Source organism: Nicotiana tomentosiformis, chromosome 12 (genome assembly GCF_000390325.3).
Source record: "Nicotiana tomentosiformis chromosome 12, ASM39032v3, whole genome shotgun sequence".
NCBI lineage: Eukaryota > Viridiplantae > Streptophyta > Magnoliopsida > Solanales > Solanaceae > Nicotiana > Nicotiana tomentosiformis.
Window position 1 is genome coordinate 116,561,059 of NC_090823.1, and position 71,901 is coordinate 116,632,959.

Genomic DNA, 71,901 nt, shown 5'->3' on the forward strand with positions numbered 1-71,901 from the left:
CACTAGAGATTGGGAGACTCTCGGATTGGCAAGGTCTTCATCATAGTAGTGTCACATGTGATAATATAACTAATAAGAAATAAAGTGCACATGTGAGAACAAATTGAGAATATTTGAAGAATGTCATATATATATATATATATATATATATATATATATATATATATATATATATATATATCTTCGAGAGGCTATGGAACTGTTAAAAATAAAACTTCACTTCTTTGATTCCTTATCGTGCGAATTGGTTGACTTCAAAAACTGAATCCTTGAATTTCTAACAGATGGTGAGTACACGCACTGCTGGATCTGATGATCAGACAATCGCGTCCTCTACTAGAGCCATGAGAGGCCGGGGCTAAGGCAGATGCCGAGGAGGGGCAAGTGGTACAGCCAGAGCACCTGTCCGTGCTGCGACAGAGGAGCCACCAGTATCTCCAGTTGGGGGACAGGCATCCGAGGTGCCTGTTGCCACCCCAGTACTTCAGGAAACCCTCGCACAATTCTTGAGCATGTTCGGTACCTTAGCTCAGGCGGGGTTGATTCCACTTGCACCAGCCACATCTCAGGCTGGGAGAGGAACACAGACTCCCACATCCCGTACCCCGGAGTAGCGAGTCCATATTGATCAGGTCAGAGAGGTTATATCGGTAAAATCAATTTCTCCGGTTCAGCCCGTGGTTAGGGCAACAACATCTGAGGAGGACCAACTTAGGCTCGAGAGGTTTAAGAGGTACCACCCTCCTACTTTCAGTGGTTTAGCTTCAGAGGATGCACATGATTTTCTTAAGGAGTGCCACCGTATTCTCCGCACTATGGGTATTATAGAGATGAGTGGGGTCACTTTTAATGCTTTCTAGCTGCCCGGAGCGGCATATCAGTAGTAGCGAGTGTACAAGGAGGGTAACCCAGCCGAGACAGCTTCACTTACATGGACTTGGTTTTTCGAGTTATTCTTGTGAGATTTTGTTTCTCTGACCCTTCGGGATGTATGGCGCGCAGAGTTTGAGCAGCTGCGCAAGGGTATTATGATAGTGTCAGAATATGTTGTCCGATTCAGTTATTTGCCTAGACATACATCTGCCTTGGTCTCTATAGTTAGAGAGTGAGTCTGTCGATTTATGGAGGGGCTCAACTATGGTATTAGATTTAGCATGGTTAGAGAGTTGGAGATAGATACTCCATATCAGTAGGTGGCTGAGATTGCACGGAGGTTAGAGGGTATGCTGGGCCATGAGAAAGATGATAGGGAGGCCAAGAGGCCTCGAGGAATTGGAGGATTTAGTGGTGGTCATGCTGCATCTATATCCCGTCATGGTAGAGGCTATGTGACTCATCCAGTTCACTCTACACTTCCAGCTTCTAGTGGTGCTACAGTAGTTTCGAGGTCTCACGCTGCACACTTTGCTTAGCCACTTTCTAGTGCACCTCATGCACGGGGTGCCTTCAGCGGTCAGTCAAGCCGACCAGGCCCGAGCTAATCTCAGCAGCCATGGCCACCGAGAGCTTGTTTTGAGTATGGTGATACCCGCCACTTAGTTAGAGTCTAACCCAGACTCATGAGGGGTGTACCTCCCCAAGCAACTCAGGCTCCACGTATTTAGTCAGGTATACAGACTTCCCAGGCAATGATTGCTACCCCAGTTGTCGCTCCACCCATACAGCAGTTAGGGGTGGGGGGATGGGCGGGTAGAGGTCTCCCTAGAGGGGGAGGCCAGGACAAATTCTATGCTTTTCCGGGTAGGACGGAGGCAGTTGCTTCAGGCTCAGTCATTATAGGTATGGTTCCGATTTGCCATAGAAACTCAGCCATTACATGTATCGAACTCATATCGTAATTGCGATAAGAGCATCTGAAAATAAGGGCTAAAAGTTGGGATTAGTCTCTCATTCTCTCATTTTTGAACCCCCAGACTCGGAATGAGGCGATTTGTATAGGGTATTTTTCACCTACAAACCTTGGATAAGTGATTCGAATCTATTTCTAATCATATTCCATCAATATATCTTAGATTTTAACATCACAATCATGTGAATCAAAGTGAAAATTTGATGAAACTTTGTTAAGTTTTTGAAAAATAAGAAATTGGGTTTTGAGAGTCAATTTGGACTCGAATTTTGAAAATAATCACATATATCAATTCGTGGGGTCATGGATAGACGAAATCTACCATTGGACTCAGGCTTGACCGGGCATGCCCCGTATTAACCTTTGTTGACTTTTTGGGAAAAGTGTAAAGAACTTAGATTTATCTATTGCAATTGAATTTCCTAGAATTGTTTGATGATATTAATTCGATTTGGTTAGATTTGAGTCATGTAGAGGCAGACTTTGAGGGGAAAGCTATTTCAGAGCGTTGATTTGGCCTAGTTGAGGTAAGTGTCTGGCCTAACTTCGTGTGGGGGAACTACCCCTTAGGATTGGTATTGCTTGATTCAATTGTGCTAAGGTAAATCCATGTGCATAGGGTGACGAGTAGGTACACGGGTTGTACTGATTTAGTCTACTTAGACTATTTTCATGCTTTAATTGAAATGTCATATCATGTTCTAAATTCTCCTAGTCGATCTATTGTTACTTGTGTTAGTCTATCCTTACATGACTTAAATGATTTCATTAACACTTGTTCTGCCTCCTAATTGATAAATTGCTCGTATGTTTTAGTTGAACTTGTTGTCTCTTTTATTGTTACATGTTATCTCTTTCACTGTTGATTATCATTTATTGAAGTTATTGTTTATGTTACCTCTTTCATTGTTGATTATCATTATTTGATGTTATTGTTCATGTTATCTTTTTCATTGTTGATCTCTATTATTTGAAGTCATTGCTACACGTTATCTCTTCCATTGTGAGTTATTCTTATTTAATATCGTGGTTACATATTGTCTCTCATTATTAAGTTATTGGTGTTGAAGTTGTAAAATCCGTTATCACGTTTAGGTGAAATTATTATTGTAGAAACATCTTCCTTGTAAGCTTTTTACATTCATTGTTGTTGTTGATATACTTGTACCTGTTGTGATGGAGCCGTTGGCTATTTTTTGGGAAACTTTGATATTGTGGATTGTTGGAAAATTATGATATATGGGCACTTATGGTCTAAAGTGTGTGTAGGTATTTCGGGAAAACTGTTTCCAAAACCAATTTCAATGTAACGCTCACACGGCGGTATAAGGAAAGATTGTGATTGAAATTGAGAAATGTGAATACAAGGCGGTACCTCGATTGTGATTCTTGATTATACGAGGCAGTACCTCGGTTGTGATTCTTGATTATATGAGGCGGTACATCGGTTGTGATTTTATTGTATACGAGGCGGTACCTTGTGATTCTTGTTGTTTATTTCATGTTGCAAAGAGTTTTGGAGGGAACATTTCTTGTTGTTTCATTCCTTATTGTTCTAGAAGTTGTAGTCCGTGTATGATCATTGTAGTTCTCTTTAGTTACTTCTTTTATGCTATTTCCATGTTTGATTTCCGGCATTAGTTCATGTTATTATCTTGTTTCGTATCAGTTATTTCTTCGCTTTCCATTATATACCTGTATTATATTTCCATACTGCTTATTTATATCCTAGTAGGCGTCTTGACCTGGCCTCGTCACTACTCTACTAAGGTAAGGCTTGATACTTACTGGGTACCATTGTGATGTACTCATACTACGCTTCTGCATATTTTTCTACAGATCCAGGTACGTATGCCCATGCCGGACGCTAGAGTTTATTGAGTTGCTGCTTAGGAGACTACAAGGTATATATGCTCCATGTCCGTAGGCCTCGGAGTCACCTTCCCTTTTATTCTGTTTACTATTGTATTTCTTTTAGACAGTGCTTTAGTAGTTATCCTAGTTTTATTCTATAGAGCTTATGACTCAATTCCATCGGTTTTGGGGGAGTGTATTGATGAAATTCTATTGACTTGATAACCTAATTGATGGATGAATTGAAGGGGGAATCGCCATTTCGCTAAGAAGTAACACTAGTTCATGAATTAGATATTCTTGAGCCTAGAGTTGTGTTGGAGAAGTTAATGAGTAGTGACTTGGTGATGTTGAGTAAATAATATAGTATCACTAAAGACTCCAAATGATTATTTAATGATAAGAATTGAATTGAATAGGCTAATTGGTGGACCTATTGGATAATTTGGAATAGTTGAAGGCTTGTTGCCAAATTGTGAAGCCTAAATAGATATTTATGGGTCTTTTCGTGTTTGTTTTGATGTAGTTGGGATAGCTAAAGGTAGATATTGAATTGTTGTCGACATTTTAGCATTTTAATCAATTGGAGCATTGTAGTATTATTTGGAGCTTGAAGGTTGAGGTAAGCTGATTATGACTTACTCTTCTTGTGGGATTCTCTCTAAAAGCATGTTTGATTATTTATATATGTGCATCTGTACTCGTGGGAACAAGTGGAAAGGATGTCACGATGCGTTTCTAAGTTTGTTGCTTTGAAGTGTCATGTGATCTATAAATAATCTTATTTTCAAAACTTGTTTGCAAGATGACACTTAAGTAAAATATTATAAGTTTTAAGTAAACTTATGTGTTGATCAAAGTATAAACTATTTGGGGCTCTAAAGATATATTTTCATGAAAACGTATGTGGCTTGAAATTTGAACAATGGAGTTGCACATATCTTTAAAAGATTGATGTTGAATTGCTAAAGGCATTAACATGAAAAATGTTATTCATTTGATCGTGTTCAAATGGTTTGGATTGGCTATGAAAATCATGATCTGATAAAAATAGATCCTTTGAGGCTATTAGGCTATGAATCTATTTTTTATATTCAAATGTTTTGGGACTTACTAGTATAGACCACCAAGATTGGTTCGAATGTTGAGTTCATTACTATGAAACTATACGTGAAGGTGTAAGGACACATTCCAAGGTTAATTCGAGGTTTGAGGGATAAAGTCCTCAATTGAAAGGGCAAATGATCATTACTTAAACTAATGAGGTTAAGTCAACTTGTACGGCACTACAGAAAGCCGCCCAAACAAGTAGGGTCAAATACTTGTTGCTAGGATGATCACCCAGTAGTTGTTCATTATGTCGATGTCGGTATAGTACTCCTGGTGAAAAGTAAAAGAGAACTTTCTTATGTTTAGACCTAAGGAGCCGAAAATGACTTCAATAATTTAATGATATTGAAATGATTTTATATGATTTTAATTAAAATCTTGGGTTGATAAAGACGTTCTAAAACTTTATAGCATGGATTATATTTCACTTTTGTTTTATTTAGAATGATAAAGAGCATAATTTGTATAATTGTTTATCACTTTATGTCCAATATTGGTTGCATAAGTTTTCTGAGATCGTGTCGTAGGAACTTGAGTTAGAGAGAGTTTATGACACGTATTGAGTACCGTTGTGGTGTATTCAGCCCTTAGGGCCCCCCTCCAGGTTTTCACTTTACATGTTTCAAGATAAGGTATGATATGTGACATGTCAGTAGAGTGGCTATATTTAATAAGATGGTGCCATTGGACCTAGAATGGGTGCTATTAGATTTGATTGCAGTATGGTTGGAAGAATAATATCAAAAGTCGACTTAGAATTTGACTTTGATTTTGTCGGACGAGAGAGATCTTCATCACTTGTTGATCTTATGATTGGTTACGAGTTTCTGGATGTTTCTTTCATCATTGGCAGTGTACGAAGGTTCAGAATAAGATTTTAGTTTCTATGAGGTTTGTTACCGGTGTCGTGTTGATTATCGAGCAGCTATTATGGTCAGAAGTTATTGCTATGAGTATTTGAATTACTGGTGTCTCTATGAGTGGGACTGGCAGCTCAGTGAGTGGTTGGATGGCTATATAATGTGTAGTATGTGATTGCGGGATATGTTCAGATAGTTTGAATGTGACGGAAAAAGTTTGCTTGATATGTGAAAAGGACTATTGGATGCTCGATTTCTGTGGATTTGTCATACAATCTTGATTTATGAAGGGTTTTGAGAGATTCTTTCATGTTATTTTATTTGTGGAATGAAGTAGATTTTCATGTCGTGTTGATGAGTTCAAACTTGGGAAAATTAAGTGATTGCATAGTAGTTGTGGCTATGAAAGGGGTATAGTGAAATACCAATTTGAGGCTAAATATGAGGTTTATCTCTTTCGGGGTGGTCTACGAATATGTGATCCTTATGGTGTCGTATGGAGAGTTTATTCCTACCAGTGGGTTATATGTGTTGCAATTTGAGTTTGGATCGGTTGTGAAAGTTGACCTGATCGTCAAGAGGATGAATACGAGCTTAGTAGATGATTTGAGGTATTGTATAGTTTGTGTTACATGAGCTTATAAAGGATTTAGTTAAATCTCACTGCGAAATTATGACAGTAATAGAGTATGGGCATTGTGAGTTATTGAGTGTTTTGTTCTATGGCTTTGAGCTAAGTGGGGGAGTCTGCTATCAACGATTGATTGCATGGTTACATGTTGTATTGGTTTCGGTCTGAGGCATACTTGTGGATCAGTTATGACTTGCAGAGGTTGGTTTTGAGGCCGACTTAAGAATGAACAGTTCTGGATGCATAGTGTATTACACTTTATAGGTATATGGGAATCATGGAATGAGTAAGTTGTTATTCGTGAGGGATGTAGTGCACATGGAGTATGAATTTGCTCGGTTGCGTTAAGGTGGGGTTACTTCTTTGGGTGTTTTGTGTTAATGGGGCACAGGTCGTTCGGCCCGTTTGGAAGGTACAATTGAGATTTGAGCAGAGTGGATGACTCTCGAGAAGGTTCTAATAGATTCAAGATTTATATATAGCAATTGAGAATTTTTCAGATTTGTATATGGCTAGAATCTGAGATTTATATTGGATGGTGTTGAGACTTGCGGTATTTTTATATCATTATAGATTCTATATTTTAGTATCAGAAAGATAAAGGAAACAACATTAGATTCACAGAAGGTCTCTTCATAGTGGGTGTCTCGGTTGTGGTACTTTTGGGGTGCTTAAGAGGGAATACAGTGGCTTATGGGTCTTAGAGCGGTGTGATTTTATGTTAGGATCTTTTATGATGAGCTTTGGGTAAGGAACATGGTGTTATGGCAAGGAAAATTGTCAACTTGAGGGTAATTCGGAAGGAACTTGGAGAAATAGGACAGCTTAGTAGTATGTTGGATCAGCACGGTAATGGATATGATCGGTTCTTTAGGTACTTATGATGTGGTGAGTTTTTACAAGTGTTTTAGTGGCAATACTCTTCGGTTTGGCGAACTGTGTAGCGTGATTGAGTTGGAGGGGTTAAGTTTTAATGACTTTGTTATGAGCAAATGGGTTTCGAAGTGTTCTCTATGATTTCTACCACAATTTGAGATGGATATTATCTACAGGTATGAGGGGTGTGTTGCGTGTTGTAATTTCTCCTGGATGAGATTAAGTGAAAGGTTTCTGACTGGTTGGGTATGTATTCTGCTTGTGACTCATAGTTGATTATGAAATTCTCGTACTTTTCATATGATGGCATGATAAATGTGGTGCATCCTATGGAATAATGATTTACATGAACAAGGTGGTGGTTCAGTTTTGAAGGGAAAATCATGAATTCTTAGACAGCATGGACGGTTTCGGATGATTAGATGAATGCTATTACTACTTGGTATTTCCTGAGAAGGGTGCACATTTCAGAACATGCGTTGTGTTTTCACTTATGGACGTTTCATTGGTATTGCGGTACTCGCCTGGTTGATCGACTGCTGATGTTTAGAGTTTTGCTATGTGGAACGAAAGAATTTTAGGAGTATTCCTCGTGGGATGATTTTGTATGAGAGATGAGTTAGTCGTTCAAGTGGTGGTGTTGGGATAGACTATGGTGATTCATGTGTTCTGTAGATTTGGAGAGTGGGAGTTCTGAGAAGAAAATTGTTTCAAAGTTGTAGACTGTGTAGATATGGCCAAAGTGAGACAGATGGTGCTACGTATTATGGATAGGTCATTATAGAATTTTGGAGGGCCATTTATCCATTTGGTTATGATCGAAGTTGGTTTGGGGGCCCATTGGTAGGCCCAATAAGGATGTATATTCTACACCGGGTAGGATTTGTTGACACAGAACTGTTAGTGTTGAGGGGTGTGTCATTCGATTAGAGTTGATTTTGTTCATGCTCTGATATATTCTATGTGTTACTCTTCTATGCTATGAGCGGTTATGATTTGTTGGTTATATGCACATATGATGCAGTTCTATTTAGGCCTTGTAGCGAAATTTGAGCGAGATGATTTTTGGGGTATTGAATGGTTGATTTCACCTTGGTTATGGTCTTTGCGGGCGGTGTTATATTGTGTTATTATGTTATCCATGGTTATGGTCATGCGCTTCGTATACTTGATGTCGAATTGTGTGTGGTTGTTGATTTTGAGCATTTGTGGCTTGAGGTATTTCATATTGACCTGTGTTTGGATGGGTCACGCATTTAGCAAGGTTATGTTGGGAAATGATCCTTTGTGTTAGATCCGTGTATTGTGGTTCTACTATGTGTAAAGGGTTCTTAGCATTACACTTGTGGTGGTATCGGTTGAACTTGTGGGACGGTTCTTTCATTTGAGTCATTTTCCATTTTTGGGTGCATTTGAATTGTTGCTTATTGGTGTACGGATTGCACGATTTGTGGCTTGAAGTTGTATTAGTATGGCATGTCAGTAGAGTGGTTGTATTTGATAAGATGAGGTCATTGGACCTAGAATGCATGTTATCGGATTTGATTGGGTATGGTTGGAAGAATAATATCGGATATCGGCTTAGAATTTGACTTTGATTTTGTCGGATGAGAGAGAGCTTCATGACTTGTTGATCTAATGAGTGGTTACGAGTTTCTTCATGTTTCTTTCATCATTGGCAGTGTACGAAGGTTCAGATCAAGATTTTAGTTGATATGAATTTTATTACCGGTGTCGGGTTGGTTATCAAGCAGCTATTGTGGTCGAAGGTTATTGCTATGAGTATTTGAGTTATGTGGAATATCATGTGATTATGTCTTGAGATATGGTTATGGATTAATACATCTTGTTTAGAGTTATACGGTGCATAGATGCAAGTATCAGGTCATATAATGAGTTTCGGATGTTGGGATTTGTGTTTTAAGGTTTATGAACTAAGGTGGAAGTAAGGATCCTCTGATAGGTGGTGTTGTCGGGCTTATATGGATTAGGGTGACGTGGGATGACCCCCGTGTATGTGCATGGTAAGGGTTACACGGCGATTTGATGACTTTGGAACGACTCTGGGCACGTTCGAAGACGAACGTATGTTTAAGTAGGAGAGAATGTAACGACCTGACTGGTCATTTTGAGCATTTGCACTTCGCTATGTGGTTTGAGGGCATGAGTAGCTCCGTATGATGTATTATGACTTTTGTAAATCGTCGGTTTCGGTTTGATGGCATGAGTAGCTCTGTATGATATATTATGGCTTGTGTGTATCGTCGGTTTCGGTTTTCGGGCAATTCAGAATTAGTTTGGAAGAATGAATTTCAGGTTTGAATCTTTAAGTGGGAAGAGTTGACCTAGTTTGACTTTTAAGTATTTGACCTCAGATCAGAGTTTTGATGGTTCCGTTAGGTACGAATGGTTATTTTGGACTTAGGCCTATGCCCGGATTTGCGTTTGGATATTTCCATAAGGTTTCGGCACTAATTGGCGAAAGTTGGAAATTTAAAAGTTTAAAATATTCATAGGTGTGACCGGGAGTTGACTTTGATGATATCGGGTTCAGATTGTAGTTCTGAGAATTGGAATGGCTTCGTTATGTTAGTTGGTACTAGTGTGCAAAATTTGAGTTCAATCCGGGTTGAATTGATATGGTTCGGCACAAGTTTTGGAAGTTAAAAGTTCAAAAGTTCATTAACTTCGATTTGAGATGTGATTCGTAGTTTTTATGTTGTTATACGTGATTTGAGGCCTCGAATAGGTCTGTGTTATTTTATGGGACTTGTTGGTATGTTCGGTCGGGGTCCCGAGGGGCTCGAGGAAGTTTCAGATGAGTTTCGGATCATTTCCAGGTTCTTTGGCACTGCTGATTTTTGGGCATTTGGTTTCCTTGTTCACGATCACGGAGAGTGGATCACGATCATGATCACGTAGAGTTGTTTGATGGCTGGGAAAATTGTTCATCGCGTTCACGAGTCCAGAGACGCGTTCGCAAAGGTTGAGGCAATTGTTTATCGCGTTCACGGGTCCTGCGAGGGGTTCGCATAGAAGGAAGGAGGGCCTGAGAATCTTATGTGTTTTTTCTTCGCGGTCACGAAATGTGGAATGCAATCGCATAGCTCTAGGGGGGATTGCCCACCGTGTTCGTGATCGAGATGTCACATTCACGTAAGAGGAATTGCAGCTGGTGGGATTGTTCTTCACGAAGTGTAATAACTGGGCAGACGCTATTAAATCTCATTTCGCGGGTTAGAGTCATTTTATCATATTTGGAGCTATGGGGATCGAATTGAGGCAATTTTTACCAAATCAATTGGGTTAAGTGTTCTCTACTAGGTTTTGATTATATTTCATGAACCTATCTTCGTTTTTGGCATTTGGATTATGAATTTCAAAGAGACATTTTGGGGGTTCTATCTAAAATTTCATAAAGTGAAGTTTTGAGTTTTGAACATCGATTTTGAGTCAGATTTGAGTGAAACTAGTATGGTTGGACTCGTAATCGAATGGGTTATCGGATTTTATGAATTTTGTTGGGTTCCGAGGTGCGGGCTCGGGTGTGGCTTTTTGGTTGACTTTGAGTAAATGTGTAAAGATTCGGCCTTTATCATTTGGGATTGTTTCCTTAGGCATTATTTGATATATTTGAGTTGCTTATAGCTAGTTTCGAGCCGTTCGGAGGTTGATACGTGCGGGATGGTATTTTTAGAGTATTGTTTGGCTTGCTCGGTATTGGATTCGACTTGTTCGAGGTAAGTAACAATTCTAAACTTGGTACTGATGGTATGAATTCCTGAATATACGTGTTATGTGTTGGTGTTGAGGTGACGCATATGCTAGATGACGGGCGTGTGGGCGGGCACCGTATGAATTATGACTCGATTGATTCTGTGGTACTGTGTAGTTACCTAATATTATTTCTATCCATGAAATTCCTACGTGATAGAGTAGTTGAGCTGATAAATTGCAATTACCTACTCAGTCATATTCATTCATTTGCATATCATATCTCAATCTCTATTATTATTATTTTCACATTATGTTATCATTGTTTGGGCTGATTGGCATGAGATTTGAGAGCACGACAGACTAGAGAGATTAATGACTGAGCTGAGGTCGAGGGCCTGATTGTGAGTAATATTGATGGGATCGGATTGCACATCGCAGCGAGTTTTATTGATTCATGATGGGATCGGGTTGCATGTCGCTGCGGGTTTTATTGATTCATGATGGGATCGAGTTGCACGCCGCAACAGATTTTATTAGCGCTTGGGCAGGATTCGCCCCTCTTTAGTCTAACATACCAACAGTGAGTGCAGGTACCGTACAGTGCCGAGTGACTGAGTGTGTTGAGTGATTGAGCGTGGTAAATGGGAGTTCGAGACAGTGAGATTGAGTGCTCTGAGAGTGTGAGTACATGAGTTCATCACTATGATGCATTGCATTTGACATGCATACTTGACATACAAGCATAGAGATGCATTTCCTCATGCTACACGATTTTGTGACATTCATGATTTCACATGCACATTTACATGTAGGCATAGAGATGTACTTTTCTCATGCTATCGGAGAATGAAATATCTTATCTGTTGTTGAATATTTTTGGGAAAAATCATAGTTTTCTGATTTACTCATATTTTGGTGATTTCGGTGAAAGATTTGGGTTCTACTGTTATACCTGAAAAGTATGCCTATTTTCCGTAATTATGAACGAAGGTCTGAAAAAGTATCTAAAAATATAAAATTTAGATATTTGTACCCTGTCGAAGTAAGGAACCATATGAGCATCATATCTTTGAGTGATTATTTGTGATGCTTTTATTATATTGTTATGAGTTGTTCTTGGCAATTGGTGTTGGACTATGACTGTTGTCTAAGCTCATCACTACTTTCAACCTAAGGTTAAGTTTGTTACTTATTGAGTACATGGGGTCGGTTGTACTCATACTACACTTTCACCATTGTGTGTAGATTTTGGAGTCGATGTTGCTGCGAGTGGCAGGAGCTGGCATTGAAGATGTACCTGCATTCTAGTTATAACTGCCTCTTGTTCTTGGTATCTTTAGATTTATAAATTTGTTCATGTACGTTTCGAACAGATGATGTATTTATTTTATACCAGCTTTGTAAACTCTAAATCTTAGAAGCTCATAATTTGTACTACCTGTCCTTGGGGAATTGTATAAATTCAGTTATTTCATTTTTGACTCTTATCATTATCATTATACTGTGGTTTATTGTTAATTGACTTACCTAGCGGGTTGGGTTAGGTTCCATCGCGACTTAGTTAAATTTTGGATTGTGATAGCTTCGCTCGGGTCGGATAGTGTGTCGGGTGCCGGTCACGTAGATTTGGGTCGTGACACCGCCGCTACTACAGCGGTAGTCGCCGGAGCTGTGGTGGTAAGGCAACTGGGAAACAAATGGACGACAACAAAACTATGCAACACCAGAGTCTTTAATTTTCCGGCCGGCAATTCTGACCAGCGTGGAGTTGTCCGACGGCCAGTAGTGGTGAGGGAAGTTGGGCAGTTGTGGGTGTGAAATGAGAGGAGAATTGAGGATCCGTGATTTTGAGGGGTTATTTGGGTGGATTCTAATAGAGGAAAACACTTACAACGGGGAAGATGACTAAAAGTAGGGTTGGGGTAGAGGTGAGATGTGTTGGAGAGGGGATCCTTTGACTTTTGTTTCTTCATTTTTCAAGAAAAAATATTAATTAGGATGGAAATTAAGTATTTTATAATTTTTTTGAGTTATAACACGTGTCATCACCTTATTGGAGTGTGCTATCACACAAATTTTGACAAATTGGTCAAGGAGAAAGTGATATCTTAGCTACACTTAGAAAATACTGAGTGTGTAAGGTGATTTTCGTCGTCAAAAGTATGTAACAGGGATATGGTCTATAATTGAGGGGGTAACTTATGTATTTTGCTTTGAAAAATATTATAATTCATATTAATTAAAGGTTACTTTTGATATTTTAAAAACACATGTAATGATCTAGCTAATTTAAGAACAGCGAGGTTTATTGTCCCAATCAAAAGGTTAAGAAGGTATTGTTTTCCAAATAAGTTAAGAAGGTTTAGTGAATTTACTCTAATAGTATATCGAAATTAAAGCAAGCAACTACTCTGCCTAGTCTATCTCCAGGCCGGACTCTAGCTTGACCCTATTTTCTACTGTCGTATTGTTGGTTGTAAGGCTTGCAATTATGTCCTTTATTTGTTTGACTATAAAAAAAGTTATCAATGCAGATAAATAAGAAACATTTCAAAAAAGTATGTTACCCTGTTATTTGTGGCCTAAAGTAACAGATTCTCTTGAAGTCTTAACCATACATACGATTATGTAACAGATAATGTTGATTGAAAATATGAACTAATATTATGTTGATTTGACTCGCTAACTAACATCACATATCATGCCAACTAAAGCACTTTACTAATGTACCAACTAAAGCACATTACTAATGTAGCATTTTCAAGATCACAAATAGTACTAAAAGAAGAGTGGAGAAACTTGTAGTAAATTTCCAGAATACTATTGTAAACACCCCCACCAGAGTACAAAATAGCAAAACATGGAAAAAGGAGAAAGTACCCTTCCAAAAAGATAATTATAGGTTGTTATCTGTATACATTGGAGGGTCATAATTTCCAAAACTGTGAAACGAATATATTAAATTCTTCAAATAAGGCTCCAATTTTTAATATTCACAAGAAAAGTAGTGTATTTAGAAAAAACCAAAACATGGTTGTAAAAAAATAGGAAGTTGGAAAAAACTCCAAATTTATTCTTATGCTATTTGAAATTAAGCAATTTTGTCCCTGTTAAAATTTTGATCTTATGTTACCCTGCTAGTTAGTAAAACGTCTCATGTTTGCCTCACTCGTTAGGGCTCAAGGACAAAATTGAAACTTCTTCCTAATGACAAGGATTATATTGGACTAAAAGTTTAACGGAGACAAAATCTATTAACACATCGCACGTTAGACACCCAATATGTTAATTAAAGCATTTGACATACATAGACGGATTCAGGATTTAAATTATATGGGTTCAGTTTCGTAATTCTACCACATCTCATCTAATTTAATGGGTTTAAAATTTATTATTTATATATATTTAATAATTTTTGGGATAAAAATATAAGGTATAAGCGAAAGTCCATAGTTTCTACCCAAATACGCCTCTGCCGACATATATACAATTAAGATCACATGGTTTCGAACAACTTAAACACGTTTTACTATTTAATCTAGAAGAAGCATTTATGTCCCTATTCAATTCGCTTTTTTCTTAATGTCATACCTTGAATCCTATAAATGTAAGTCTTATATTAGATCCATCACATATGCATAATAAACAACTAAAAACTCCTAGCAAGTCCCATAGCAATATGACAACTCAAAAGAAGATCAATGCGGTGGACCATTTGGAGCGGCAATTGGAAGACAAAGTGGTTTTTGTCACCGGAGCATCGGTGGGGCTCGGCCGCGAATTCTGCCTTGACCTAGCTAGGTCAGGCTGTAAAGTCGTGGCAGCCGCTCGTCGCACCGATCGGTTGAAGTCCCTTTGTGATGAGATTAATGCAATGGCTAGTTCAAATGTTGAAGTTGTTAGAGCTGTAGCTGTTGTACTTAATGTTACTGCTGATGGTCCACTCATTAAAGCATCGGTACAGAAAGCTTGGGATGCTTTTGGCCACATTGATGTGCTCATTAATAATGCTGGTGTTAGAGGTACGTAGGTTACGTCTAATTTTGCCTGTACGTAATTTTGGTTACCAAAACATAAGTTTTGATAGGATAGAGGATTGATTAAAATAAAAGGGCAGTCTAGTGCACTAAGCTTCCGCTATACGTGCAGTGCAGGAAGGGCCGGACCACAAGGATCATTTGTACGCAGTCTTACCCTTCATTTTTGCAAGAGGCTATTTTCACAACTCGAACATGTGACCTCTTGGTCACATGACATCAACAGATACTATGAAGATATATATGCCTTTAAAGAAAAATAGAAGTATTTTTAAGCAATAAATTCACTTATCCGAGGAACTTTTTTTTGGAATTTGTACTTGAGTCGAGGGTCTACCGAAAACAACCTATTTATCTTTAAAAGGTAGGGGTAAAGTCCGCATATATATTACCCTCCCAAGACCGTGGAATTGCATTGGGTTTAATGGCGTTGTTGTTGCTGTAGTATTTGAGAGAAAATGTCAGGCTATTAAGTCAGTTCCTTAGTCCTTTTTAGCCAATAGTGAACGTTATGTAAGTATATAGAGGATATTGGGCAAACAAGCCCTTAACTCTTGAACAATGAAAGAGCGACCTTGACTAGGCTAGAGATAATTAAGTAATCTGGGACCTAATTAAAATTAAAAAGATTAATGATACATAATTGAGATTGGTTAAAGGTTGTTTAATAATTCAAATAATGAATAAATAAATTTCAATTGAAATAAAATCTTTAGGATCAATTCAGGAGGAATTAATGGGTAAAAACGAGTACTCCGTATTCTTTTTAACTTTTAGATAATCTATACTATTTGAGCCGAGGGTCTTTCGAAAACAGTCTCTCTATCCAGGGGCGGAGCTAGAGAGCGAGTTACGAGTTCGGCTGAATCACATAGCTTTGGTTCAAACTCAGTATTTATTTGATGAAATTCATTAAACGTATACAAATTATTAGTTTAGAACCCAATAACTTAAAAATGATTAGAATCCCGAACCCATAAGCTTCAAATCCTAGCTCTGCCTCTGTCTCTACCTTCCCATGGTAGGGGTAAGGTATGTGTACACATTACCCTCTCAACACCTCACTCGAGGAACTTTTAGATAATCTATGCTATTGTCCCAAAAAGAATGATGGAATTTCTTAGGCTGCTTGACTCCATAATTTGATGAATCTACTTTTGATGTTTAATTATAGGTGAAATAAAATCAGCAGTGGATATTTCTGAGGAAGAGTGGCATAACACTTTAAGGACAAATTTGACAGGATCTTGGCTAGTTTCCAAATATGTTGGAAAACACATGCAAGCTGCAAAACGAGGAGGCTCTATTATTAATATTTCATCTATTGCTGGTTTAAATAGAATATCAGTGCGAGGGGGTATTGCCTATTCTTCCTCCAAGGCTGCCATGGATAGCATGACCAAGGTTATAATCTAATTTTTGGAATGATGCACTGTCCTTTTGAGTGCTGTAAAAATAGTGCATGTTGGTTGCTAGAAAATATAGTAGCTTTTTCAATCAAAAGGGGAAATAACTTCCCTCACTTATTAGCGAAATTCATTTTCCCTAACATTATCTTACGTGTTAGCTTTCATATATCACTATTTTACCCAATACATGAACATTATTATTTACTTACTACTCAAAAATTTGTTCAAACACTATCTAATTTGCTATAATATTATTATTATCATTCTTTAGTAAATAATTTTTAAGAAAATAGTTTCAGCTCTCCGATCAAACACCTAAATACATTTCCTTAAAAATGAAGTCCGTCATACCAAAACACACCCCTAATCCTTTATTTTATGAAATGGGAAAGATGAAATCATAGTAACTCTTTATGAATTTTAATTTCTCAATCGCATTTGGTTCCTTTTAAGATTTCTCTCAGCTTTCTCTATTAGCATCCCTCGCTTCTAATTAATTTCTTTTTAAAAAAATATATTTTTCCTAATCAAGTGTTTCTTGCTTTTCTTTTTTTTATACATTAACATTTTGATATATCTATACGTAAACTAACCTCGAAAAATCTAAATTGTTCTCTATATATTAATGAAAATTTGCAGGTAATGGCATTGGAATTGGGAGAACATAACGTAAGAGTGAATGCAATAGCTCCAGGAATTTTCAAATCGGAGATTACTGAGAAATTATTGCAAAAAGATTGGCTAAAAAATGTAGCAACAAGAAGTGTTCCACTGAAAACTTTTGGAACCACAAATCCTGCTTTAACTTCACTTGTGAGATACTTGGTCCATGACTCTTCCAATTACATATCTGGCAACATATTTATTGTTGATTCTGGTTATACCCTTCCTGGTATCCCTATCTTTTCTTCTCTATAAGTTATACTCAAAGGTGGAGTCAGAATTTGACGTTTATGGGTTCTTAATTCGTAACCAAACTCAGCACGTCTCAGTTATTGGGTTTGTAGTTAAATATTTATATATTTTTAATAAATTTTCTAATATAAATAAGAGTGCTACCCCACTAAGAGGTTGACAAGAGTGGGTTGCTCTAGTGGTGAGTACCCTCCACTTCCAACCAAGAGGTTGTGAGTTTAAGTCACCCCAAGAGCAAGATAGGGAGTTCATGGAGGGAGGGAACTGAGGGTCTATCGAAACAATCTCTCTACCCCAGGGTAGGGGTAAGGTTTGCGTACACAGTACTACCCTCCCCAGACCCCACTAGTAGAATTATACTGAATTGTTATTGTTGTTGTTGTTGTAAATAAGAGTGCTACTGAGTTTGTTTGAACCCGTAAGCAATACTCTACGACACTACCTCCGCCCCTCGCTATGACACTTGAAAGAACAATATATTATCATCAAGAAACTAATATCTTTGTACGTAGTTATCTATTTCAAAGAAATTATTATGATCTATTTCCTTCCATTTTTTGTCTTTTGTTTTCATTCGTTAGGAAATGTGATGCATGTATAATATGAATTTTTTAATACAAAAATAAAATGTTAATGAGTTCGTTTGAACCCGTAAGCAATAATCTATATATGGAACTACCTCCGCCCCTGTTGCGACACTTGAAGAAGAACAATATATACCGATCATCAAGAAGTACAACATTAATTAATTGCTGCTAAGATAGTTACCTACTCACTCGGGCGCCAACTTTCTACGATCAAATTTAGGACAATAAAACAAGTAGTGCAACCACATGTATCCATCCAATCAACTTTTGCCAATTGAAAGTTGAGTTTGCAAACTCATGTTTTGATAATTCTCAAACATACGCGTAAAAGTCTACTAAACCCCCTAATCTAGCTAGGGTTTAGGTAATAATATCTTCTTTCACCTTTTGAATGGGACAGTAAACCCCTTTGATCTTAAATTAACAACTAGAAATTAGCTTAGTCATTAATTGCATGCATTTTTAAAATGTTAAAAGTAATCCTCAATTAATAGTATACATTATAACATGTACTTTTTTCAATAATTAAAAATTTTAAGCAATAATATTGTATAAGAACTAAAATAACATGCATCTCTTTTTTCTCCTTTAATATTTTTTAAAGATTTTCAAAACACCATTTTGCTTCATGGCATATACTATTTTAAGTGCTTCAAATTGTCCTGATCCATTTTATTATTCATATTATTTTAGATATTAAAATGATGCTTCAATTATTCAATTGTGTAAAGCATTTATTCTATTAGTTTTATTTTAAAATATAAACAATGATCGGAGTAATATCTATTACTTCAATTATTCAATTGTGTAAAGCATTTATTCTATAAGTTTTATTATGTTATGGCCGGAGTAAAGATCCTGATTCATTTACAGCATTAGAAAAACATCAAGAAGTACAACAACAACAACAATAATAACAAACCCAGCTTAATTTCATATGTTGGGTCCGGGGAGGGTAGTGTGTACACAGCCTTACCCCTACCCTATAAAGTCTGAGAGGTTGTTTCCAATAGACCCTCAGCTCAAGGAACGGTAAAAACAAAGCAACAAGTAATAACAACAGTAATATAATATGGTAATGGAAGCGATTAACATAACAAGTAATAAAGAACTAAGAATAAATAAATACAAGAATAGTACTAGTACTAATGGTAAACCTAAGAGAAACTCACAACTACTTGTCAACCTCTCACCTTAATCATCGACCTCCACACCTTCCTATCGCTAGTCTGTCCTCGGTTAGGTGAAGCAATGACATGTCCTGCCTAATCACCTCTCCCCAATACTTCTTTGGCATACCCCTGCCCTTCCTCAAGCTCGCCATGGTCAACCTCTCACACCTCCTAACCTGGGCATCTATATCTCTCCTCTTCACATGCCCAAACCATCGCAGCCTCAATTCCCGCAACTTGTCTTCAGTAGATGCCACTCCCACCTTGTCCCTAGTAACTTCATTCATAATCATGCCTTCCTGATATATCCACACATCCATCTCAACATCCTAATTTTAGCTACTTTCATCTTCTAGACATGAGACTTCTTGGCGGGCTAACACTCAGCTTTATACAATATAGCCGGTCTAACCACCACCTTGTACAATTTGCCCTTAAGTTTAGGCGGTACATTCTTATTGCATAAAACCCCTTAAGCAAGCCTCCATCTCATCCACCCCACTCCAATGCGGTGAATAACATCCTCGTCAATCTCCCTATTGCCATGGATTATAGACCCAAGATACTTGAAATCATTTTTTGGGAATGACTTCGGTATAAATCTTCACTTTCACTTCTTCTTCATGCCTCTCATCACTATACTTGCACTCCAAGTATTCAGTTTTTGACCTACTCAACTTGAAACCTTTGGACTCCAGCGTATGTCTCCAAACTTCTTACCTAGTGTTAACACCTCTTCGCATCTTTTCGATCAGTACTATGTCATCAGCAAATAACATACACCATGGCACCATCCCTTGTATGTATCGTGTAAGCACACCCAATGCTAGAGCAAACAAAAACGGGCTAAGGGTCGATCCCTGATGCAACCGCATCTCCACAGAAAAATATTCTGAGTCTCTTCCTGCAGTCCTCACCCGAGTCTTAGCACCTTCGTACATGTCCTTAATTACCCTAATGTACGCTACTGGGACTCCACTAACCTCTAAACATCTCCATAGCACCTCTGTAATGATCCGACCTGTCATTTTGCTTTCTAGATCCCCATCCCCCTAAATAAGACTCTCCGTATATACTTTTACTATTTTATGACTTGCGGGAATGATTAGTTCGGGATTTGGAAGGGTTCGGGTTGAAATCAGAACACTTAGTCCCTTAAGGTTGGCTAAAAGGGCTAAGTTTGACTTTGGTTAACATTTTGAGTAAACAACCTCGGAATCGGGATTTGATGGTTTCAATAGGTTTTTAAGATGATTTTGACTTGGGCATGTGTTCGGATCGAGTTTTGGGTGACCCAGGAGCGTTTCGGCGCTTAAAGTTGAAAGTTGGTTTATTGAAAGTTTTAAAGTTCTTTAAATTTGGTTTAGAGTAGGTTTTGGTGTTATCGAGGTCTACTTGGGATTTCGAGCATGGGGATAGATCTATATGGTGATTCAAGGCTTGAACGCAAATTTGGTGTCATTTTGAGTAGTTTAAGTATGATTCGGCGTGTTCGTAGTAAGTGGGAAGAATTTGAAATTAATAAGTTGAATTTATTTGGTTTTGGGTTGTGATCTTTAGTTTTGATGTTGTTTTCCACATTTCGAGAGTGCGAGCAAGTCCGTTTTATGTTTACGAACTTGTTGGTATGTTTGATCGAGGCCTCGGGGGGCCGGTACAGGATTCGGAGGGTCGACGGTGCTTGTTAGCTCTTTGGAGAGGAGCTGCTGGTGCCTGTCATCTGGTGCGTTCGCACCTGCGGTGGAATGGCCACAGAAGCGGCACCGTAGATGTGTCACCTTGCTCGCAGAAGCAGAAAGAGGAGGGGTCAATGAGATCCACAAAAGAGAAGCATTTTCCGTAGAAGCGAACTCGCATCTACGATGGAGGGGTCCGCAAATGCGGAGGAAGGTAGCCTGGCCATGGTCGCAGATGCGCGAGGCAAGCCGCAGAAGCGGGCTCGCACATAGGGGACTTGGCTGCAGATACGATGTTCTAGTGATCGAGCTTGTTCCGCAGAAGCGGACAATTGACCACAGAAGCGGAGGTCCTCCCGCAGGTGAAGAAATACCGCTGGGCAAAAGGGTTCATTTAAATCGGGAGTTAAACAATTTTTGACTCATTTCTTTCATTTATTGGGCGATTTTGGAGAGGGGTTTTCACCTAGAAATTTGAGTTAAGGGATTTATGTACAATATGAGTTTAAAACATAGATTATTGGTAGATTTTAACTTGTAAAATTGTGAAAAATTATGGGTTTAAATGAATAACCCTAGGTTTGAAAAAAATGGGATTTACCCACGAAAATGGTTATGGGATTGGGTAAAAATTTATATTCGAGTTCGTGAGGTTATGGATAACAACTTTCTTCAAAAAATTTTGGAATCCGGGCATGTGGACCCGGGAATAAATTTTAAGAATCTTCTAATTTGGATTGGGTAATTAATCTAATAGTTACATTATGAACTTTGGAACATGTATTGATTAATTTATACAACAATTGACTAGTTTCGGATTTTTCGGCACCGAGTTGAGGCTTTAGAGCGAATTTGAGACCGGAAAACGAGCTTTAAGACAAGGTAAGTCTCTTGCCGAACCTTATAAGAGGGAATTTACCCCATAGGTGATTTAAATTGCTATTTGCTTCTAATTGTATAGGCTACATTCGCACAAGGTGACGAGAGTCTGTGAGTAGGTATTATTTATGCTTATATCCGGGTAGTTTAGGACCCAAAACATGAATTACTTGTAATGTTTGCACCCTAATTATTAATTAGAGTGCCTAAATTATATTAGAACTTGTTAAAGGAAATGTAAAAGACCGAATTTCACTTGCTTTAATTTTGAGCGAATTACTTGACCGTTAATAGAAATTGTGCTTTTTTGCGTATTAGCCTTGTAATAACTTCTAAATCGGATGTTCATAAAGTATCCTCTCTTTTTGTGGAGCGGGCCGAACGCCTCGGCAGTAGATAGATGCATCTATGGTTCATTCTGCACGACCATCGACAGTGTACATGTTATTCTGGATCAAGTCATACGTCCTCGGCATAATCGTGCGTGATAATACTTGGATTTTAATTATTTATTTGATATCATTTCATGGCTTGAGAGGTTAAGATATTATCATACAGAAAGCTATTTGATATTTAACATGTGTAAAAGAATTATTTATTTCCTGTTTTTTATTGAACTGCTGTAGTTATATACATAACCCATGCTTATTTGGAGCTTCTTTATTTTTATTGTTGGCCCAGAGTAAATGTCGATGTCGACCCCTCGTCACTACTTCTTTGAGGTTAGACTTGATACTTATTGGGTACATATTGATTATGTACTCACGCTACACTTCTGCACTGACTGTGCAGGATCTGAGGCAGGTGCATCTGGCGATCATACCGGCGTGCATTCCCATTACCCGGAGGCCTAGTGGTAAGCTGCTTCCTGAGCCGTTCCGCAGCACCCAGAGTCTCTTCTTTGCATTCATTTCTGTCTATTTTCATTTCAGACAGTAGCTAAAGTTTTGTATAATCTATTAGTGCTCATACACTTGTGACACCAGGTCTTGGCACACACTAGTAGACTTTGTGGTTTTGGATTATTACTATGGTTATGATTGCACTCAGTTGCTTTCGTTTTATTTATTTAAATCTACTATTTCTTAATCTTTTAATTAAGGAAAATTTAATTAGTTAGGAATTTATTAAAAAGAGAAATCACATGTTTAGTTCACTGTTGGCTTGCCTAGCGGCAGCGCAGGGCGCTATCACTGCCTATAAGAGAAGTGGGTCGTGACAACATGGTATTAGAGTACTAGGTTCACGTAGGTCTCACAAGTTATGAGCAGGCCTAATAGAGTCTTACGGATCGGTGCGAAGACATTCGTACTTATCTTCGAGAGGCTATAGGGTGTTAGGAAACTACTCTTTTCTTCATCTCCTATCGTGCAATTGATATTGTGCTAAGTATCATTCTCTTATTCTCTCACAAATTATGAGCACGCGCGCAACGGATGTACCCGATCATGGAGGAGATGCTCCCCTTGTTGCTAGAGGCCGAGGAAGAGGTCGGGGGAGGGCTCCATCTCGTGGTAGAGAACGAGGGCATCCTAGAGTTGTTCCAGTCATGCCACCAGTGGATCCAGTAGAGGATCCTATTATTGAGGAGCAGGGCGAAGTGCCAACAACAGAGCCAGCCCCGGTGGATTTTATGTCTGCACCAGGATTCCAGGAGGTTATAGGTCGTATGATGCGGTTTATGGATACTATGACTCAGTCTAGTTTATTTCCAGCAGACCCAGCCATATCTCAGGCGGGAGGGGGAGCACATACCCCTACTGCTCAGGCTCGAAGGCATGCAGTTACCGTATATCAGACCCCGGGCGCACTACCTGTGGGCGGATCTCGGCTAGCTACAGCAGCTATACCTGAGCCCAGACCAGCTACGGCCGACGATCTGCAGAAGCTATTGGACAGATGGACCAAGCTACATCTTCCTGTCTTTGGGGTGAGTGGCATGAGGACCCCAGGACTTTATTGATCGGTGCAGGGATAGACCGCACAACATGAGGATATTGGAGTCCCACGGGGTGGACTTTACCACCTTTTAGTTGGAGGGCAGGGCCCGTATATGGTGGCAGTCCTATTTTCTTGGTAGACCAGTAGATTCTCCTCCCATGACTTGGGAATGGTTCACCTGTATTTTTCTGGATAGGTATATTTCGCCATCTCAAGGGGAAGAGTTGCGGTTTCAGTTCGAACAGCTCCAGTAGGGTCAGATGTCAGTGATCGACTATGAGGCGAGGTTATCTGAGTTGTCTCGCCATGCACTTATGATACTTCCTACCGACACAAAGAAGGTGCGGAGGTTTGTTGCAGGTTTGGACTCTGGTATTCAGGTCACTATGGCTTGAGAGTTTGAGATGGGGACTTCTTACGAGCTAGTTGTAGAGATAGCTTGGAGGATCGAGGGTATACGTCAGCGTAGCCGGGAGCAGGCTACGAGGGAAAAGCAGTTTCGGTATTCTGGAGAGTTCAGAGGTGCCCCAACTGGGGTCAAAGGTCAGTTTGTGAGTGGTCGGTCTAGCAGGCCCACAAATCCAGTATTGCCGCCTCCTCAGGATGCACTGGTGCGACCTTATTTCAGCACCATACTAGAGAGTTCCTACCGTCCACCAGCTATTCAGGGTTCCTCCAGTGGGTATTCAGGCCATTAGGGTCAGACTTCAGGTGAGCAGTCCACCGTACCAAGAGGTTGTTTCGAGTGCGGGGATCTCAATCATATGTGGAGGCTCTGCCCAGGCTTCGGGGCAAGGCAGTGCAGCAGGGTCAGCAGCCTATGATTCCAGCACCAGCTGTCGCACCAGTCGTCTAGCCACCCGAAGGCGGAGGGCATGTGGGTAGGGGCCATCCTAGAGGTAGAGGCCAGTTAGGTAGAGGCCAGTCAGGTGGCGCTCCAGCTAGGTTCTATGCATTTTCGGCCAAACTAGTTGTAGTGGCCCCAGATGTCGTGATCACATGTATTATTTTTGTCTACGGTAGGGATGCTTCAGTATTATTTGACCTAGGGTCTACATATTCATATGTTTCATCTTTGTTTTCTCATTTTCTGGGAGTTCCTCGTGAGTCCTTGGGTACTCATGTTTATGTGTCCATACCAGTGGGCGATTCTGTAGTTGTGGATCGGATCTATCGGTCCTATATTGTTATTTTTTGTGGTTATGAGACCCGGACGGATCTTCTGTTGCTCGATATGACCGACTTTGAGGTCATTCTGGGCATGGATTGGTTGCCTCCATATCACGCCATCCTTGATTGCCATGCCAAGACTGTTACCTTGGTAATGCCAGAGCTGCCTAGATTAGAGTGGAAGGGTTCGTCTGTCAATACATCCAGTCGGGTTATCTCTTTTCTGATGGCTCGACACATGGTCGAGAAGGTTTGTTTGTCTTATCTAGCTTATGTTCGGGATACTACTACAGTGACTCCGGCGATTGATTCAGCGCCCGTAGTTAGGGAGTTCTCCGATGAGTTCCCTTCTGATCTCCCAAGCATACCACCAGATCATGATATTAATTTCTATATTGATTTGGCTCCAGGTACCCAACCTATCTCTATTCCACCGTACCGTATGGCTCCTAAAGAGTTGAAGGAGTTGAAGGAACAGCTTGAGGAGTTGCTATCAAAGGGGTTCGTCAGACCGAGTGTGTCATCTTGGGGCGCACTAATGTTATTTGTGAAGAAGAAAGATGGGACTGTGCAGATATGCATTGATTACCACCAGTTGAACAAAGTTACCATTAAGAACAATTAACCGTTGCTGTGTATTGATGATTTGTTTGACCAGTTGCAGGGTGCTAGGGTGTTCTCTAAGATCGATTTGAGATCAGGGTACCATCAGCTGAAGTTTCGGGATTCCGATGTTCCAAAGATGGCTTTCCGGATTAGATATGGCCATTATGAGCTTCTAGTGATGTCCTTCAGTTTGACTAATACCCCGGCGGTGTTTATGGACTTGATGAACCGGATGTTCAGGCCATATATTGATTCGTTTGTCATTGTCTTCATTGATGACATTTTGATCTACTCGCGTAGCATGGAGAAGCACGAGCAACATTTAAGAGTGGTGCTTTAGACCTTGTGGGAGTAGAAGCTATATACTAAGTTCTCCAAGTGTGATTTCTAGTTGGATTCTGTGGCATTCTTGGGGCATGTTGTATCAGGATAGGGTATTAAGGTAGACCCCAAGAAGAGCGAGGCAGTTTAGAGTTGGCCTCGTCCTACCATAGCGACTGAGATCAGGTTCTTCTTGGGGTTATCATGTTATTATCGTCGGTTCGTGGAGGGCTTCTCATCTATTTTGACACCTTTGACTAGATTGACCTAGAAGGGTGCTCTGTTCCGATGGTTCGATAATTACGAGGCGAGCTTTCAGAAGCTCAAGACCGTATTGACTTCAGCACCGGTGTTACTGCTACCTTCCGGTTCAGGATGTACATTGTGTACTGTGACGCTTCGCGCGTTGGTTTGGGTTGTGTATTGATGCAGGAGGGGCGGGTTATTGCATATGTTTCACGTCAGTTGAAGCCCCACGAGAAGAATTACCATGTACACAATTTGGAGTTGGCCGCGATTGTTCATGCACTTATAATCTGGAGGCATTATCTTTATAGGTTGTCTTGTGAGGTTTACACCAATCACCGCAGCTTGCAGCATTTGTTCAAGCAGATGGATCTCAATTTGAGGCAGCGCAGGTGGATCGAGTTTAATAAAAGATTATGATATTACCATCCTTTATCATCCGTACAAGGCTAATGTAGTTGTGGATGCCCTGAGCAGAACGACGGAGAGTATGGGTACTTTGGCATTTATTTCAGTGGAGGAGAGGCCACTAGCTTTAGACATTTAGTCCCTGGCTAACAGACTTGTGAGGTTGGATATTTCAGAGCCCAGCAGAGTTCTTGCATGTGTTGTCGCCCAGTCTTCACTATTCAAGCAGATCAAGGATCTCCAGTTTGATGATCTGAACCTGTTGGTTCTCAGAGATACGGTATTGTAGGGTGGTGCCAAGGAGGGTATTATCAGTGAGGATGGTGTGTTGCGACTTTAGGGTCGCCTATATGTTCCTAATGTTGATGGCTTGAGGGAGAAGATCCTAGAGGAGGCACATAATTCTTAGTATTCTATTCATCTAGGTGCTATGAAGATGTATCGCGACCTGAGGCAGCATTATTGTGGCGGCAGATGAAGAATGACAGAGTTGAGTATGCAGCAAGGTGCCTAAATTGCCAGTAGGTTAAGTATGAGAATCAGAGGCCAGGTGTCCTACTTCAGCAGATGATTATACCTGAGTGGAAATGGGAGCGCATTACTATAGACTTCATAGTTGGGTTGCTGCGGACCTTGCGGAAGTTTGATGCAGTTTGGGTCATTGTTCACAAGTTGACCGAGTCGGCACACTTCATTCCGGTGGTGACCACATATTCTTCAGAGAGGTTGGCTTAGATTTACATTCAGGAGATTGTTCGGTTACATGGTGTGCCTGTTTCCATCATATCAGTTAGAGGCCCTCGGTTTACTTCGCATTATTTGAGGGCAGTACAGAGTAAGTTGGGGACCCGGGTGGAGCTCAGCACAGCCTTTCATCCGCAGACCGATGGGCAGTCGGAGCAGACAGTTTAGATCTTGGAGGATATGCTCAGAGCATGTATGATTGAGTTCGGAGGGCAGTGGGACCGATTCTTGCCTTTGACCGAGTTTTCTTACAACAGTAGTTATCATCCCAGCATTGAGATAGCTCCATTTGAGGCTTTATATGGTCGGCAATGTCGTTCGCCCATCGGATAGTTTGAGCCCGAGAAGGCTAAGTTATATGGTACTAATTCAATGAAGGATACCTTGGAAAAGATAAAGTTGATTCATGAGCATTTTCACACAGTATAGTCTAGACAGTAGAGTTACGCGGATTAGAATGCACGTGATTTAACATTTATGGTAGGCGAGAAGGTCCTCTTGAAGGTCTCACCGATGAAAGGAATCATGAAACTCAGGAAGAAAGGAAAGTTGAGCCCAAGGTTTATAGGTCCATTTGATGTGTTGGGGTGAGTTGGAGAGGTTGTTTATGAGCTTGTTTTGCCTCCCAGTCTATCGGAAGTTCATCTGGTTTTTCACGTGTCTATGTTCCGGAGGTATCATGCCGACAAGTCGCATATGTTAGACTTCAGCACGGTTCAGCTAGATGAGAGCATAGGTTATGAGGAGGAGCCAGTTGCCATTGTTGACAGACAGGTTCACCAGTTGAGGTTCAAGAATATTTCTATGGTAAAAGTTCAGTGGAGGGGCCAATCAGTCGAGGAGGCCACTTGGGAGGCTGAGGAGGACATGCGGAGCAAATATCCATACCTACTCAGCACTTCATGTTTGATTCTAGACCCGTTCGACGACGAACGTTTGTTTAAGAGGTGGAGAATGTTACTACCCGGCCGGTCATTTTTCTTTCTAGATCCCCGATCCCATAAATAAGACTCCTTGTATGTGCTTTTACTGTTTTATGACTTGGAGGGATGGTTAGTTAGGGATTTGGAAGGGTTCAGGTTAAAATCGGAACACTTGGTTCCTTAAGGTTAGCTAAAAAGGGCCAAGTTTGACTTTGGTCAATATTTTGAGTAAACGAACCGGAATTTGACAGTTCCAATAGGTTCGTATGATGATTTTGGACTTGGGCGTGTGTTCGGATCGGATTTTGGGTGACCCGGGAGCGTTTCGACGCTTAAAGTTTGGTTTGGTATTATCGAGGTCTATTTGGGATTCTGAGCCTGGGGATAGCTCCGTATGGTGATTTAAGGCTTGCACAAAAAATTTGGTGTCATTTCCATTAGTTTAAGTATGATTCGGCGCGTTCGGAGTAAGTTGGAAGAATTTGAAATTCATAAGTTGAATCTATTTGGTTTTGGGTTGTGATCTTTAGTTTCGATGTTGTTTTCCGTATTCTGAGAGTGCAATAGATTCTGTTTTATGTTTACGAACTTGTTGGTATGTATGGTCGAGGCCTCGGGGCCCCCGTATAGGATTCAGAGGGTCGACGGGGCTTGTTAGCTCTTTGGAGAGGATTTGCTGGTGCTTGTCATTTGGTGCGTTCGCACTTATGGTGGAATGGACGCAGAAGCGGCACCGCAGATGCGTAGCCTTGCTTGTAGAAGTGGAAAGAGGAGGGGTCAGTTACCGTATATCAGACCCAGCCATATCTCAGGCGGGAGGGGGAGCACATACCCCTACTGCTCAGGCTCTAAGGCATGCAGTTACCGTATATCAGACCCCGGGCGCACTACCTGTGGGTGGATCTCGGCTAGCTACAGCAGCTATACCTGAGCCCAGACCAGCTGCGGCCGACGATCTGCAGAAGCTATTGGATAGATGGACTAGGCTACATCTTCCTGTCTTTGGGGTGAATGGCATGAGGACCCCAGGACTTTATTGATCGGTGCAGGTATAGACCGCACAACATGAGGATATTGGAGTCCCACGGGGTGGACTTTACCACCTTTTAGTTGGAGGGCAGGGCCCGTATATAGTGGCAGTCCTATTTTCTTGGCAGACCAGTAGATTCTCCTCCCATGACTTGGGAATGGTTCACCTGTATTTTTCTGGATAGGTATATTCCGCCATCTCAAGGGGAAGAGTTGCGGTTTCAGTTCGAGCAGCTCCAGCAGGGTCAGATGTCAGTGACCGACTATGAGGCGAGGTTATCTGAGTTGTCTCGCCATGCACTTATGATACTTCCTACCGACACAAAGAAGGTGCAGAGGTTTGTTGCAGGTTTGGACTCTGGTATTCAGATCACTATGGCTTGAGAGTTTTAGATGGGGACTTCTTATGAGCTAGTTGTAGAGATAGCTTGGAGGATCGAGGGTATACGTCAGTGTAGCCGGGAGCAGGCTACGAGGGAAAAGCAGTTTCGGTATTCTGGAGAGTTCAGAGGTGCCCCAGCTGGGGTCAAAGGTTAGTTTGTGAGTGGTCGGTCTAGCAGGCCCACAAATCCAGATTGCCACCTCCTCAGGATGCTCTGGTGCGACCTTATTTCAGCACCATACTAGAGAGTTCCTACCGTCCACCAGCTATTCAGGGTTCCTCCAGTGGGTATTCAGGCCATTAGGGTCAGACTTCAGGTGAGTAGTCCACCGTACCAAGAGGTTGTTTCGAGTGCGGGAATCTCAATCATATGTGGAGGCTCTGCCCAGGCTTCAGGGCAAGGCAGTGCAGCAGGGTCAGCAGCCTATGATTCCAGCACCAGCTGTCGCACCAGTCGTCCAGCCGCCCGAAGGCGGAGGGCATGTGGGTAGGGGCCATCCTAGAGGTAGAGGCCAGTCAGGTAGAGGCCAGTCTGGTGGCACTCCAGCTAGGTTTTATGCATTTTCGGCCAAACTAGTTGCAGTGGCCCCAGATGTCGTGATCACATGTATTATTTCTGTCTACGGTAGGGATGCTTCAGTATTATTTGACCTAGGGTCTACATATTCATATGTTTCATCTTTGTTTTCTCATTTCCTGGGAGTTCCTCGTGAGTCCTTGGGTACTCATATTTATGTGTCTATACCAGTGGGCGATTCTGTAGTTGTGGATCGGATCTATCGGTCCTATATTGTTATTTTTTGTGGTTATGAGACCCGGACGGATCTTCTGTTGCTCGATATGACCGACTTTGAGGTCATTCTGGGCATGGATTGGTTGCCTCCATATCACGCAATCCTTGATTGCCATGCCAAGACTGTTACCTTGGTAATGCCAGAGCTGCCTAGATTAGAGTGGAAGGGTTCGTCTGTCAATACATCCAGTCAGGTTATCTCTTTTCTGATGGCTCGACACATGGTCGAGAAGGTTTGTTTGTCTTATCTAGCTTATGTTCGGGATACTACTACAGTGACTCCGGCGATTGATTCAGCGCCCGTAGTTAGGGAGTTCTCCGATGAGTTCCCTTCTGATCTCCCAAGCATACCACCAGATCATGATATTAATTTCTATATTGATTTGGCTCCAGGTACCCAACCTATCTCAATTCCACCGTACCGTATGGCTCCTAAAGAGTTGAAGGAGTTGAAGGAACAGCTTGAGGAGTTGCTATCAAAGGGGTTCGTCATACCGAGTGTGTCATCTTGGGGCGCACTAATGTTATTTGTGAAGAAGAAAGATGGGACTGTGCAGATGTGCATTGATTACCACCAGTTGAACAAAGTTACCATTAAGAACAATTAACTGTTGCTGTGTATTGGTGATTTGTTTGACCAGTTACAGGGTGCTAGGGTGTTCTCTAAGATCGATTTGAGATCAGGTTACCATCAGCTGAAGTTTCGGGATTCCGATGCTCCAAAGATGGCTTTCCGGATTAGATATGGCCATTATGAGTTTCTAGTGATGTCCTTCAGTTTGACTAATGCCCCGGCGGCGTTTATGGACTTGATGAACCGGATGTTCAGGCCATATATTGATTCGTTTGTCATTGTCTTCATTGATGACATTTTGATCTACTCGCGTAGCATGGAGAAGCACGAGCAACATTTAAGAGTGGTGCTTTAGACCTTGCGGGAACAGAAGCTATATACTAAGTTCTCCAAGTGTGATTTCTAGTTGGATTCTGTGGCATTCTTGGGGCATGTTGTATCAGGATAGGGTATTAAGGTAGACCCCAAGAAGAGCGAGGCAGTTCAGAGTTGGCCTTGTCCTACCATAGCGACTGAGATCAGGTTCTTCTTGGGGTTATCATGTTATTATCGTCGGTTCGTGGAGGGCTTCTCATCTATTTCGACACCTTTGACTAGATTGACCTAGAAGGGTGCTCTGTTCCGATGGTCCGATAATTACGAGGCGAGCTTTCAGAAGCTCAAGACCGCATTGACTTCAGCAACGGTGTTACTGCTACCTTCCGGTTCAGGATGTACATTGTGTACTGTGACGCTTCGCGCGTTGGTTTGGGTTGTGTATTGATGCAGGAGGGGCGGGTTATTGCATATGTTTCACGTCAGTTGAAGCCCCACGAGAAGAATTACCATGTACATAATTTGGAGTTGGCCGCGATTGTTCATGCACTTATGATCTGGAGGCATTATCTTTATGGGGTGTCTTGTGAGGTTTACACCAATCACCGCAGCTTGCAGCATTTGTTCAAGCAGATGGATCTCAATTTGAGGCAGCGCAGGTGGATCGAGTTTAATAAAAGATTATGATATTACCATCCTTTATCATCCGTACAAGGCTAATGTAGTTGTGGATGCCTTGAGCAGAACGACGGAGAGTATGGGTACTTTGGCATTCATTTCAGTGGAGGAGAGGCCACTAGCTTTAGACATTTAGTCCTTGGCTAACAGACTTGTGAGGTTGGATATTTCAGAGCCCAGCAGAGTTCTTGCATGTGTTGTCGCCCAGTCTTCACTATTCATGCAGATCAAGCCTCTCCAGTTTGATGATCTGAACCTGTTGGTTCTCAGAGATACGGTATTGTAGGGTGGTGCCAAGGAGGGTATTATCGGTGAGGATGGTGTGTTGCGACTTCAGGGTCGCCTATATGTTCCTAATGTTGATGGCTTGAGGGAGAAGATCCTAGAGGAGGCACATAATTCTCAGTATTCTATTCATCTAGGTGCTACGAAGATGTATCGCGACCTGAGGCAGCATTATTGTGGCAGCAGATGAAGAATGACATAGTTGAGTATGCAGCAAGGTGCCTAAATTGCCAGCAGGTTAAGTATGAGAATCAGAGGCCAGGTGTCCTACTTCAGCAGATGATTATACCTGAGTGGAAATGGGAGCGCATTACTATAGACTTCGTAGTTGGGTTGCCGCGGACCTTGCGGAAGTTTGATGCAGTTTGGGTCATTGTTCACAAGTTGAGCGAGTCGGCACACTTCATTCCGGTGGTGACCACATATTCTTCAGAGAGGTTGGCTTAGATTTACATTCAGGAGATTGTTCGGTTACATGGTGTGCCTGTTTCCATCATATCAGTTAGAGGCCCTCGGTTTACTTTGCATTATTGGAGGGCAGTACAGAGTAAGTTGGGGACCCGGGTGGAGCTCAACACAGCCTTTCATCCGCAGATCGATGGGCAGTCGGAGCAGATAGTTTAGATCTTGGAGGATATGCTCAGAGCATGTATGATTGAGTTCGGAGGGCAGTGGGACCGATTCTTGCCTTTGATCGAGTTTTCTTACAACAGCAGTTATCATCCCAGCATTGAGATAGCTCCATTTGAGGCTTTATATGGTCGGTGATGTCGTTCGCCCATCGGATAGTTTGAGCCCGAGAAGGCTAAGTTATATGGTACTAATTCAATGAAGGATACCTTGGAAAAGATAAAGTTGATTCATGAGCATTTTCACACAGTATAGTCTAGACAGTAGAGTTACGCGGATTAGAAGGCGCGTGATTTAACATTTATGGTAGGCGAGAAGGTCCTCTTGAAGGTCTCACCGATGAAAGGAATCATGAAACTCGGGAAGAAAGGAAAGTTGAGCCCAAGGTTTATAGGTCCATTTGATGTGTTGGGGTGAGTTGGAGAGGTTGTTTATGAGCTTGTTTTGCCGCCCAGTCTATCGGAAGTTCATCTGGTTTTTCACGTGTCTATGCTCCGGAGGTATCATGCCGACAAGTCGCATATGTTAGACTTCAGCACGGTTCAGCTAGATGAGAGCATAGGTTATGAGGAGGAGCCAGTTGCCATTGTTGACAGACAGGTTCACCAGTTGAGGTTCAAGAATATTTCTATGGTAAAAGTTCAGTGGAGGGGCCAATCAGTCGAGGAGGCCACTTGGGAGGCTGAGGAGGACATGCGGAGCAGATATCCATACCTACTCAGCACTTCATGTTTGATTCTAGACCCGTTCGACGATGAACGTTTGTTTAAGAGGTGGAGAATGTTACTACCCGGCCGGTCATTTTTCTTTCTAGATCCCCGATCCCATAAATAAGACTCCTTGTATGTGCTTTTACTGTTTTATGACTTGGAGGGATGGTTAGTTAGGGATTTGGAAGGGTTCGTGTTAAAATCGGAACACTTGGTTCCTTAAGGTTAGCTAAAAAGGGCCAAGTTTGACTTTGGTCAATATTGTGAGTAAACGAACCGGAATTTGACAGTTCCAATAGGTTCGTATGATGATTTTGGACTTGGGCATGTGTTCGGATCGGGTTTTGGGTGACCCGGGAGCGTTTCGACGCTTAAAGTTTGGTTTGGTATTATCGAGGTATATTTGGGATTCTGAGCCTGGAGATAGCTCCGTATGGTGATTTAAGGTTTGCACAAAAAATTTGGTGTCATTTCCATTAGTTTAAGTATGATTCGGCGCGTTCGGAGTAAGTTGGAAGAATTTGAAATTCATAAGTTGAATCTATTTGGTTTTGGGTTGTGATCTTTAGTTTCGATGTTGTTTTCCGTATTCTGAGAGTGCAATAGATTCTGTTTTATGTTTACGAACTTGTTGGTATGTATGGTCGAGGCCTCGGGGCCCCCGTACAGGATTCGGAGGGTCGACGGGGCTTGTTAGCTCTTTGGAGAGGATTTGCTGGTGCTTGTCATTTGGTGCGTTCGCACTTATGGTGGAATGGACGCAGAAGCGGCACCGCAGATGCGTAGCCTTGCTTGCAGAAGTGGAAAGAGGAGGGGTCAGTGAGCTCCACAGAAGCGAGTTAGCGAACTCGCTTCTGTAGTGGAGGGGTCCGTAGATGCGGAGGGAGGCAGCTTGGCCATGGTCGCAGATGCGCGAGGCGAGCCGTAGAAGTGGGATCGCACATGCGGGACTTGGCTGCAGATGAGATGGGCCAATGGTCGAGCGTGTTCCACAGAAGCGGAGAGTTGACCATAGAAGTGGCCCCGCAGAAGCGGAGGTCCTCCCGCAGGTGCGGAAAAACCGTTGGGTAGAACAGTACATTTAAGTCGGGAGTTAAACCATTTTTGAGACATTTCTTTCATTCATTGGGCGATTTTGGAGAGTGGTTTTTACCTAGCACTTTGAGGTAAGTGATTTCTATACAATATGAGTTTAAAACATAGATTATGGATAGATTTTAACATGTAATATTATGAAAAATCATGGGTTTAGATGAATAACCCTATGTTTAATAAAAATGAGATTTACCCACGAAAATGGTTATGGGATTTAGTAAAAATTATATATTTTAGTTCGTGAGGTTATGGGTAACAACTTTCTTCGAAAATTTCCAAAATCCGGGAACGTTGGCCCGGGGATAAATTTTAAGAATCTTCCAATTTGGGTTGGGTAATTACTTTAATAGTTAAATAATGAACTTTGGAACATGTATTGATTAATTTATACAACATTTGACTAGTTTCGAATTTTTCGCCACCGAGTTAAGGCTTTAGAGAGAATTTGAGACCGGAAAGCGAGCTTTGAGACAAGGTAAGTTTCTTGCCTAACCTTGTAAGAGGAAATTTACCCCATGGGTGATTTAGATTGCTATTTCCTTCTAATTGTGGGGGGCACGTACGCACGAGGTGATGAGAGTCCGTGCGTAGCTACTATATATGCTTATGTCTAGGTAGTTTAGGATCCAAAACATGAATTACTTGTAATGTTTGCCCCCTACTTGTTAATTAAAATGCATAAATTATATTAGAACTTGTTAGAGGAATTATAAAAGACCAAATTTCACTTGCTTGAATTTTGAGCGAATCACTTGACCGTTAATAGAAATTGTGCTTTTTTGCATATTAGTCTTGTAATAACTTCTAAATCGGATGTTCATAAAGTATCATCTCTTCTTGTGGAGAGGGACGAATGCCTCGGCAGTTGATAGATGCATCTATGGTTCTTGCCGCACTACCCTCGACAGTGTACACGTTATGCTGGATCGGGCCGTACATCCTCGGCATAATCGTGCATGATAATACTTGGATTTTAATTATTTATTTGATATCATTTCATGGCTTGAGAGGTTAAGATATTATCAGACAGAAAGCTATTTGAGATTTAGCATGTGTAAAGGAATTATTTATTTCTTGTTTGTTATTGAACTGCTGCAATTATATACATAACCCATGCTTATTTAGAGCTTCTTTATTTTTATTATTGGCCCAGAGTAAGTGCCAATGTCGGCCCCTCGTTACTACTTCTTTGAGGTTAGACTTGATACTTACTGGGTACATGTTGATTATGTACTCACGCTATACTTCTGCCATGACCGTGCATGATCTGAGGCAGGTGTATCTGGCGATCATACCGGTGCACATCCCCGTTACCCGGAGGCCTAGTGGTGAGCTGCTTCTTGAGCCGTTCTGCAGCATCCAGAGTCTCTCCTTTGTTTTCATTTCTGTCTATTTTCATTTCAGACAGTAGCTAGAGTTTTGTATAATCTATTAGTGCTTATACACTTGTGACACCAGGTCTTGGCACACACTAGCAGACTTTGTGATTTTGGATTATTACTATGGTTATGATTACACTCAATTACTTTCGTTTTATTTATATAAATCTATTATTTCTTAATCTTTTTATTAAGAAAAATTTAATTACTTGAAAATTTATTAAAAAGAGTAATAACGTGATTAGTTCATTGTTGGCTTGCCTAGCAGTGGCGCTGGGCGCCATCACGGCCTATAAGAGAAGTGGGTTGTGACAACCTCCATCGGGACTTTGTCATAGGCCTTTTCAAGATCGATGAACACCATGTGTAAGTCCTTTTTCCTCTCTCTATACTACTCCATCAATCGTCTCACAAGGTGAATAGGTTCTGTAGTTAAACGTCCCCACATAAATTCGAACTGGTTCTCATAGATAGATACATCTGTCCTCACTCTCCTCTCCACCACCCTCTCCCAAACTTTCGTAGTGTGACTCAATAGCTTGATACCCTTATAGTTGTTGTAATTCTGGATATCACATTTGTTTTTATACAACGGAATCATCAAACTCCACCGTCAATCTTTGGGCATCTTCTTCGTCCTGAAAGTTATGTTAAACAAGTTAGTAAGCTACTCCAAGCCAACCCTACCCACTTCTTTCCAAAATTCCAGCGATATCTCGTCAGGACCAATCGTCTTACCCCTGCTCATCTTTTGTATTGCCACATCAATCTCCTCACACTTAATACGCCTACAAAACCTAAAATCTCTTTGACTCTCTAAGTTCTCCAACTCACCTAGCACGATGTTCCTATCCCCTTCCTTGTTCGAGAGTCTAAAATGTACTCCTACCATCTATACCTGATGCACGCCTCTTCCACCAATACGTTACCATCTTCGTCTTTGATGCACCTCACTCGATCTAGGTCCTGAGCCTTCCTCTCCCTAATCTTTGCTAACTTGTACACCTTCTCATCCCCTCATTTACCCTAAAGATCATCATACAATCTTTCAAAAGCTACAGTCTTACCTGACGTGACCGCGAGCTTCGCCTCTCTCCTTGCCTTCTTATAACACTCCATACACGTCCTATGCTCTTCCTCGTCCATGCTCCCCACTAGCTTCAAATATGCCGCTTTCTTAGCTTCCACTTTTCCTTGGACCTTCCACTAGCTTCCTCACACATGCGGTCTCGTTTTTGTGAGATAAAACTCGCTTCTACGGAACTACCTGGCCAGCAGTCCATCGCACCTGTGGAAGTTCTTCCGCTCCTGCGCAATCGCAGGTACGACACATCCTAGCATATCTGCGCATCTTTCGCACATGTGGCAATGGCGTCGCTTCTGCGCACACGCAGGTGCGCTGCTCGAGTCCGCTTCTGCGACCTTACACCCTGGCTGCCTATGTTGCTTCAGCGAGCTTCTTCTCGCTTCTGCGAGGCCGCTTCTACAGCCAAGCCTTGCAGAAGCGATTACACCAGCAACCAGATTTTTCTGGTATTTTCTCATTTCAAAATCTGATCCGTTGATCATCCGGAATCCATCCGAGGCCCCTGGTACCTCAACCAAACCTACCAACAAGGCCCAAAACACAATACGAACTTAGTCGAGTCTTCCAATCACATCAAACAGCGCTAAAAACACTAATCACCCTCCAATTCAAACTTAATGAACTTTGAAACTTTAAACTTCTACCATCGATGAACCTATCAAATTACGTCCGATTGCCCTTAAATTTTGCACACAAGTCATAATTGACTTTATATACCTACTCCAACTTCCAGAATCGAAATCCGACCCCGATATCAAAAATTTCACTCCCGGTCATACTTCTCAAAATCATCCAAATTTTTAACTTTCGCCAATTGACGTCGAAATGACCTACGGACCTCCAAATCAACGTTCGGACACGCACCTAAGATCAAAATCACCATACGGACCTATTCTCATGCTCGGAATCCCAAACGGATATCGATAACATCAAAATCTATTTCAACCCAAACTTAGAAAATTATTAAACCTTCAAAATGCCAACTTTCCTTAATAAGCGCTGAAATACTCCCGGGCAATCCGACACTCGACCCAAACATACGTCCAAGTCCGAAATTATCATATGAACCTATTAGAACCTTCAAATCTAGATTCCGAGGTCATTTATAAAAATTCCAAACCTTAGTAAGTTTTCCAACATAAAGCTTCCCCAATTAGAATTTTTCTTTCCAAATCAACTCCAAACTTCCCGAAATTCGATTCCGACTATACGTACAAGTCATAATACCTGAAGTGAAACTACTCATTGCCTCAAACCATCGAACGATGTGCTAGGACTCAAAATGACTGATCGGGTCATTATATAAAGTTAAGCTAAAATTTGTTTTTTCTTAAATATCACAATTATTAGAGGTTACTTACAATCAGAATCGGTTTTCACCCATTTAGATCCATCATTAAAGGTTTTCTCTCGTTTTTTCTCTTCTTGCTCTTCCTTTTGTGGATGTTTGTCCTCTAAATATCTCTTTGTTGATGTCCGAGAGGCATTTTGAGGGCTTATTTTCTTGGAAAGCATTGTCCTCAAAAGCTGCAATTGTAAGATGCACGTTGTTACTAACATAAGATAAAGTTGTTAACAAAAAATTAGTGAGGATGCAGTTAGGAGGTATAGACTCAAAATTTTTGTCAAAAAATTTATTTATATTTGTGAAATATCACGACAATTTTAATAAATATTAAATTTTAAACCATAATTTTATGCAAAATAAGCATGTCTTGCATGAACAATTAGAGGATATCGATTGATCCTGACCCCATAAGCGGGATCAAACATATTGTTGTAAGAAGCAAAACCACATATTTCTTCTAGAGAAATAACTCACGGTATGAGTCTAGCTTATTGATACATTCTAGAAAACTCTAAATAGATATTGATCTAATTCCAACATGAAAACAATTTATTTATTTTTTAAAGAATAATTGAATCCATAATTTGGTTTAGCGGCAAGAACATAAATATTGAACTCATTAAGTTAAAATCTTAGATCCGGCTATATATGATAAGAACATAAGGGAAGTAGCAAAAATCTTAACAAGGATAGGATATTAAAAGTAATAGAAATATATTCATACCTTTTGCATTCTTGATTCGTGAATTGTATCTCGTAAACTAGGAACTGGACCAAACTTACCACTTGCACAAACGAACATTTTCTTGAGAAGAAAAGAAATGGATTTCTTCCCAATTGATTTCTTTTTGTTCTGCTTATTGCAAACATCTTTGCATCTTCCTATAATCACTCTTATAGTTCTGTCAAGTTCTTCCTCGTCATAATCAAAATTGTCTGAATTAGTACTGCTAAATCTGCTGGAACTAATCCTACGATCAACTTCCAAACTTGAAGGATAATTAAGAAATCTGTCCAATGGAAGAATATAAAGGTGTTTAACGGGCAGGGTTGACCCGTTTTCGGACCGATCCAGACCGGTATTAACCCGGACCGGTGGTAGGGGGCGGGTAGGGCTGGGTTTGCGGGGTTAGGGGGTTGGTCCGTTTTTGTTTTTCGGTTAACCAGACCGGTCAAAACCGGTATAGTAAAAATATTATTGAACCGGTTAACCGGACCGGTTCAACGGCTATTTTCTAAAAAAAAAATTAAAATTCATATGACCGTTAGCATCAGTCAGCTTCTAATTTGACCATTGCCCAACGAATATTTGCAAGAATAGCCTTTTTGGAGAAATATTTTTAAAAAATAACACTTTTAGTAATTACTAATTAAGACCAACTGAAACCCAGATATATATTATTGTATGAATAAGCTAAATAATTATTTACAATAATTATATAATTATTATGCAAATATAATTGATGATGTTGTTGTTAATATAGGTAATATTAATCCCACTATGCATTGTACTACTTCTACTGCATGTGCTACTATGGATAAAGATGAAGGCCTTAATGGTTATAATATTTGGGCTACATTTCCGTCCACTCAAACCAATAGCAGGAACATTGATGAACTTCAATTCTACTTGCAAAAGCATTCAGAGCCTCGCACGAAGGAATTTTCACCGTTGGGATGGTGGCATGAGAATGAAAATCAATTTCCTGTTCTTTCTGCTATGACTCGGGACGTGCTGAATGTGCCAATTTCAACTGTTGCATCAGAGAGTGCATTTAGTCAAGTATGACAACAACTAGGAGACACCCGTCACTCATTGGGAAGCAATGCTTTGAAAGTTTTAGTATGTTTCAGAGATTGGATTAGATCAGAATGAATAAATCAGGGACGTGAAGATGTTGATAAACCAGAAGACAAGGAACTCGAGGATATATTAACACATGGTCACCCATCTGAATTTAACACTCCAGAAGATGGCCAAAAAGTTCATATTGATTACGAAGAACTTACTAAGGTAATACAAAACCTTTGAAGTTCTAGATTTATATTTAATAATTAAACTTTAAATTTACTCTTTTTTTGTTAATTTAGTTGTTGTTAAATGTAAACTTTAATTTGCAAGTTTGAAATAAAAAAAGAACATGCAAATTATAGGTGCAATTCTTTTTCATCTTCATTATATTTTATTATCTTAAATTCTTAATGAAATATTCAAATATAAGAATTTTAAATCCTTTGCATTCTTTATTCAAACACTCTTTTTATAAGATTTTTTTTTGTTTTATATTTTTACTTTATATTAATATAAATTACGATAGTTATACAAAACACAAAAAAAACCCTAGCCCGGCCCCTTAGGTCCGGAACCGTTCCTGTTCAATATTTGACTGGATGGGCCCGGACCTGTTAAGCCCGATTTGGAAAAATCGGTAACCGGCCCGGATTGGTGACCGGTCGGTCACTTTTTTTACTTAACCCCACCTGGCCCGACTGTAACGATCCGACCGATCGTTTTGAGTATTACAACCTTGTTTCCCCCATTTACTGCTCAATTTATGCTTTACAGTTGTTATGTGACTCATCGGGGTGATTGGTTCGGGTCCGGTGAGATTTTAGAATGAATTGGAACACTTAGTTCTAAGGTTTAAAGCTCAAGTTAAAATAGTGATTGGATGTTGACTTATGTATAAACGACCCAGAAATAGATTTATGATGATTCCAATAGTTTCGTATAGTGATTTTGGACTTAGGAGTGTGTCCGAAAAATTCTTTGGAATCACGTAGCTAAATTAGGCTTAAAATGGCTAAAATAGAAATTTAAGTTTTGAAGTTTAAGCGGGGAGTTGACATTTTGATATCAGAGTCGGAATCCAGTTCTGAAAATTTTCATAGCTCCATTATGTCATTTATGACTTGTGTACAAAATATGAGGTCAATCGGAATTGAATTGATAGGTTTCGGCATCGAATGTACAAGTTAGAATTCGTTAGTTTTCGTAAAGCTTGAATTGGGGTATGATTGGTGATTTAGCATTGTTTGATATGATTTAAGGGTTCGTCTAAGTTCGTATGATGTTTTAGGACATGTTGGTGTATTTGGTTAAGGTCCTGGGGCCTCGGGGGAATTTCAGATGGTTAACGGACCGAAAATTGAACTTAAACAACTGCTGAAATTTTCTGATGCCTGTGTCTGATTTCCTTCTCCGCATTCGCGAGTGGGCTCTAGCGTCCGCGAAGGGGATCTTGAGGCAGGCAAGTTTTGCTCTTCGTGTTCGCCAGAGGGTCTCGCATTTGCGAAGAGGAGCTAGGGTCAGGCGAAGTTGTTCATCGCGTTCGTGATTGGGTATCGCGTTCGCAAAAGGAAAAATAGTTGGGGTGGATTTTTGCCTTCGCGTTCGCGAAGGGGAGCTCGCGTTTGCGAAGAGGAGCTCGGTAAAGCATCACGTTCGCGAGCAGTGTCTCACGTTCGCGAAGGGAAATGTTAGATATCACAATTTTGTGCTTCGTGAATGCGAGGGACCTGTCGCATTCGCGAAGAAGAGAGGTCTCGACAGAAAGTTTAAGTTTTGAGAATGGGACTTCGTCCCATTTTTTATTTTTGACGGATTGGAGCTTGGGAAGAGGCGATGTTTGGGAGATTTTCAAGAAAAATAATAGGGTAAGTGTTCTTAACTCAGTATTTGTCAAATTACCCGAATCCATGGTTATTTTTAACATGTAATCGATGAATTAAGTTGAAAATTGTAGAAAACCCTCTTGGTTTAATTTGAAAATTTGAGGGCCGAGTTGATGTCTGAATTTGGAAAAATTTATATGGTTAGACTCGTGGTTGAAAGAGCGTTCATATTTTGTAACTTTTGTCGGGTTCCGAGATGTGGGCCCCACGGGCAATTTTAGGGTGAAATTTCGGATTTTGATGGAAAATTTATATTTTCATATGGAATTACTTCCTGCAATTTTTATTGACTGAATCGAATTATTTGTGGCTAGATTCGAGGTATTTGGAGGCCGATTCGCGAGGCAAAGGCATTACGGAATAAAGAATTACACGGTTTGAGGTAAGTAACAATTCTAAATTTGATCCTTAGGGTATGAAACGTCGGATTATGTGTTATATGATTGGTTTTGAGGTGACGCACATGCTAGGTGATGGGCGTGTGGGCGTGTAGCCTAGGAATTGTGACTTGATCAAATTCCATGAAATTGTGTAGTTGAATAACCTGTTGTTATCTGTACATTCTCCATATAGTAGCGAAATTGAACCATAAATCATATTTAGATTATGTGTTAGGCACTGTAGGGACCCACAGAGGTCGTGTACATGTTGAATTATCTGCTAAATTATTGTATTATACTCAGTCACAGTTTACTTATTTATTTTATCTAAATCTCTATTGTTCATTATTGATGCATCATATCATTATTGTTTGGGCTGATTATCATGATTATTAAGAGCCCGAGAGACTCGAGAGATTTATGACTGAGTGAGGCCGAGGGCCTAATTATGAGATATTGAGTTGTCCGCGCAGCACATGAGTTATCCGTGCAGATCCAGATATTATACTATAGCACTTGAATTATCCGTGCAGCACGTGAGTTGTCCGTGCGGATCTAGATATTGATACTATAGCATGTGAATTGTCCGTGCAGTACGTGAGTTGTCCATGTTGATCCATATATTATTCTATAGCACATAAGTTGTCCGTGCGGATTATAGCGCTTGGGCTGAAGGAGCCCCTACGGAGTCTGTACACACCCTAGTGAGGAGGTACCTACTGAGTGCGAGTACTGAGTGTTGAATGGATGGAATGGCTGGGTGATTGTGGTCCTGAGAGGATGCATTTTATTTCATTCTTATTGCACTACAGTTGTCATATATCACTGTTCTGGAAATTTCTGAGAGATATTATCTTATGTTTCAGTTGAACTTGACATGAAATTACTGTTTTGGCCTTAAATGTTGAACTTGAAAGCATGCCTACTTTATTATGTTTGAAATTACTATAATTGGATTAAGTTGTGAAGCTCATCACTACTTTCAGTTCCTTATTTAGTATTGTTACTTGCTGAGTTGGTTGTACTCATACTACACCCTGCACTTTGTGTACAGATCCAGGTGTTCCCGACATAGTGGGTGCTGATTTTCTTCGCACAGTTGATTATCCGGAGATTCCGAGGTAGCTGCTGGTGTTTCGCAGACCTTGTCTCTCCTTTCTTATCTTCTTGATTACTGTATTTGGTCTCAGACTATTATAGCCCATGTTTTCCAGACTTGTGATGTATAGATGCTCATATACTCTGTGACACCCCGATAGTTAGGAGTTCCGCATTATGTTTTGTGTTTTCTATTCCGGTTATGAGAACTTTTACTATTAAAACTGGATTAAATTTATTTTTGTTAGAAGTGTTGAAAATATTTGTGAGAAATCGGCTTGCCTAGTACCATGTTAGGCGCCATCGCGACAGGTTAGGATTTTAGGTCGTGGCAAGTTAGTATCAGATCCTAGGTTACATAGGTCTCATGAGTCATGAGCAGGTATAGTAGAGTCTTGCGGATTGGTACAGAGACATTTGTACTGATCTTCGAGAGGCTGCCGAACCCTTAGGAAAATTTTACTTTCTTGTATTCTATCGTGCGAATTTGTTGATTCCGGAAACTAAATTTCTATTATTTTATTCTTTCACAGATGGTGAGGACACGTACTACCGGATCTGATGGTCAGCCACCAGTGCCACCAATTAGGACCGCGAGAGGCCGGGGTCGTGGTAGAGGTCGGGGCCGAGGTAGAGGTTGATGTGTCGTTCACACAGCAGTTGGTGCAGCACTTGTAGCAGCACCTATAGCACCACCTGTTGCTCCAGCTTAGGAGAAGATTCCAGTTGTAGTTGAGCCGGCGGGACCAGCTCAGGCACTAGCTGTGCCCATTGTGATTCCAGGCCTTCAGGAGGCTCTAACACAGATATTGACAGTTTGCACCGGCCTTGCTTAGGTGGTTTCGGCTCAGACTGCACCAACCACTTCTCAGGCCAGGGGAGGTACTCATACCCCTATTGCCTGTACTCCAGAGCAAGTAGTGTAGGGACTTCAGATACCGGGGGCACTACCAGCCCAACCGACTGCAGCTGTTCAAGCCCTGGTAGTCCCCGTTATGGCTGATGATGAGCAGAGGATACTTGAGAGATTTAGGAGGCTTCGACCTCCATCATTTAGCGGTGCTGAGTCAGAGGATGCTCAGGGTTTTCTGGAAAAGTGCCAGTGGATACTTCGAACAACGGGTATTCTGGAGACCAGTGGGGACTCGTTCACTACTTTTCAGTTTTCTGGGGCTGCCTTCAGATGGTGGGAGGCTTATGAGAGGCGTAGGTCGGTCGGTACCATACCACTTACATGGCAGGAGTTCTATATTCTCTTTTTGGAGAAGTTCGTGCTGCATTCTCGTAGGGAGGAGCTATGCAGACTGTTTGAACAGCTTCTGCAGGATGGCATGTATGTGACCCAGTACGAGATGAGGTTTTCTAAGTTGGATCGTCACGCAGTTTGGTTGGTTCCCACTGATAGGGAGAGGATTAGTAGGTTCATTGATGGCCTTATGTATCAGTTGCGGTTTCTTATGACTAGAGAGAGGGTATCTTGTGCCACTTTTGATGAGGTGGTTGACATTGCTCGGCTGATAGAGGTGGTTTGTAACCAGGAGCATGGTGAGAGGGAGGCCAAGAGGCCTCGAGGTTCGGGCAATTTCGATGGGGTACCTTCTGGGGGACAGTCCTACCACAACAGGGGTCGCCCTTATAGGCCCGCTCAGACGACTCGTCCAGCTCATAGTGGTGCATCAGCTAGCCACGGTTCTTACAGTGCTCACTCAGGCCAGTCTTCCTTTAGTGCGCTACCAGCGCAGAGTTCTCACCATGCCTCGTCTGCTTAGACTACTATAGGTAATTCCTCGGGTTATTAGGAGTAGCAGTTCTGACAGAGGAGGGGTTGTTTCAAGTGCAGAGAATTTGGTCATTTCAAGAGAGATTGTCATAGGCTATTGAGTGGAGCTCCACAACAGAGTTCTTGGCTGAAAGCACCAGCACCAGCAGTTACACCAACCACCCACCTAGCTCGGGGTGGCGCTCAGCCAGTTAGGGGTCGCCCAAGAGGGGGGAGGCCGATCACGTAGCGGTCAGGCTCGATTCTATGCTTTTCCTGCCAGGCCAGATGTCGTTGCCTCAGATGCAGTGATCACAAATATTGTCTCAGTGTGCCATATGGAATCTTCTATATTATTTGGCCATGTTTCTACTTATTCGTATGTATCATCATACTTTACTTATTATCTGAATATGCCGCGTGAGTCCTTAGTTTCATTTGTTCATTATCTACACCAGTGGTACTATTATTGTGGACCGTGTGTATCGGTCATGTGTGCTAACTATCGGGGGACTAGAGACTAGAGTTGATCTATTATTGCTTGGTATGGTTGATTTCGATGTAATCTTGGGTATGGATTGGTTGTCTCCATGTCATGCTATTCTAGACTGTCACACAAAAACTGTGACGCTGGCGATGTCAAGGTTTTCGAAAGTCGAATGGAGAGGTTCTCTAGATTATGTTCCCAGCAGGGTAATTTCTTATTTAAAGGCCCAACGTATGGTTGGGAAGGGGTGTTTGTCATATTTGGCCTTTGTGAGAAATATTGATGCAGATACTCCTACTATTGATTCAGTACCGGTAGTGCGAGACTTTCCAGATGTATTTCCTGCAGACCTGTCGGGTATGTCACCTGACAGAGATATTGATTTCGGTATTGACTTGGTGTTGGACACTCAACCCATTTCTATTCCTCCGTATCGTACGACACTAGCTGAGTTAAAAGAATTGGAAGAACAACTTCAAGAACTTCTTAATAAGGGGTTTATTAGGCATAGTGTGTCGCCTTGGGGTGCACCGGTTCTATTTGTGAAAAAGAAAGATGGTACTATGACGATATGCATCGATTACAAAGTTACAATTAAGAATAAGTATCCTTTGTCACGTAATGATGATTTATTTGACCAGCTTCAGGGAGCGAGGGTATTCTCCAAAATTAATTTGGTATCACTAGTTAAAAATTCAAGATTCGGATATTTTAAAGACGGCATTCAGGACCCGTTATAGTCACTATGAATTTCTCGTGATATCTTTTGGGCTAACCAATGCCCCAGCAACATTTATGCGCTTGATGAATAGCGTATTCCAGTTGTATCTTGATTCATTTGTCGTGGTATTTATTGATGATATCCTGGTGTACTTACGTATCCAAAAGGAGCATGCACATCACTTGGGTATTGTATTATAGAGGCTGAGAGGAGAGACTATATGCCAAATTCTCTAAGTGTGAGTTTTGGCTTAGTTCGGTGGCATTCTTGGGACACATAGTGTCTTGTGAAAGAATTAAGGTGGATCCGAAGAAGATAGAGGCAGATCAGAGTTGGCCTAGGCCATCTTCAGCTACGGAGATTCGGAGTTTTCTCTGTTTGGCCGGTTATTATCGATGCTTCGTGTAGGGTTTCTCATCTATTGCATCACCTTTAACTAAATTGACCCAGAAAGGTGCTCCATTCAGGTGGTCGGATGAGTGTGAAGAGAGCTTTCAGAAGCTCAAGACAGCTTTGACTACAGTCTCAGTATTGGTGTTGCCTACAGGTTCAGGGTGTTATACTATGTATTGTGGTATGTCGCGTATTGGTCTCGGCGCAGTACTGATGCAAGACGGTAGGGTGTTTGCCTATGCATCTAGATAATTAAAGGTACACGAGAAGAATTATTCGGTCCATGACCTTGAGTTAGCAGCTATTGTTCATGCCTTGAAGATTTGGCGGCATTATTTGCACGGTGTCCATTGTGAGGTTTATACCGATCATCGGAGTCTACAGCATCTGTTTAAACAAAAGGATCTTAATTTGCTGCAGCGGAGGTGGTTGGAGTTGCTTAAGGATTATGACATCACCATTCTCTATCATCTCGGAAAGGCCAATATGGTGGCCGATGCCTTGAGTCGTAAGGCGGAGAGTTTGGGCAGCTTAGCATAATTACCGGTAGTAGAGAGGCCTTTAGCCTTGGATGTTTAGGCCTTGGCCAACCAGTTTGTCAGATTGGATGTTTCCGAGCCGAGCCGAGTTTTGTCTTGTGTGGTTTCTCAGTCTTCTCTTTATGATCGTATCAGGGAGCGTCAGTATGATGACCCACATCTGCTTGTTCTTAAGGACACAGTTCAGCACGGTGATACCAAGGAAGTCACTATTGGGGATGAGGTAGTATTACGGATGTAGGGCAGGCTATGTGTGCCTAATGTAGATGGTTTTCATGAGTTGATTCTCCAAGAGGCTCACAGTTCGCGGTACTCCATTCATCCAGGTGCCGCAAAGATGTATCAAGATTTGAGACATCACTATTGGTGGAGGCGGATGAAGAAAGATATAGTTGGGTTTGTAACTCGGTGTTTAAATTATCAACAGGTGAAGTGCAAGCATCAGACACCAGGCGGATTACTTCAGATACTTGAAATTTTGGAGTGAAAATGGGAGCGTATTACCATGGATTTCGTTGTTGGGCTCCCTTGAGGAAGTTTGATGATGTTTGGGTGATTGTAGATCGGTTGACCAAATCCGCGCATTTTATTCCAGTTGGTACTAATTATTCTTAGGAGCGGTTGGCTTTTATTTATATCCGCGAGATTGTTCGCCTTCACGGTGAGCCAGTGTCCATCATTTCGGATTGGGGCACGCAGTTTACATCACAGTTTTAGAGAGCAGTGCAGCGAGAATTAGGTACACATGTTCAGTTGAGTACAACATTTCACCCTCAGACGGACGGACACTCCGAGCGCACTATTCAGATATTGGAAGTTATGCTACGCTCTTGTGTTATAGATTTTGGGGGTTCTTGGGATCAATTTATGCCACTGGCAAAGTTTTCTTACAATAACAACTACCAATCGATCATTCAGATGGCTCCGTATGAGGCTTTATATGGGATACGGTGTCGGTATCTGGTGGGCTGATTTGAACCGGGTGGGACTAGGCTATTGGGTATTGATTTGGTTCAGGATGCTTTGGAAAAGGTTAAATTGATTCAGGAGCGACTTCGCACGGCGCAGTTTAGATTGAAGAGTTATGCTGACCGGAAGGTCCGTGATGTTGCTTAAATGGTTGGGGAGAAGGTTCTACTTAAGATTTCGCCCATGAAGGGTGTGTTGAGGTTCGGAAAGAAGGGCAAGTTGAGCCCTCGGTATATTAGGTCGTTTGAGGTGCTTAAGAAGATTGGAGAGATGGCTTATGAACTTGCATTGCCGCCTAGTCTATCGAGTGTTCATCCAATGTTTCATCTATCTATGCTCCAGAAGTATGTCGAGGATCCGTCTCATATTTTGGATTTCAGCACAGTGCATTTGGATGGTAATTTCACTTATGATGTGAAGTCGGTGGCCACTTTAGAGCGGCATGCTCGAAAGTTGAGATCAAAGAACATAACTTCATTGAAAGTGTAGTGGAGAGGCCAGCCAGTCGGAGAAGCTACTTGGGAGATTGAGCGGGAGATGCAGATCAAATATCCACACTTATTTGAGTCTCCAAGTATAATTCTAAACCGGTTCGAGGACGAACGTTTGTTTAAGAGGGGAAAAATATAACGACCCGGCCGGTCGTTTTGAGTATTACAACATCGTTCCCCCATTTACTGCTCAATTTATACTTTATATTTGTTATGTGACTCGTCGGGGTGATTGCTTTGGGTCTGGTGAGGTTCTCGAATGAATTGGAACACTTAGTTCCAAGGTTTAAAGCTTAAGTTAAAATAGTGACCGAATATTGACTTATGTGTAAACGATCCCGAAATAGAGTTTTGATGATTCCAATAGCTCTGTATGGTGATTTTAGACTTAGGAGTGTGTCCGAATATTATTTGGAAGCCCGTAGCTAAATTAGGCTTGAAATGGCTAAAATAAAAATTTAAGTTTGAAAATTTGACCGGAGTTGACTTTTTGATATCAGAGTCGGAATCCAGTTTTGAAAATTTTTATGAATCCGTTATGTCATTTTTGATTTGTGTGCAAAATTTGACGTCAATCAGAATTGAATTGATAGGTTTCGGCATCGAATGTAGAAGTTGGAATTCGGTAGTTTTCGTTAAGCTTGAATTGGGGTGTGATTGGTGATTTTAGCATTGTTTGATGTGATTTGAGGGTTCGACTAAGTTTTTATGATGTTTTAGCACTTGTTGGTGTATTTGGTTGAGGTCCCGGGGGCCTCGAGTGAGTTTCAGATGGTTAACGGACCGAAAATTAGACTTAAACAACTGCTGGAATTTTCTGATGCTTGTGTCTGGTTTCCTTCTTTCCGTTCGCGAGTGGGCTCTTGCGTCCGCGAAGGGGAACTTGAGGCAGGCAAGTTTTTCTCTTAGCATTCGTGAAAGGGTCTCGCGTTCGCGAAGAGAAGCTGGGGTCAGGCGAAGTTGTTCATCGCGTTCACGATTGAGTATCGCATTCGCGAAAGGAAAAATAGTTGGGGTGGATTTTTGCCTTCGTATTCGCGAAGGGGAGCTCGCGTTCGCGAAGAAGAGCATAGGTAAAGCATTGCGTTCGCGAGTAGTGTCTCACGTTCACGAAGGGCAATGTTGGATAGTACAATTTTGTGCTTCGCGAACGCGAGGGACCTGTCGCGTTCGCGAAGAAGAGAGGTCCGGACAGAAAGTTTAAGTTTTAAAAATGGGACTTCGTCCCATTTTCCACTTTTGATGGATTGGAGCTCGGGAAGAGGCAAGTTTTGGTAGATTTTCAAGGAAAACAACAGGGTAAGTGTTCTTAACTCAGTATTAGTCAAATTACCTGAATCCATGGTTGTTTTTAACATTTAATCGGTGAATTAAGTTGGAAAATTTAGAAAACCCTTTTGGTTTAATTTGAAGATTTGAGGGCCGAGTTGATGTCGGAATTTGGTAAAAATTGCATGGTTAGACTCGTAATTGAAATGGCATTCATATTTTGTAACTTTTGTCGGGTTCCGAGACGTGGGCCCCACGGGCGATATTTGGGTGAAATTTCGGATTTTAATGGAAATTTTATATTTTCATATGGAATAAATTCCTATAATTTTTATTGACTGAATCAGATTATTTGTGACTAGACTAGAGGCGTTTGGAGGCTGATTCGCGAGGCAAAGGCATTGCAGAATAAAGAATTACGTGGTTTGAGGTAAGTAACAGTTCTAAAATTGGTCCTGAGGGTATGGAACCCCGGATTATGTGTTATGTGATTGGTTTTGAGTTGATGCACATGCTAGGTGATGGGCGTGTGGGCGTGCACCATAGGAATTGTGACTTGGTCAAATTCCATAGAATTGTGTAGTTGAATAACCTGTTGTTATCTGTACATTCTCCATATAGTAGTGAAATTGAACCATAAATCATATTTAGATTATGTGTTAGGCACTGTAGGGACCCACAGAGGTCGTGTACATGTTGAATTATCTGCTAAATTATTGTATTATACTCAATCATAGTTTACTTGTTTATTTTATCTAAATCTCTATTGTTCATTATTGATGCATCATATCATTATTGTTTGGGCTGATTATCATGATTATTGAGAGCCCGAGAGACTGGAGAGATTTATGACTGAGTGAGGCCGAGGGCCTGATTGTGAGATATTATACTATAGCACGTGAGTTATTCGTGCGGATCCAGATATTATACTATAGCACGTGAGTTGTCCGTGCAGATTCAGATATTGATACTATAGCACGTGAGTTGTCCGTTTAGATTCATATATTATTCTATAGCACGTGAGTTATCCGTGTAGCACGTGAGTTGTCCGTGCGGATTATAGCGCTTAGGCTGAAGGAGCCCCTCTGGAGTCTGTACATACCCCTAGTGAGCACAGGTACATACTGAGTGCGAGTGCTGAGTGCTGAGTGGATGGAATGGCTGAGTGACTGTAGTCCTGAGAAGATGCATTTTATTTCATTCTTATTGCACTACAGTTGTCATATATCATTGTTCTGGAAATTTCTGAGAGATTTTATCTTATGTTTCAGTTGAACTTGACATGAAATTACTGTTTTGGCCTTAAATGTTGAACTTGAAAGCATAGCCTACCTTATTATGTTGGAATTTACTATAATTAGACTCAGCTATGAAGCTCATCACTACTTTCAGTTCTTTATTTAGTATTGTTAATTGTTAAGTTAGTTGTACTCATACTACACCCTGCACTTCGTGTGCAGATCCAGGTACTCCCGGACACAGTGGGTGTTGATTTTCTTCACACAGTTGATTATCCAGAGATTCTGAGGTAGCTGCCGGTGTTTCGCAGACCTTGTCTCTCATTCCTTATCTTCTTGATTACTGTATTTATTCTCAGACTATTATAGACCGTGTTTTCCAGACTTGTGATGTATAGATGAGCTCATGTACTCTGTGACACCCTGATAGTTGGGAGTTCTGCATTATGTTTTGGGTTTTCTATTCCGATTATGAGAACTTTTACTATTAAAACTGCTTTAAATTCATTTTTGTTAGAAGTGTTGGAAATATTTATAAGAAATCGGCTTGCCTAGTACCATGTTAGGTGCCATCACGACAGGTTAGGATTTTGGGTGATGACACCGGCCCACCCCTTTGTCACCTGTAGAAAAAACTCAAAAAGGTTCTTATATATGTCACCTTAATGAAGTTTAGTGAAATTTACTCTAAAATATTGAAATTAAAGTAAATAACTATTCCGCCTAGCCTATTTCCAGGCCGGACTCTAGCATGACCCCTATTTTCTATGCATGGTTCCACAATCAATCTCAGATCAATTACGAGGGAAAAAATAAAAATAAACTAAACGCATCTAATTCTATTGTCGTATTGTTGGTTGTACGGCTTGCAATTGTTCCTTTATTTGTTTGGCTATAAAAAAAGTTTATAAATGCAGTTTAATAAGAAAAATGTCAAATAAAGTTATATTGCCCTGTTATTTGTGGCATAAAGTTAATAGATTATCTTAACCTTACACACGATTATGTAACAAATTGTGTTGATTGAAAATATGAACTAATGTATTTTGATTGACTAACTAAATAACATCACATATCATGCCAAATTGCCAACAAAGGCACATTACTAAGGTAACATTTTCAAGATCACAAATAGTACTAAAAGAAAGTGGAGAGACTTCTTGTACTACAATTTCAGAATAGTACAAAATCACAAGATTCCCTTTGAAGCATTACACAACATGTGTTGCATCCATCAAAGATACAACCATGGAAAAAGACGTAAGTACACTTCCAAAAAGATAATTATATTGTTATCTTTGTACATTGGAGAGTCATAATTTCCAGAGCCTGTGGTTATAAGTAGTTTCTTTAGAAAAAACCAAAACATGGTTATAAAAAAATAGGAAGTTGAAAAAAATTCCAAATTTATTCTTGTACTATTTGAAATTAAGCAATTTAGTCCCCCTGTTAAAACTTTGATCTTATGTTACCCTGCCAGTTAGTAAAACATCTCATATTTGCCTCACCCGTTAGGACTCAAGGACAAAATTGAGACTTTTTCCTAACGACAAAGATGATATTAGACCAAAAACTTAACGGATAGCAAAGTTCTTCAATTTTGGAAGGTCTATCTACATTTCCAAGACGATAACTGCAAATGAAAAAAATAAGTTTTGGTTAGCTAGAATTAAGCTAAAATTTTGTTTTTTCTTAAATATAAAAATTATTGAATGTTACTTACAATCAGAATCGGTTTTCACCCATTTAGATCCATCATTAAAGATTTTCTCTAGTTTTTTCCCTTCTTGCTCTTCCTTTTGTGGATGTTCGTCCTCTAAATATCTCTTTGTTGATGTCCGAGAGGCATTTTGAGGGCTTATTTTCTTGGAAAGCATTGTCCTTAAAAGCTGCAATTGTTAAATGCACGTTGTTACTAATACAAGATTAAGTTGTTAACAAAAAATTAGTGAGGATGCAGTTAAGAAGGTATAGACTCAAAGTTTTTGTCAGAAAATTTATTTATATTTGTGAAAAATCACGAGAATTTTAATAAGTATTAAATTTTTGAACCATAATTGTATGCAAAATAAGCATGTCTTGCATGAACAACTAGAGGATATCAATCGATCCTGACCCCATAAGCGGGATCAAACATATTACTGTAAGAAGCAAAATCACATATTTCTTCTGGAGAAAGAACTCACAGTATGAGTCTAGTTTATTGATACATTCTAGAAAACTCGAAATAGATATTGATCTAATTTCAACATGAAAATAATTTATTTTTTAAAAAAAAGAATAATTGAATCCATAATTTGGTTCAGCGGCAAGAACATAAATATTGAACTCATTAAGTTAAAATCTTCGATCCGGCTATATATATATATATATATATATATATATATATATATATATATATGAGAAAAACATAAGGGAAGTTGCAAAAATCTTAACAAGGATAGTATATTAAAAGTATAATAGCAATATATTAATACCTTCTCCATTCTTGATTTCTGAAATGTATCTCGTAAACCAGGAGCTGGACCAAAATTACCACTTGCGCAAACGAACATTTTCTTGAGAAGAAAAGAAATGGATTTCTTCCCAATTGATTTCTTTTTGTTCTGCTTATTGCAAACATCTTTGCATCTTCCTATAATCACTCTTATAGTTCTGTCAAGTTCTTCCTCGTCATAATCAAAATTGTCTGAATTAGTTCTGCTAAATCTGCTGGAACTAATCCTACGATCAACTTCCAAACTTGAAGGACAATTAAGAAATCTGTCCAATGGAAAAATATAATCAGCATTATTAGCAGCCGGTTTTCGGGATAATAATTTTGTTAACTCTTTTTGTAATTTGCCAACTTCTTCAGGTGTGAATTCTGCTAAATCTGGTGAATTCTCTAGTATTTCGTCCTGGTGATGATCATTTTGTAATTTGCCAACTTCTTCACTGCTCTTAATGCCAAAAGTTCCAATTGCCAATAACGAATCTGGCCAATCTTTGAACTCTTCATTTGTTTGATCTGTGACCAAAATTAAACACTCAATCAAACAACTTAAAGAGACAGTCCAGCATTTTCTCAAATTTCGAAAATTTATTGTCTACTTTTGGTTAAAGTATAATGTAGTATTTGAGGAAATTAGTATGCATCCCCCACGTGAAAAAGCCTCCTCAATATATGCCGTTGCCTAATCAAGCTTGTTATATGCCACGTTAATTAAGGATTAGGAGATTTAGTAGAAATCTCTGTTTATCTGTTCTATCATTTGTCACACAATTTGCAGATAATATAATGAAGAATCACAGTACTTTAATTACTTACAACATTGACTACATTATATTAAGAAGACCTTAAAGATTTCACTACCAGGGACAGAGCTGCATATATATGTCGAAAGATGGTCAATTGAATACTATTTGCAGGAAAATTGTAGTGTATACGTAGGTCAAATATTACTTTTCGGCAGACGTATATTAAAACTACACGTGTAAATGTCGTGGTAGTTTCTCACATTGATCTTTTCAACCCGGCCCCTTATCCTTCCCCATAAATGTTTGAGAGAAAAAAAAGAAATTCTTTAACTTACTTCTAATATAACTTCTGTGCTAAATGGCAATAACAACAATAAATTTTACAAGTGGGACCCGTGTATATATATATATATATATGCGGACCTTACTCTTACTCTAAGAGGTAGAGATGTTATTTTCGATAGTCTCTCAGTTCATGAAAAGAAACAGTAACTATTAAGAAAACTGAAGCAAAATATAATACGAAAACAACAGGTAGTAATAGCAATTTAGGAATAAAATTATCAGCCTAATACTAATACTATAGATACGAAGAAGAAAAGAAAAATGCTTGATTACCCGCTGACTGCGATACAGTGCATGCATGTCTTAGGAAAAGCTGCACTAAAGGAATTGAGTTTGGTTTTGCTAATAGGAGAAGGAGAAGAAGGCTTACTAGTGATAGGGACTGCATTAGTTTTTCTGCTTCTTTGTCCCCCATTTAACTTATTGTGCATCCAGTTAAAGAACTGCAAGCCAAAACAGAGTAAATTTATCAACCTAGCAATATATACAGCTTTAGAATAATTGCTGCAACTGTTATGCTAATTAATTAACCAACCTTCATATCCTAAAATGAATCTGCTGATGATGTTTGAGAAGTTGGTAATTGGTGGACAGTAGAAGAGAGTTGAGAAAGGAGCTTTAGAAGTAGTAATAAATAAATATTGGTATTGAGTTTGTCACTCTCTTATAGTATTATTGAGTCAACTATTAGTACTTAGTAGTACTAAAACATAGACCTATTAGTTTCTATTACTAGCACAAGACATTCTCTTCTCTTTTTATATGGACAAAAGTGAAACATGCAAATTTGCCTATGTAGAATAAAGATAATATATGCACACAAATAGAGGAGTAATGTGCCCGCACAGTATAGTACTTGAGTGACCACACTGTTGAAAGAGGAATGCGTGGCTATGATACCTTCCAGTAGATTCAAGATTAATGCTAATCTTTAGGCATTCTTCTAGCTTTTAAGTATGGATTTAATTTAACTAATTATATACACTGATAGTGTGAAAGTGAGTTTTGGTGTAACTGATAAAGTTGTTGTCGTGTGATTAGGAGATCACGGGTTCAAGCCGTGGAAACAACCTCTTGCAGAAATGCAATATAAGACTATGTACCCCGCGCATAGCGGGAGCTTAATGCACCGATTACCCTTTTATATACATTGATAGTGTAAAGAACTTTCACGCTATTGATATATTTTAACTAGTTATAACATATTACTTGTCTCGTTTTTTCAGGTTACTAATGCTATTTACTAAGAATATTTACATGTATTAGGTGACCGTGTAAACATTCTTTTACATTATCAGTTAATGAATGTCGAGAATCAATCTCAAAGAAAACATTTGTTATCCAACGGTTGTTGTCACGCCACGACCTGTATGACTAGCCCTCTTAGTGACACCAATAGTAACACAAATATCTCCAACTTAATTAATATGCATTACTAGTAGCTAGTTTGCTTTCAAATCTCATTCTTGAATTTTATTTTCTTATTATGGTGTAGGTTGTGGGTCTATACGAAGTAGTCTCTCTACGTATACAAGGGGGAAATAAGGTTTACGTACATATTATCCTCCTCAGACTCCACTTGTAAGATTTTATTGGACTTGTTATTATTATCATGTCAACCATGGGTTAAAGAGCTAAATTAAATAAGAAAATTTTACCTCCTATAACAAAGGTATACACCATATTTATTATAAACTAAAATTATTTTAAAATATTATTTTCTATAGCTACCTTTTATATTTTATAACAAAATAAGTATTTTATTGTATATACTACCATTGAGGCATGAAATACGCTATTTATATGTTTTCTCTCTCTTAGATAGCTGGACATACCTATATTTAAGGGATTGTCGTTACTGCATGAATACATGACGCGAATAAATGTGAATACATGCGCGTACAGTTGTATTAATTAATACAGCAACACGAATATATGTGAATACATGCGCGTACAGCTGGACTGCCTTGATTTTAGGCGCTTTTTACTGTTGTATTCATGAATACATGGTACGAATACATGTGAATACATGCGCGTACAGCTGGACTGTCCTGATTTTAGGTGCTTTTTGCTACTGTATTCATGAATACAATACCGCGAATACATGTGAATACACTATCGTAACAACTGAATAGTAGCTATAGGAAGTAATTATGTATATGATAGCTATAGGGAGTTAATAGCCACTAAACAATAGTGATTTTTGAAAATTTCTCATTAAATAACCAACAAATCGACAAAGAAAGATTATTCTTTTCTTTCTTTTGTTCATTTAGGGGGTCAATATATTTTGTTATCCTTAATACATTCCTTCCACTTATCAGCAAAGGCATTAACATGCCGGTTAATTATCATTAGTGGTCTAAGCACGCCAGGAATAAGAGAAAATCCAATCAGAATTACATCGGATATATTCTGCCTTTTTAGGCATCCCTTAAATTACATTTTATATGACACTGACAATTTTAGCATAAAAATTGTGAAATTTCGGGGAAAAAAATGAATTTTTTAAAGTAAAAATGGTATTTGAAAATTAAAGTTGTGTTTGGATATGAATACAATTTGGAGCTATTTTTGAATTTTTGTAGGTGATTTGAAATGAAAATATTGAAAATAATTTTTTGGAGTTTTTTTTTTTTTTTTTAATTCCCTCCCAAATTAGGAAGATCTATAGTGTTTCCACATTTTTCCTTCAGCGTGACTCGAACTCAGGACCTAACGGTCGTGGGTGGAGGTGCTTTATCAACTAAGCAACCCTCACTTGTCTTTTGGAGTTTTTCAAATATTGAAAATTCTGAAATTTAACTTCAAGTGAAATTTAAAATTTTTATGATCAAACACTGATTTAAAAAAAAAAAAAATCGAAAAAAGTGAATAAGAAGAACGACGCATTTCTGTATTTGAGAACTCTTTGACTATAAACTTCACATGATCAAAATCTCTGTTGATACTTTTGATATGTGTAAATAATCTTTCCTTTTTTCCAAAAACGTTGTGTCTACTGACCAGACTCCAGAGCCACAAAAAAGGGCCAGTCGGTAAGAGACACAGTGACTGAGGGATGTTTGGTTGTCAAAGAGCAGTTGGACACAAGTATTTTTACGGATATGAATAATAATCTTTTGAAGTTCAATTAGCACTTACTGGCCATTTCTCTTTGGACTTTAGCTAAACAACTAGCCAAAGGAGAAAAAAACTCAAAAAGGTTCTTCTACATAGCCCTTGAAATAAAAGTAGAAAGTACAATAATTATATGGTGTCTTTTCCCCATTCTCCAGTTCAATACTCCATTTCAATTTAGACCATAAATTTAAGAATATAATTTACTTTTTTTAACTCCGTTCTCAATCAAAGTGCACACATATAATTTAAGTTAACCCAAGAGTGCTCTTTATTACTCCCTTCGATTCACTTTAATTGATTTTTTTTTATTTTCATATATATTAAGGAATTCATCTTTTAGCATTAATTAACAATGAAATTGATCATATTAACCTTAGTTTGTTCATTGAAACTATAGCAAATATTCCGAAGTTATTTACTCCAAAGACAACTTTGAAAAAAAAAATTAAATTCCTTCTTGATATTTGAAAAAATCAAATATCGTAGACCTCAAAAAAAGGTTTAAAAATCGATTAAAATGAACCGGATGGAGTAATAAGTAATCCGTAATAAATGTCATGAATCGTGATAATTCACAATTAGCGATTTAAAATTTTGAATTCATTTAATTAAGCACCTAATTAATCCTCTCCAAGAAATAATAAAAGAAAGGACCACAAATAAAAGAGAACGTGGAGATAGAACAGCACAAGTCGCAACAAATATAAAGCTCATTGATTATGTCAGATTGACACGTGTATGAAGTCGAGGTTTGGTTGACTTGCCTTTCATACATTGACAAGAGTAGAACAACTACTATAGTAGTATAATTTTTGAAATGATTGGATTTCAATTTTTAATAATATGCACAGTATCTTGCTTTTAAAGAACTAGTGGTGATGATTAACCCTCTCTTTTATATCTATCTAAACCATATGTACGTTTAGTTCATGAAGTTTCTATGAGGAGACAATTAGCATGTGATCATATGCCATCTTCACTCTAGATAGATCTATCTTGGCTCATAATACACCTACCGGTAGTTTGATAGGATATTTTAGGAAAAATAATATATATATTAGCGATGTTATTATTAATTCTTTATTTAATACTTCATCTATTTTGATTTATGTGAATTTATTTTCTTTTTGGTCCGTTCAAAAAAAATAATTCATTTCTAAATTTGGTAATAATTTAGCTTAAACTTACAATTCTATCATTAATGAGTGACTTTTATAACCATACAAATACTCTGACCCCCTTTTGACTTGTTTAGGACCATAAATTCTAAAAGTCTTCATTTTTTCTTAAACTCCGCGCCTAATCAAACAGATTCACATAAATTGGAACGGAGAGAGTATTATTTTTCGACCTATGTATAATTAATACTTGTAATGGTTATACACCATATTCAGTACTTTTTTTTATACGTAGCAATACCAAATTTTTTAATACGTTGATAAGCATGCATGTATAAAGATAGAAGTGCTCTTACAAAACTTTTTCCAAAGAATGTGGGGGCTATTTTTGTAAACAAATAACATTCTTTTTTAAAAATAATGCAATACATGTTATTTTTAATATACTAAACAAAATAGTTGATAAGAAATAATCTCAGCTTAACTAATCTTATTATTACTAATATACCTTATTCAGTATTGTTCTTATAAATCCTACCAAACAACCCCTTATATTCTTTTAAGTCATAGAGTTCAAAGGTCGTGGCTGAACCATGACTTTCAATAAGGAAAGTCAAAATATATATATATAAAAAAAACATGCAAAAAAAAAAAACTATTTAAGGGAATTCAATGTGAGAAATACCACAACACAAATACTTTTATTTTTGGTACAGACACATTTGTTGCCAAGTTAGGAATCTTTAAAAGTTAATCAACTGGAAAGTAAGTATTCAAATACATATAATAAGAACTCTTTGGCGTCACCAAGTTCGTCATTGAAGATTTTAGACCACAAAATGCTTAAAAAATTAATTGCAACAACTCAATTAGGAGTTTAGGACTAAACAACGAAGGGATCTTTTTTACCTCGAGATTAACGTAAGACTGATAAAAGAGATTAGTGGAAAATTAACACTCCTACCAAGAAAGGTTAATTTAAAAGTTTAAGTAAAGAAAGGCCATGTGAGTAAACTACTAGAATCCTAGAGACTTGCAAAGTCATATCTTGCTAACTAATATCGAGAGACTTTGCCAGATGTGGAATGTTCTTAACCTTACTTCAATTAAACTAAGTCATTATATGATGTGGACTTGTCTCCTCCATAATAAAGTGCCTTTATTCTCGCTTTGATGACTAGCTCTCTTTTCATTGGATCTTTCCAATTATTGTTTTAATCTCCTAAATGTGATTTTAAACGGTTTACTTTGCTTGATGGTCCCTACGAAATTCTTAGGGGGCGTCTCGACATAAAAACTATAAAATTCCGGGAAAAAATAATTGTTTTTAAGTTGAAAATGATATTTAAAAATTAAAGTTGTGTTTGGACATCAATACAATTTAGAGCTATTTTTGAATTTTTGTGAGTGTTTTGAAGTGAAAATTTTAAAAAATAACTTTTGGAAATTTCTCAAATTCCGAAAAAATTCTGAAATTCAATTTCAAGTGAAATTTTAAATTTTAATAGCCGCCAAACAATAATTTAAAAAAAAATAAAAGAATCTTTTTTATGGCCGCCCTTAGCTACGCCAAGCTGCAAAACAGGAAATGAGTTGACAGAGGCTATTCAATCAATGCTAGGTTTTAGGTCTTACTTTATTCTTAGGAGTTTGTGCTAATACTTAGCTCCTGCCATAGTTTTGGTTTTATTTTTTCAAAATACAAATTAAAAATATCGTTTGTTTATAAAATATGATCATGTTTTGGATAAAAATTCAAAAAATTTCAAGTTTCCAAAAACTAGTTTATGATAGGTTTTGGGTAAAATATTTTCTTCTACTCACAAAACTTCAACTTTTCTTTAAATAAAATACATATTCAAATACAACTTCAACTTTCAAAAATTATTTTTCGAACACAATTTCAAAAACTCTTTTTTCAAATTTCTATCAAATCTATGTCCAAACACTAGCTTAAATTCATATCCCTGTCGATCACTTGACAAGTCGTACACTGCCACACTCTTTTTAATTTGATAATGATAGTGTTCGGATCAACTCGTATACATTATGATTATTTCACTAAATACTTGTTATCTCCCACTATCACATATTATAACGAGTAACTATGTCAACCAAAACCCGGATAAATGAGAAGAAATCCCATTTTAAGCTAACTTGCTCAACCAATGTTCTGTCCTTCCTATATTTACTAAACCAAGAAACAATTACTTAGTGCTCCGATTACCGGTGGTGGTCAAAATACAAGGGATGAATCAACGATAATAGTTGAAAGGAGAATGACGTGTAAGTAAGTCAAAACCTACTATAGAAAAACTAGTAATATAGCCACGCCTTGAAAGCTCAAACCTTGTTACGTCTGTGTAACACATGATCAAAATGTGTAAATTGGAAATCATCCGGCTTTTTAAACCAAAGGGACTGAATTAACAAGCTAATAATGAAGGAAATCACCTGGTGTGAAAATCTGTTCTTTCATATGATATATTGATACTGATCCACTAAGATACTCTGCGCCACCAATAACAACAACAAACCCAGTATAATCCCACGAGTGGGGTCTGGGAAGGATAATGTGTACGCAGATCTTACCCCTACCTTATAGAGGTAGAGAAGCTATTTCCGATAGACACTCGGCTCAAGGAAAGAAAAAAGAAAGCTAAGATACTCGGCACCATGGTTCCCAAAATGTTGCATGTCCATGGTACATATACCACATGGTGGGGGAATTCCCACAACATTCAACGCTCAACTCCACAAATGTGTCTGAAAGATCAAGATGCCAATTGCAGCAAAGAGGGGAACAAACAAGAAATGGCTGGTAAACTGCATAGACAGATCCAAAATTTAAACTATGATGTAGTCAAACTTTAAGGTTTTTAATACTGAACTCATTGTAGTTTCTATACTAGTTTAGAATTAATATTTGATGACATTATACTGTTTTTCACACACACACATTATATATGTTCCATATCGAAGATACTGACAACTCTACCCATATAACATACGCTCCATCCGTCTTCGGTTAACTGCCAAGATAGAAGTCTACTGTCTCACCCCCAGTAACCATTCTGCTAAGCTTGATCTTGCAGGATATAGCATCTCAGAGCGCAACTCTAATTAGGTGAGCTGTATCAAACTTGTTCATAGAGGAATCTCAGTGGCATAGAATCCTTCTTCAAGAATTCCTAACCTTATAATTCATCATGCTTAGATACATGTCCTGCAGTAGGAAATGAATTTTGTGAACAGAAATCAGCCAAAGAATCTTGATGGCAACAAGTATACAAGTTAATTACAAAACTTATAATTCCATTTTCGTAGTTCATTTTCATTGGAAACTGGAAAACAATAAACTCTCTTGCACTTCAAAAGAGAAAATTATGTTCAAGCAGCTAAATTTGTTTCCACTTTTCTTACTTCACTTCCACATTTACAAGCACCCGGTCCAAACTCCAGAAACTATTAGTTTTGGCGTCTCTCAACACCCCCGGAATAAAATAATTGACCTCATATGCAAAAACTCAAAAAAGTAATTTCTTGCAAAGTTTCTCCATTCTTAAAATGGAAGACAGATATATGGAGGTGATCAGTTTTGATTTTGAAAAGATACACAGCAGATACTTCTGACACCAGATTTATTTCCTCTCTGTTTCGCCTTTCCGGTCTTCCCGCAGTTCTACTTTTTAGTCTCTTTGATTCTTGTTTCCATTTTACTTTAGTTAGAAGAATCTACATGGAGCTTACATCTGTATATCAACCAAGCAAAAGACTAGCGCTTTTTTTTTTCTTCTTCTTTTTGTTTGCGGACTAGCGCTTTTTTTTTCTTCTTCTTCTTTTTGTTTGCGGCGGGGATTGGGGAAGGGCGTTTAAATTGGAGAGAGAGGACATTTTTCTAGTTCTCCAAACAACTTCTAAAGAAGCAGCAAAAGTAAAATATCAAATAAGAAATTGGTTTTCAGGATACTTCCATCAAAATGAAGGGCTATTTTTGCACTTTCTGTTCAGGCATTACAGAATAATTTCGTCCCTTCTTATCGTGTTCAACACATTTTTAATCTTATACAATTTGGAAATTAGCTAATTTGGTCCATATTATGCTGAAGTTGAACAAATTAAACAAAAATTTCTAACCTTATGGTCCAGTGACCCTCCCCAAAACCCCCCAGAAAGAGTAAAAATAAGTGCCAGACATAGACCCTCTATAATCTCATCTCCAATCCTGGAAATTTAATCTAGTTCGTAGAGGGTTGAGCATACATTCGTAATAATTTTACAGGTTTCAAAGAAGCGTTTAGAAGTTTAAGGGAAGAAGCAACGGAGATGGGGCAATGGGTGGCAAAAGCCGGTGTAACTGTTAGAATCCTCGTTTCTGTTAATCCAAGTGGCAGAAGAAAACCAAGTCTGGTTGATGAGACATGGCCATTAGACCAGAGCATGATTAACAGCTCCCACGGCCCTCGGGTCATGGCGCAGTAGATGATCGTTCTCAGCCCCTAACCATGGTTGCTGGGATGGTCTAATGGCTGTCCGACAGACTCTTTAAATCTTTAAAATAAAATAAAAAGTGGCAGAAGAACTAATTTCACTTGTCTCAATCTAAACGGTTAAATGTGGTAAATCTGAAAGCAACTTAAAGTAATTCGGCCATACTGATAACTAATAAATGCAGTTTACTCAAAAGTTAAAGGTGACAATTTTTCCGGGCACCAAATACAGCCGATCTCTCCCTCACCGTCTCTTACGACATGCATCAGACCCACACTAAAGAATTTGGACAAGAAGACTTCATAATCAGCTACAGAATGCAGATAAAACTACACTATCATTTTATGCAAAAATAAACAATTTGGATGATAAATATCAAATTAATGCTTTATTTCCTTTCTTGCACCCATTTGTTCGGCCAAGAAAATCTCAGAGGAGACTAGTACCAAAAAAAGTAGGAGTAATTTGCAGTTGGTATAAAAATAACAATTCAAGAATTTCATGCAGGATTTAAAAAGTAACGACTGCTGACCAATATGTCACAGCCAGCAAAAACGAATATCATCACATGTCACACCTAAAAAGAACGAGTATCATCACTCTTTTTCTTTTTCATTGGAAAAAGTTGGGAAAAAGAGACCTCAAGAACAAAGTGCATAACCATAATCAGAAACATGCATAAAATGGGCTAGTAGTGACCTGATGATGTCCTTTCAAAGAAAAAGGATATTTCCCGGGGAGCAGACTGAGGTGAGTCAGAACCATGAACACAATTCTTCTGTAAATCCAGCCCACATATGGCTCTGACACTGAAAGTGATAAAGACACAGGTTAAAGAAACATATGTCTTGCCAAGAATTAACAAAATCAAGAATTAACAAAAGTCTGACATTGTCAAGGTAAAAAGTATCACCAATAATTTTTTTCTGTTTGGATATGTATAGGTATTTTATTAATGAAAACAACACCAAGTAGGTGCCGTTACAAGTAACTCAGACTGTGAACTCCTTTAACTACGTATGGGGTCAATAAAGTCGTAGGCATTACCAACAACTTCAACATCTTCAATTGTAGAGATAGAAAACAAAACTGCAAAAGCTCATAACTTAGAAAGTAAGACGAAGTTAGCTGTTTCAGATAAATCTTTAATATATGTGGGAGGAGAAGAGTCGCAAAATTTGCAAGAATATCAGTAAACGCAATAATGTAATACCATGAAGGAGACAGCTTCTTTGCAGAAATGCAACCTCAGACTAAGGGAATTCGAGAGTTACACATACTTTACAACGTTTCAATTTTCAAAAGCAAATCTTTGAGAAATGCATTTTTTACTGAGTTAAACTAAGGCAGTACCCCTTATTTTGTAAGGAAGACAAACTCCTGCTATGGCTATCTACTTAACTTTCTAATCTTCTAATTGTATGACCTATGTAATAATAACAGGAAGGTACCTGTGAGGATGAGTAACCTTTGCTTTGAGTGGGTCTGTTGGACCAATTAGTGCACGCCAGTCAGCTATGGCATTCCCTTTCTCCAAAACCATTATCAACAATGGACCACTGATGATAAATTGGTCAATCAAGGAAAAAAGTAGTAAATGGATGAGAAGGGAGGAGCAGTCTGCAAAAATTCTCATGAGAAATCAGTCCACAAAACTATTCTAAATTCAAGATCCCAAAAGACAGATCTTTACTAATTTCGCTACTTCTGTCACTGAAATGAAATGATTATCAAGTTGATAAATGAAAAAATACCCTTTTTCTCAATAACTGAAGGGTTTATTTGAAATGGATGAAAAGGTTACCAAGCTGGTGTTATATCACTTATATAAAACTGCATCTTGAAAGCACTCAAAGAAGATTCACATATCTTTCTATGTTATTTACTTCTTTGATAGAAGAGCTTTCTATATCATTTCTTACAAAATTATATCTCTAACGAACTCAAAAGATTCCAAAGCTTTCTATATCATTTACAAAACTTTATTGATGAAAATTTATCTTTTACAAACTTTTGTTTCAATCAATTGGGCCTCAACCCTCTGAATACACCAACAAAATAACTTAACACTTCCATGCATACTTAGAAGTTAGAACCCCTTCATTGATGATACGCATTCCAAAATTGGCTCTTTGCAGAACCTATCCCACTCCAAACGGCACATCAAACATGCTCCACCTCACAATGCAAAAGGAGGTGATTCACATATTTCTTCATCATTGTCACTCAGAGCTGAAAATGGCCTACCATGGAAACCGTCGTCCATCACCACTAGCTGAATAAGTAGTGAGTAGAAAACACTAAAGCTCTCATTTTTCTGCCTCCGCCAAAGAAGGGTATCCGCTTCCTGTCCCAAATATTCAGAAACATGTAATATAGAGAAAATTTGGTCGACCTATGCCACCTTCCAATCATCCCGATCGCTTATGAACCTCAATTCTAAATTCCAAGGTCTGAGTATGCTATTTTCTATTATACAGTTAGAAGCAACATATAATAGCTCCAATCTAGAGGCAGATGCAACAGTCAGTTTAGGCTGCAATCCCTTCAGGGATCTTGCAATAGTCAACATCGAATATCATCCATTTTCAAGAGGCAACAAATTGTTTCGGTAAATTCTCCATATAACAGTATAGATGTTCTCAACAACCACTTGAGATCAAATCAAACTAGCCTACAGCCTATATTATAAGGATGTTATTTACTTTTCCTCAAAGAACCAGTAAATAGTTTGAAGCAATAGATAAAAAGGGAAAAAGGAAAAAATAATGCAGCAGGACTAACAGGTACCTTGGCTAAGAAACAGAATGAGGCTTACTAGCAAATTCAGAATCAAATACCATCTCCAGACGGGAAAAGTTTACCTGGCCATGTATTCAACAAGGCTTGGAAAGAAGCTCCTTGAGGAGTGCTCAGCATAAAAGCTTTTCACATGATCCTCGTCAAGCTGAATGAACAATTCCTCAGTGATTTTGAATCCATGATCTAGAATTGTTTCCTTTATGGGATTTGTATAGTTTCCCGAAACCCCATCTGGCTTTATTATAGCCAGTGTCCTTTCTATTTCTGTAGAAGCATCTGCTGAACATCTGCAGCATTAGAGCATTGAAGAAAGAGAAGCATAGAACGTGAGTAATATAGGAAACAAAGGAGAACCATGATCAACAAGTCGAACCCCTAAGAAGGGCATTCTCCGTACTCTCTTCTGTTTAATCATTTTAAGATTCATATAGCCAACTCCGACTGAAGATAGTGGAATGGACATAAAGAAATAATATGCAGACCTAACTAATTACGAATTGAAGCATAGTTGCATGATTAATTTTTAAGTTACGAGAAATCTAAGTCCAGTGTGAGAGCAACAAAAAATAGTTACAGAATACACAATGATGGGGAAAAAGAACGATAAGAAAGAAGGCAAATACTGGCAAGAATTAACACAAAAAGATGGCCACACGCTTCAACATGATATTTGCTTTTCAGCATGTATTAGAGTAAGCAAAGGTCTGGGTTCGAATCTCACCGTCACCCATAATCAAAACAAATTCCCACGTGTGGCCCACAAAACAAAGTCAGGCCCGCATGTGAGCATAGGCGGATTCATGATTTAAATCCTATAGGTTCAACTTTCAAGATTTTTAGCATTGAACTCATTATATTTATAAAATTATAGGTTCATATCTACTATTTTTGCAATTTTAATAAATTTTTATATATGAACTTTTACCCCGCATCGAAAGTTATGGATTCAATTGAACCCGTCTGTAAAACACTAGGCCCCTGCACACGAGGGGCATGTTGAACACATAATTAAGTAGATAAAATCATGCTCGCTTATATTCTCCAGGAAAGCCAGAACCTTTGAAGTTACTTATACATCAATGAATTACGCCCTTAGTCCCAGAACTTGTTGGGGTTGACTTGGGCCGACTATATGAATCCTCTATCTACTCTACTCTATTCAAGCTCAGTACTAAATATTGCGTCTACTAAGGCAAATTAGGAAAGAAGAGTTACTTACCGAAGTAACAAATTAATAATAATAATAACAGAAGCAATCAAAGAACACTAACAGCTAAAGTTAAATCCTTACTCTGCTCAGTACTCACCTGTTAGGAAGAGAGAGAGTGGACACTACGAAGAACGGAAGCAAGATTTTTGTGAAGAACGCAATGAGTTTATGAGTCATTTGAAGTGTCAAACTGAAAAGTAAAGATAACGTGTCATACGTTAGGCAAGATCATGATCAAATGGTACAGATATTAACAGTACAAGATAATTCAGGGTATAGCAGAAGCAATCAAGATCTGAAATTTTAATTGCACAATGAAAATCTGAGCTCAAAAAGTACCAAAATCTGAGCGAGCACCAAGCCAAATGTCCACTTGGGGGGGGGGGGCTAAGAATAAAGACTCCAGGAGGAAATAGTTGGGTACAGACAACGGGACAAATTCAGTTTGACTGAAGGGCGAAAATAGTTGGACTCGTAAATTGACAATCCATACTTTCCTTACGGACTAGCCTAGTCAACTAAAAAAAAACAAAAAGTAGAAATGACATCAGCTAGCCATTCTAGGGCTACTGTTTTAGATGGGAAAGTTACACCAAGCCTCAAATATTTACACCGTATTTATTATTCGTAACTATACTTTCAATAAATTTACCATTCATAACTATAATTAAATTTTATAGCAAATCCGTAAAATAAGAGATTAATTATTTTGAACTGAAACAAGAGAGCAATAAGCTTTTATAGCTCAGGTGGTTAGAGCACTCGCATAGTTAATGAAGGTTAGTTCAACTCTCAACAAAAATATTTTATTTTTCTTTATTTTTGTATTTCGCCTTAGTTGTATTCGTTGTACGAACAAATACAGTTGATGCGAACGAATACAGTTGATACACATTGTATTCGTTGTGCGAAGTTGACACATGTTGTATTCATTGTGCATTTGAATACAAATGATACAAGTTAGTAACAATTAAATAGTAGCTACAAATAGTAATTAGGTAAATTGTAGTTACTAGGCTCTAAACTATAGTGGTTTATGAAAATTTCTCTTTTAAAATTAGCCATTATATTCTGAATTTCAGTTTGTCAGTTTAATTTTTCAGGACACAATAAAGTTATGGTGTTAGTTCAAATTTTCAGAACAAAATAAGTGCTGGCTAAACCCTGAATAGCAGTCCTAAAAATGGCTATTTGTGTACTTCTCCCCACACTAGTATTATATTGCATCATATTATTTTTTAAGAATTTTGTACATCGTTTAAAAAATATATTTATGTAATAACTTCAATCATAAAACATTTATCTAAACTGTCTTTTATTTCTTCTTAATATTCTTACTTAATTAATATTTTACTATTTGGAATCATGACAGTTGATTTTAAAAAAGAAATATCATCAAATATTTAAAGAATAAATCATGTTTCTTGAAAGCGACTGATATTTGAGATTGAATGAGTATTAAAGAACGCTAAGCAATCTTATCAGATTACTTTCGTACAAGTTAAATTATAGTCACTACAAAAAGTTGACATACGACGACATATTATAAACGCATTAAGTTGGATAAATGTCACAAAATCTTTAACCGATATTTATTTTACATTTAATGTAAATGTCTGGAAATTTCAATATCGGTAATTTTTTGAAGTTTAAATAAATATCGGTAAAAGATTTGCGACATTTATTTACTGACATTTGCAAAAATGTCACTTTCAAATTTCCAACACATAGATTAATGTCGGCAAACGAATAGTGACATTTGTTTGACTTTTATCAAATGTCAGCATTGTAGTTTTTAGCTAATTGTTTGCGACTTATTTGAAAGTGTCGGAAATATTTGAATTATTATTGACATTTACGCAAATATTATTAATTCTCAAGACTATTTTTATTAATGCATCCTATAAAAAAAACATAAACTGGAATCATATGTAATGGAAACAGAAGCTCTCTATATAGTAATTTCAAGTACAAAAATCTGTAGTCTTTACAAGAAAACAATGTCATAATAAAATTATTTTCAATATTCAAACAGAATCTAACTAATTTTGAAACAACAATGGTTTTCTTCACTTCTTCAATTCATCTACCACTCTTTTTGCACTTCCTTCTGTAGCTTCCTCTCCAATTCAAACAGTATATCTTCGGTATACTTGATTTTCAAACTATTTTCTTAAAGTTTAACACATACAAAAATACCAAAGCATGCAATTGGTAATTTTTTAATTTTTTTTATTTTTACTATAGAGGCAAATAAAGATTGTCAAAACAAGGATTGCTATAAACTAGCAAATCCATCTCACCTATAATCAGCAACAATACTCCTAGCTAGAATAGAAGCCCCCTGCCATTTATCAATGCCCCCTTTTTAAAGATGAAATAACAAACTGGAACCAGCTACTCAACCAAACTTCACACATTTACACACCATAATTAGAACAAATGACATCCAATCGGTAGATAAATTTCATAAATGAGCTGAAACCAATAATCAACGTCTCTGCAGGAAAAAACAATTATAAAGCTGTGATGACCCGATAGGTCATCTTATGTTTTAGAATCTAATTATGCGCTTTGAAACCTTAAATACCTCATTTTAGCTTTTCTCGATTTGCGTGCGCAGACCGGATATTTTTTCGGAAAGTTTTCATATTAAAAACTAAGAAAATGTAAAACTTTTGCCTTAAAACCCATTTGAGTTGACTTCGGTCAACGTTTTGAGCAAACGGATCCGAATTCATTTTTTGACGGTCCCGGTAGATCCGTATCGTGATTTGGGACTTGGGCGTATGCCCGAAATCGAATTCGGAAGTCCCTAACTCGAGTTATCGCACTTTGTTGAAATTTAAAAGTTAAAGGCTTAATGACTTTGAAATGTTTTACCAATGTTTGATTTTTTGGATATCGGATCCGTATTTCAGTTCTGAAACCCGGTATAGGTCCAATACTATATTTATGACTTGTCTGTCAAATTTGGTGAGAAACGAAGTTGGTTTGACGTGATTCGGACGTCCGGTTATGAAAATAGAAGTTTCAAAGTTTTCTTGAAAATTTCATTTGATTTGGTGTTCAATTCGTAGTTCTAGGTGTTATTTTGGCGATTTAATCGCGCGAGCAAGTTCGTATGATATTTTTTAAACTTGTGTGCATAGTTTGTTTAAAGCCCCGAGGGCTCGGGTGAGTTTCGGATAGGCTACGGAGTGGTTTGGACTTAGAAAACTCAGCTGGTTCTGCAATTTCTGGTAACTGATGTCTGATCTCGCAATTGCGAGATCAGTGTTCGATTTGCGAACATTCCCCAATCCTGACAGGCTCGCATTTGCGAAGAGTACCTGGGTCAGCATGAGTTCGCATTTGCGATCAAGAGGTCGCAATTGCGGGAGGCCAGAGTTCGCATTTGCGAACAATACTTCGCATTTGCGAAGTGGGGCTGGGGCAGGCTTGGTCGAATTTGCGATCAATTTGGTCGTAAATGCGGAAGATCAATGTTCTCATTTGCAAACAAGTCATCGCAAATGCGATGAAAGCAGAGATGTGAAGGTCTTCGCATTTGCGATTGATTCTTCGCATTTGCGAACCCCAGGTCACAAATGCGACATCTGCAACTAATCGAAATGGGACTTAGACGGGATTTTGGTTCATTCTCTCAAATTTTCAAAACAAGAATCCCTAGAGGCGATTTTTCAAAGAACCTTTCTTCCCCAAATCACTCGTAAGTGATTCTAAACTAGTTTCTTTCAATCTTTCACTACATTTCCTAATATTTCAACAAAAAATCTTGTGTTTTTATGGTGCAAATTGGGGATTTTGGGTAGAATTAGGGATTTTTATAAAATGGGATTTTGACCTCAAATTGAGGTCGGATTCCAAAACAAGTTACATAACCGGGCTCAAGGGTGAATGAGTAATCGGGTTTTGGTCCGAATTTCGGGACTGGACCGAGCGGGCCCGGGAGTTGACTTTTGTTGACTTTTTTAATAATGACCTAAATTGAATCCTTTACAATCGTGGATAGTTCCTAAGGTTTTAATTTGAATCGTTTGGTTAGTAATTTGCTAGATTCTATTGGTTCGAAGGCTTGTTTGAAACGCAAAGTTGTGATTGAGCTTTGAAGTGGACCTTGGGAGCAAGGTAAGTGTCGTGGTTAACCTTGACTTGAGGGATTAAGACTTGTTTGTCTATTTGCTACATGTTTAGATGTTGGGTACAACGTATATGTGAGGTGACGAGTACTTATGCGTTGTGTCGGGTTAAAGCATGCGGGTGGGGACTTGTTCCTTGTAGTTTATTGCTTACTTTGATCTTGTTATCCATGCT

The 71,901-nt window shown here is 38.9% G+C and overlaps 5 protein-coding genes and 1 pseudogene across 6 annotated transcripts; 3 read left to right on the top strand and 3 right to left on the bottom strand.

Moving 5' to 3' along the window:
- Positions 1–14,458: 14,458 nt before the first annotated feature.
- On the top strand, positions 14,459–17,811 carry LOC104092279 (uncharacterized). The gene is made up of 3 exons (XM_009597824.4): positions 14,459–14,919; positions 16,109–16,338; positions 16,983–17,811. Exons 1-3 carry the CDS (start codon positions 14,532–14,534, stop codon positions 17,259–17,261), a joined length of 897 nt encoding a protein of 298 aa, XP_009596119.1. The 5' UTR covers positions 14,459–14,531; the 3' UTR covers positions 17,262–17,811.
- A 20,430-nt stretch (positions 17,812–38,241) lies between these two features.
- LOC117276574 (protein DEEPER ROOTING 1-like) lies at positions 38,242–39,762 on the bottom strand. Its single transcript, XM_070191208.1, has 3 exons — positions 39,758–39,762; positions 38,961–39,246; positions 38,242–38,415 (listed from the first exon to the last, which is right to left on the bottom strand). Exons 1-3 carry the CDS (start codon positions 39,760–39,762, stop codon positions 38,242–38,244), a joined length of 465 nt encoding a protein of 154 aa, XP_070047309.1.
- A 4,622-nt stretch (positions 39,763–44,384) lies between these two features.
- On the top strand, positions 44,385–45,158 carry LOC138903269 (uncharacterized). The gene has a single exon (XM_070191209.1). The coding sequence runs from the start codon at positions 44,385–44,387 to the stop codon at positions 45,156–45,158; it is 774 nt and encodes a 257-aa protein (XP_070047310.1).
- A 7,190-nt stretch (positions 45,159–52,348) lies between these two features.
- Positions 52,349–55,607, bottom strand: LOC104095403 (protein NEGATIVE GRAVITROPIC RESPONSE OF ROOTS-like). The gene is made up of 5 exons (XM_033655901.2): positions 55,376–55,607; positions 55,211–55,283; positions 53,733–54,265; positions 52,979–53,144; positions 52,349–52,888 (listed from the first exon to the last, which is right to left on the bottom strand). The coding sequence occupies exons 1-5, from the start codon at positions 55,379–55,381 to the stop codon at positions 52,869–52,871; spliced, it is 798 nt and encodes a 265-aa protein (XP_033511792.2). The 5' UTR covers positions 55,382–55,607; the 3' UTR covers positions 52,349–52,868.
- Positions 55,608–61,941: 6,334 nt separating this feature from the next.
- Positions 61,942–68,037, bottom strand: LOC104095404 (probable nucleoside diphosphate kinase 5). Of its 2 annotated transcripts, XM_009601537.4 has the most exons (6): positions 67,924–68,037; positions 67,682–67,774; positions 66,437–66,661; positions 65,024–65,131; positions 64,272–64,381; positions 61,942–62,307 (listed from the first exon to the last, which is right to left on the bottom strand). In XM_009601537.4, exons 2-6 carry the CDS (start codon positions 67,759–67,761, stop codon positions 62,279–62,281), a joined length of 552 nt encoding a protein of 183 aa, XP_009599832.1. In that variant the 5' UTR covers positions 67,762–67,774; positions 67,924–68,037; the 3' UTR covers positions 61,942–62,278. The 2 variants fall into 2 exon arrangements, with proteins under 2 accessions (XP_009599832.1, XP_070047824.1); XM_070191723.1 differs by lacking the exon at positions 67,924–68,037 and having other exon boundaries at positions 67,682–67,913.
- Positions 63,442–63,624, top strand: LOC117276575 (small nucleolar RNA U3; annotated as a pseudogene).
- Positions 68,038–71,901: the final 3,864 nt, after the last annotated feature.

Coding starts and splice junctions, on each gene's coding strand:
- LOC104092279 (XM_009597824.4), top strand. CDS start 14,532: ATGCATAATAAACAACTAAAAACTCCTAGCAAGTCCCATAGCAATATG. Junction 14,920..16,108: donor TAATAATGCTGGTGTTAGAG/GTACGTAGGTTA, acceptor GTTTAATTATAG/GTGAAATAAAATCAGCAGTG. Junction 16,339..16,982: donor CCATGGATAGCATGACCAAG/GTTATAATCTAA, acceptor GAAAATTTGCAG/GTAATGGCATTGGAATTGGG.
- LOC117276574 (XM_070191208.1), bottom strand. Junction 38,416..38,960: donor ACGAATCAAGAATGCAAAAG/GTATGAATATAT, acceptor TTACAATTGCAG/CTTTTGAGGACAATGCTTTC.
- LOC138903269 (XM_070191209.1), top strand. CDS start 44,385: ATGGCTGATGATGAGCAGAGGATACTTGAGAGATTTAGGAGGCTTCGA.
- LOC104095403 (XM_033655901.2), bottom strand. Junction 53,145..53,732: donor AGAAATCAAGAATGGAGAAG/GTATTAATATAT, acceptor TAACAATTGCAG/CTTTTAAGGACAATGCTTTC. Junction 52,889..52,978: donor GGTGAAAACCGATTCTGATT/GTAAGTAACATT, acceptor TTTCATTTGCAG/TTATCGTCTTGGAAATGTAG.
- LOC104095404 (XM_009601537.4), bottom strand. CDS start 67,761: ATGACTCATAAACTCATTGCGTTCTTCACAAAAATCTTGCTTCCGTTC. Junction 64,382..65,023: donor AAGGTTACTCATCCTCACAG/GTACCTTCCTGT, acceptor TATCACTTTCAG/TGTCAGAGCCATATGTGGGC. Junction 62,308..64,271: donor CTTTGAAAGGACATCATCAG/GTCACTACTAGC, acceptor TTCCTACTGCAG/GACATGTATCTAAGCATGAT.